The 51741-nt window shown below is 39.2% G+C and overlaps 1 protein-coding gene across 5 annotated transcripts; it reads left to right on the top strand.

The window, feature by feature from the left end:
- The first annotated feature begins 5504 nt into the window (after positions 1-5504).
- On the top strand, positions 5505-50235 carry nasp (nuclear autoantigenic sperm protein (histone-binding)). 5 transcript variants are annotated; one of them, XM_069938779.1, is made up of 14 exons: positions 5505-5738; positions 9625-9747; positions 22878-22988; positions 25176-25256; positions 25724-25836; positions 27972-28030; positions 28109-28185; positions 28290-28363; positions 28526-28714; positions 31333-31523; positions 46335-46394; positions 46477-46557; positions 48401-48538; positions 50054-50235. In XM_069938779.1, exons 1-14 carry the CDS (start codon positions 5683-5685, stop codon positions 50108-50110), a joined length of 1410 nt encoding a protein of 469 aa, XP_069794880.1. In that variant the 5' UTR covers positions 5505-5682; the 3' UTR covers positions 50111-50235. The 5 variants fall into 5 exon arrangements, with proteins under 5 accessions (XP_069794880.1, XP_069794881.1, XP_069794883.1 ...); XM_069938780.1 differs by having other exon boundaries at positions 5506-5738; positions 48413-48538; XM_069938781.1 differs by lacking the exon at positions 5505-5738 and adding an exon at positions 5884-6111.
- The last annotated feature ends 1506 nt before the right edge of the window (positions 50236-51741 follow it).

The following is a 51741-nucleotide window of genomic DNA, read 5'->3' as shown; positions in this document are numbered from 1 at the left end:
CACAGCAGCGACCTGGCATGGATCGTTGTCCGGGGTTTGGACCACGAGGCAGAGAAAGAATTTGCTGTATTGGTATTCTATACAGTGCAAATCTGTGCATCTAGCAATAATGACCCTAGGTGATTTAAAATGGTTATCGGCAAGGTACACTAATGGGTGGCTGGAGTCCAACCTTGATTGACGGGTGATGTGACTTTTGAATAAGTTTCAGACTGAGGACATGTGACCACCAGCAATACACACGTTCCAGACAGGCAGGGAGACCATATTTCCTCCACACATCAATCCACCTGTAGGGACTACTTGCCTCTGTATCTACTGGCACTTTCTCCTGCAACCACAGTAGGTACAATAGACAGAAGTAAAACAGGAAAGTCTGCAGACACCGTGACTGAAGTATAAACAATGTTGGAGAAACTCAGCAGGTCAAACAGTGTACTTTATAAAGCAAAGATAAAGGTACATAAGCAACATTTCAGGCTTGAGTCTTTCATCAAGGTAGGACCAAGATGTAGGGCAGATGTCTGAACAAAATACAAAAGGGTTGGTGGGGAGCAGAGGTAGGAGTACAGATAAGTGGGAGGTAATAGGAGGGAGGGCTCGAATGAATGGAGAGGGAAATACTCCTACATGAATGGAGAGGGACATACTCCTACATGACTGGAGATGGACATGCTCCTACATGACTGGAGATGGACATGCTCCTACATGACTGGAGAGGGAAATGCTCCTACTTGACTGGAGAGGAAAATGCTCCTACAGCCTCTGCAGAGACACAGACTCCAGTCCAAAAAATCAGCAACTGAGCTCCAGTTCCAATCCTCTGACACAATTATGAACCTTTCAGCACTCTGTCACATCCCAGTTCCACCCCTTCAGCTAGTCTTCAGCAGTCCACAGCCTGGTGTTAGTCCCTCGACAACAGTTGCCTTCTGCCTGCATGGGTTCCTCGCCTCGAGTCGCTAACAGCCCACCACTGTGTGTTCCGCAGCTGTAGAGTCCCTCACTGGTCTGCCACCATCCCATGGGCCTTCTCATCTGCTTCACCTTCTCAAACAAGGGAGGGGCTGTGATCTCTCTATTTCCTGGCGCCCTACACCAATCCTCTGCTTCCCTGGAGTCTGCACCCCCTTGTGGCTGCTGCTGATCATAGGCGCGGCCATCTTGAGTCCAGATTCCACGGTTGCAGGAGTTGATAAAGAACACGACCAAAGGAAGCTGTTGAGGGGGTGACAATTTGATATTTGGCAGATACATGGAAAGGTTTTGAAAGATAAAGACTAAATGCAGGGAAACTGGACAAGCTTGGATAGGCACCTTGGTTGGCATTGATGAGTTGGCTCAAAGGGCTTCCTTTTGTATTGTATTAGCTCTATGATTCTTGTGTATTCTTACTTAGAGATATCCTTTGTTCCTTCTTGATTTAATGGAGAAAGAATCCTTGATAGTTGAACTAATTAAATATCTTAGAGGATGTGATAATAACAAAGAACAAATCGGTAACAATGTTATTATAGCACCAGCAATCCAGGTTCAAATCCGACTCTGTAAGGGTTTGTGCATTCTTCCTATGATCTGCATGGGTTTCCTCCAGGTGCTCTGGTTTTCTACAGGTGCTCTGGTTTCCTGCCACACACTTAAAAAAGAATGAGGTTTGAAGGTTAATTAGTGTATTTGGACGACATGGGTTCATGGGACAGAAGGTCCTGTTACCATGCTGTATCTCTAAAATTAAAAGAAAGATTAAACACCATAGCTCTAAAGGCAGAAGGTGACCTCACATGACAAAGTTAGGAAATGCCAATAAACACTTACAGATTAAGCAGCATTTGTGGAAACATAAGTTGTAAGGCTTCACTTCCAGGAACCACCAATTAAGGGGAAAAACAGTTCGTTTTCAGATACAAATAAGTGAGGAAGAGATGGGTAGAACAAAGGGTAATTATATGGATAAGGTTAGTCTAAATTTATTAAGTCAAGTTTATTGTCATCTGATTTTACAAGTGAAACTTGTTGAAACAGTGCTGTTCAGTCCTTGGTGTAAAAACATGCAGACACATAACCAGATGTGCACCTACACATACAGATAAATAATACACATGCAGGCTAAGTATTATATCTATAAAAATAAATACTGTTTTTACTGTTTTGTACAAATAAAGTCTCAGTTGTTCAGCATTCTCTCTCCCCATAGGAGGAAGCTGTTCCTCAGCCAGGTGGTGCTGGCTTTGATACTTCTATATCTCTTCCTGATGGTGGGAGCTGAAGGATGCTATGTGCAGGATGGAAGAGGTCCTCAATGATTTGCGCACCCTCTTCCAACAACGATCCCAGTAGATCACGTCAAATTGAGGGGGGTGAGGAAGATTCCGCACTGTAATGCAGCTGGTCAGGACACTCTTGATAATAGCTCCTGTAGGTTGATGTAATGGTGGTTGGTAGCCTTGCCTGCTTCAATCTTCTCAGGAAATGTAGTTGTGGTTGCACCTTCCTGACAAGTGAGGAGAAGTTGAGTGTCCATTGATAAGCCGCTAGTTAACTGAACTCCAAGAAACGGTTCTCTCCACTCTAGTACAGAGTTGACAATGTGTAGTGGAGGGTGATCATTCCTCGACCTCCTGAAGTCCACAATCATCTTCGTCTTGTCCACATTGAGACTCGGGTTGTCACTCTCGCACCATTTCCACCTCTTCTCTGTAGTGCGAATCATCGTTGTTGCTGACGAGACCAACTACTGTTGTGTCATCTGCAAACTTGATGATGCTGTTGGAGCTGGATTTTGGTAATGCAGTCATGGGTCAGTAGCATGAACAGGAGCGGGCTGAGTACACAGCCCTGAAGTGCACCAGTGCTCAGCGTGACGGTGCTCGATATTCTGCTACTGACCTGGACAGACTGGTCTTTCCATTAATAAGTTCAAGGTTCAGTTACAGAGACAGGTGTAGAAGTCCAACAAGGACAGCTTCTCCACCAGCCTCTGGGGAATGAGTGCATTACAGAAATATTGTGTGGGCCACATCCACCAGGCAAGGGTCTATGAAAAAGGATAAGAAAAACAGTCAAACTGATGATAGGCATAACTAGCTAAATTGGAAGAAGTGCAAGTGAATTGCTGCTTCACTGGAAGATCTTCAGACCCCCTTGATTGTGGGAAGAAAAGAGTGTGGGGGAAAGATTTCACAATGAGGTTGCTTGAAGAAGGGCTTGAAGAATAGAGAGGGTGTGTCAATCAGGACCTTTTTTCCCTGATGCATTGGCAACTGAGGGGTGACCTTTACAAGGTGAATAGTCACAATCTTTTTCTCAGTGAATGGGAGTCTGAAAGGACACTGGTTTAACGTGAGGGGCAAAAGATTTAAAAGGAATTTAAGCAGCAGATTTTTCACACAGGATAGTGTATGCATGGAACAGAAGTAGAGATGGGTAGAATTACAACATTTAAGACATCTGAAAAGATACATGGATAGATTCAGGTTAGAGGGATATGAACCAAATGCAGGCAAATGGGACCAGCTTACAAATTGGGCTCAAGGTCCTGTTTTCATACTGTACGACTTTAATCCATGTGTGGAGCCTAGAAATATGATCAAAATTGTAAACCAATGCTTGTCATCAGTATTAACCAAGTAGAATATGGAGGATGGAGAGTTGATCGAGGGGACATTTTGATATTCTGGAACATGTGCTTATCAGGAAGGAGGAAGGGCTATTAATATTGCTCCAGAAAGCATCTCTTTCAGGATGCTAAGGGAAGCAAGGAAGGAGAATGCATGGGCTCTGACAGATTTTTGCACAGCTACCAGAAAACTGGAGGACATCTAACATTGTTCCTTTGTTCAATTGGGCAATAGGAATAAGCTTGGAAACTATATGCCATTAAGCCTTCCATCAGTGGTATGGAAGAGATTCTGAGGGACAAAATTTATATTAACTTGAAAAAGTAAAGGATACAGATCAAGAATCTGGTTGGAAGGGGCCAGAACAACCATCTTGCTCTAAAAATCAAGGACCTTATTGTTGATTTTAAGAAGGTTCACAGGTGAAGTGTTGCTTCTCTCGAAGGACTATTTGGGGCTCCAAGTAGTCTGCCTCCAATAAAGGTGTAAGTACAAGTGTAGCACTTGTTCTAGTTACGGGGTAGATACCTAGAGGTGATTGGTGGATATGAATGAATGGACAAGGGAGTGCTCCCTATGGAAAGTGGAGAGGGGAAGAAGTATCTGATAGTGGGATTCCATTGCAGGTGACAGAAATTGCAGAAGATATTCTTACCTCTTACCTGCAGGCCTGTGTTCCAAGCCTTCCGCACCACACCTTTTTATTTAGGAATCTGATTTAAGCACATCTGTCCAAGCCCAAAATGTACAATGTCTGTTTTTCTGTAAAATCATAGACAGCTATAAGGTAGTGTACAGGAAGGAGATAGATTAGCAAGTTGAATGGTGTTACAACAACCTTGCACTCAATTTTAGCAAAACAAAAGGAGCCAATTGTTGATTTTGCAATCATGAAGAAGGCTTTTGCCAGTGGCTATATTTCACGAGGAGTTTAAGATTTGGTATGTAACCAAAGGCTTGCAAATCTCTCCTGGTGTACCGTGGAGAGCATTCTGACGAATTGCATCACTTTCTGGTATGGTATACACAGGACAGGATCAGACGACAGAGAGTTGTGCACTCAGCCAGTGACATCATGGTTTTTGTTCTCAGTCCATTAAGGACTCCATAAAAGCATTCTCTATCATCAAGAACCCTCACCATCCAGGCCATCCTCACCATCAGGAAGGAGGTTCAGGCGCCTGAAGATGAACACCCAATGTTACAAAAACATCTTCTTCCCCTCAGCCAACAGATTTCTGAATGGACAATGAACTACAGCCCCCCCTTTTTTTTTTGCACTTTTTTAATTGTTTATTTACAGAAATACAGTTTTTTGCAATTTTGCAGCTGTAATGCACAGTACCACTGCCGCAAAACAAAGTTCATGGCTCATGACAATGAACCTGATTCTGTAAATACACAATAAAATATATGTGGATGATAATGTGAAATATTAGATGCAGTGGAGAAATTCAGCATCAGAATCCGAATTCATCCATCCCTTCATCCAGATGTCCTTGCACCCTCTTTCCCCCATCTAATATTTCACATTACCAACACAGCTCCCATCCAGGGCCCACATTCCAAGGGCCTTTATTATTGATTAGTATTTCCAGTAGGAGTTCTTTGTTTCACTCTTTTAAATCACTTCTGCCTGTTTCTATTTCACTGACCTGTCTGCCCTGCTCATTATTATCACCCCCCCCCCCCGACCTACTTCCAACCGAAACGCCTCCAATTAATTTGAAGTCTTGTGACAAAATTAAAATCATCGTCTTCCTCTGAAGACAATGAACAACTCGCCCACAAGCACAGACGCTCCCATCAGTCTGGCTTCATTTTCCCGCCAGTCGCCCCGCGGTGAAAGGTGACCGGAAGTGACGCGTCGTCCGGGTAAATAAAAAGCGGGAACTCGAGTTTTTTTTCCCTCCTCCTTCGCTGCCATATTGTCAGTGGAGTGCGTTCGGAGATCTGTGAGCGATCACTCGCCGTTGACTTGTCCATCGTTTACTCTCCTGCGGGGATATTTTTTTATTATTATTATCGTTTAACTCACCGGTCGTATCCTGAAGGAGAAGTTGAAATGGCGGATCAGGAGCCGAGCGCCTCCACGTCCAGCGTCGCCGGCGGCGCCGAGGGGTGAGTGCGGGCGGGCAGGCGGGCGGGCCGGCCCCGGGTCTCGCTCTGCCCGTGTGCGCGCGCTCGCGCGCCGCCCGCCCTGGCCCGGCTGGCGTGGCCTTCGCGGCGTGCCGGGATCGGAGGGGCGGAAGTCAAGGGGCGGGAAGGGCTCTGTGCCGTCCCGGTTCGCATCCGTTCACGGCTGACGGCCTCTCGTCAACGAAGAAACGCCTCGGGTTCCCAGAAACTCCGATTTTTGAACCGGTTGTTCGCCCGAGCTTTTCAAGTTTGTTTTTATTGGTGTGTTGTGAAGCTGGCAGGCTGAGCGAGATCGTTTTGAACGGGGCTCCTCGGTTCTCGTCGTGTCCAAACCTGGTGTACTTGCCTGCTCTGTGTGGGTAACGCTTGTATGTTCTCCTTCTTGTATTGATCATCTTCCCTTGAGGTTCCTGTTTCTCCCACCCTCCAAAACCTACCGTGTTGGGAAAATGAGTGGGATGCCAAAAGTTCCATGGGCCTCAAGGGACCTCTACCTCTTTACCTTTTTTAAAAAAAAAACCCACACAAAACTGGATATTCTTTAGTTTCAATAACTACTCTGGGTTTTTTTTAATATAAGTTGCAGGCTTACACAAGTCAAAGAGGACAAAACTGCGTAAGACAAGGACAGCCCAATTGGCTTTATGGTATATTGTTTGAACATGGGAATGTCCAAATCTTTCTTTCATTTAGCAAAGCTAAAATGACAACTGTCAGAAGTGGGTGTTTTGTTCAGGTGTTTCTTCCATATTTTGTGAATCGGCCATTAAATTCTCTGCTCTGTTCTGCATCATCACTGGAAAGTGGTGGCGACGTGGACAATTTAATAATTTCCCCTGGAGAAACCTTTGGTGGAGAAAGGAGACGTGTTGAGTCTATGCCAATTACAAAATTAAGTGGTCTGGGTCAAACTGAAACAACAATCTGAAAGCTTCACAGCCTAATCCCAAAAATGGTCAAAAGAACTGAATCCCATAAGCAACATGGTAATTCTTTTTAAATGCTCTGATTTCAAGAAGCTCAATTGAGGGTAATCCATATCGCACCAAAAATGATCAGTGGTTCCAGTAGCAGTGTCTCAGGTCCATTATCTCACTCAATGCCAAACATTCTATTATCTCGGATATGCGGACATTCACTGACCACATTTTCTGCTTGACATTCTTATGTTGGTTTGCAACAAGATGGCGATAGTAACAAGTATTTTTTGGTGGGGGGGGGGAATAGAAACAGCACCAGGGTCTTTGTGCAAGCAGCACTATTCAGAAAGATTGTGGCTAAATTTTCTTTTTATTTCAGCAACTCTTTCCTCTAGAATAAGCTTTTTATAATGTTGATCTCTATTGAATTATACTGTGTTTTCGCAATCATCTAGGGTAGAGAGTTCCAAAAACTCAATGTAGTGAAGATCATCTCTCACGTCTATCATTAATGGTTGACTTAGTTTGAGACAGACCTTGATTGTAGCTGGCACAACCTTGGAAAATACCATCTCTGTAAGAGCCCGTATGCTTCCAGAAAATTCTCATTCTGTGAACTTTAGCAAGGGTCATTGGACAAATCACAGTCTCCAAAAAAAATTACTGTATTGAATTTTTATTGCACTGGCTCTCTCACTTGAGTAAGGAGACCCGTCTCTACCATTACTTGCCATTTGACATGTTTTTGGTATGATTTCCAGTCTATATATAATGGTCTATTAAGTGGCACGCAGGTGCCAGGTAATCATCTCTAATAATCTAATTGCCTATCCTTGACTTTCAATAAGTGAATCTTGAGGACAAACAAATTGAAACAGAGGTTTCATCTGCTAGTTCAAGTTGATGCATTTGGTAACATTAGCCTCTTTTCCACTGGCATCCCAGTTAATTGGCTGTGCAGTGTCCAGGGATAGGAAGCCATTTGTGTAGTTTCCATTGGGCTACCTTTAACTGAGGCAGTGGCTGCTTTTCCACTGAACTCGCTCTTTCCCGGGGATCGGAGTGTTCTGCCTTCTACTGGAAACGGGTGATTTTCTGCTGTCCTTTTTCCCACTGGTTTAATCAGCACGCCAACATCAGCTGATACTGGGGATATAGTTGGGGTAGTCTGTCAATCCCCACCGTGCTGACTTTTTTTCTACTGGACCCTGTCCCAGTTGGGCTTTTGTCTCCATTTGTATGTCGGTCCACATCATTCACATACATTGACCTGCTAGGTCAAAACAGCCTCTAACTTCAATCCTTAAAAATACACTTTTTGTACTACCACACTGTACCATCTACATGTCACTTAGCTCTTGCAATATCTTTAAGTTCTTCCTCACCAAGGAGGGCAAGGGCAGCTTCCCTTCCCAGTAGCATAATTTCCAATTTGCTGTTATTTATCATTACTGGGTACTTCAGTGCACTCCTGGCTTGAAAACTAGTGGGTGAGCAGACCACCCCCCCCCCCCCCACTTTCTGTTTTTTTTGTGTTGGTTGCAGGATTTCAACTGCTCTTCTGGTTGTCTTTGTTCTTCTCCTGTTCAAAATCTGCAAAATAAATCCTGTACTACCTTACTCCACTTTTGGGTGGATCACCACTAATGAGGCCAAAATTGATTGCCCAATGCTAATTGTCTTTGGCATGGTCTTCTCTACAGCTGTTATCTGTGCCCTGGTTAAGATGTCTCTTCTGCTCTGGTGACTGGTCTTTATAATTTTACATGCAATTGAGAGTTTTCCCTTTGAATACTTCTTTCCAAAGGAAAACTCAGCCTAGTCAGTATTGTCTCATGAATCTAATTGTTTTGCTCTGCTGACATTCTAATTTGTTATTCTGGCTTGGCTAAAACTATGTGTAACAGTTAAAGAAAAATCTTGAGGCTGGTGAGGGTTATCCAGTCAACCAGAGGGGAAACAACAGCTTCCATCATTTGTAGTAAAAGGTTGTGATGGGCCAGACATTTTGGGTGGTTACATGCAGAGGAGGTGCTGTCGAGTCCCAACATTAGTCTGCATTCATCCTGGTGTCTCTGACGTTACTCTGAGCTCTGCATCACAGTACAGTGGTTCATGCAAGGTTGCTGGCACAGCAATAATCACGTGCAGCCTGAGGAGATTATTATTTAAGTATGGTCAGGTGCTTGTATGTAGATCCTGCACTCCCAAGGTGCCAATGTTCTTCTAAACATAATACAGTACATTTGCCCATATCCGAAAACTTGGGACTGGATGGTTTTCGGTTAACAGAACAATAGCTTTAAACAGCTCATTAGTATCAGCAAAATACTTGAATCAGCAGTTAAACAACAAAAAAGGCAGGCTTTCGAGCTGAAATAATGTTTGATATGTACAAAAATACAACTTGATCTCTACTTACAAAATAAGAGCCCAACATGGGCAAGTTGGGTGATAAATCTTTTTCAACTTGTCAGTGCTGCAAAAAAGTTCGATTCATGGATCATTTTGGTTAAAGCAACTTTGGATGAGGGGAAATGTACTGTATTTGCATTTTCGTTTTCCCTGCTTACTATTTGATCGACACCAATGTACTAGGCTGGGAAGGCATTGAAAATCAAATAGCATGTTCAAGTGAGTTGGTAGCCTAAAGTTAGGAATAAATGTGACTTGTGACATTTATTAGGAATAAATATGTGATTTGTCATGATGCTCAAGAAAGTGCATTGACATCTCTTTCTTAGACTAAGGAAATTCTGCAAGTTCCCTTTGTTCCTCAACAACTTCTACAGGTGCATTATTGAAAGGTACATTTGCTGGATGCCTCTCAGTATATGGTATGGGAGTTGGTCAGCTGATCTTGAGCAGAAGTTACAAAAGGTAGTGGATGCAGTTCAGAACATAATGCAAACTTCCCTCCTGTTCATTGACTCTATCTTTATCTCCAGCTGCCAACAAAAGATAGCCATCATTCTGAAAGACCCAATGCACTGGACTCTCTTCTACCCTGCCCATTGGGGAGAAGGCTTAAGAGTGAAAACATGCACCAACAGGCTTGAAGACTGCACCATGTTAGTGTTATGCTGCCCTTGATGCTATTGATCTTTTATTGTAATCTTATACAGGTGTGTAACAAGCACAATTTACTGAGTATGTAATGTTAGAGATAACCTGTTTGATTTTTTTTTAACCGAAGTACCCATCTGTCTCGGTATTTTGTGATGAATACAATTAAACTTGAAACTTTATTCTAAATGAGATTGGTAATTAGTGGCTATCTGCAAGGATCTGTTCTGGGATGCTTGCTTTTTTTTGTATTTAAACTACTTGGAGGAAGAACTGTAAGGGACCCTCAGTGTTTGCAGATGACAATAAGATTGGAGATGCTGTGGATAGAACAGCTATTCTTAACTTTTTTTGGCACTGGCCCCTTTAGGACTCTGCTCAAAGTTTATGGGCCCTCTTCCCTGTGAAGCAGTCAAGTTTGGTTGTTCCATCATTTGTAGTAAAAGGTTGTGATGGGCCAGACATTTTGGGTGGTTACATGCAGAGGAAGTGCTGTCGAGTCCCAACATTAGTCTGCATTCATCCTGGTGTCTGTGCTCCCATCACCCCTCCCCCCAAAAAAAAATGTGGTGGTGGAGGGGTACACCTCTGTTGAGAATGGCTAGTGTCAAAGGTTGTCATAGGTTACAATGGGATATAGACAGGATGCAGAGTTGGGCAGAGAGATGAATATGAAGTGATGCACTTCAAACTTGAGGGTGGAGTATATGGTCAATAGCAGGATTCTTAACAGTGTAGAGCAGCATCTCCCAAGCCGAGTTCCATGGAAGAAGTGGGCCGTATTAACTAGTAGCTTTTTCTTTAAAATATTTTTAAATCTGTTTATGTGATGGAAGAAAACACTTTTGTCTCGACCTTACAAAACTAAATGGCATCTTGTGGCCTGACATCAGCAGTGCACACATCAGGCCTCAAGACACCTTTTTCAATCTGAGATTCAGATTTCTTTTAGCCTGAGACTGGCCATATTTTAAAATTTAAACTGCAAGATATTCCACGTGTGCAAATACTAAATTAAGAACCATGGATCATTGGCTTAAAAAAATAACATAAGAAACAGGATAATTCATCTGAAGCAAGATTTTTTTCATGAAGATTCTTCCACGATGCCTATATCTGAAAAATCAGTGTAGAGAAACAAAGGTATGACAACCATTATTTGTCCCTTGGATTCATCTCATCTAGGAATAAAGAGACACCAGATGCCCGATGTGTTTTGTGTGGTAAAATTCTGTCTAATAGTTCTTTGGCCCCAACAAAATTAAAATGATACCTGGAAAAAAAATCCTCCCCAGCACAAAGATGTCACATCTTTGACACTAGCCTTTAAAAGAAAACTAGATGCACTTGGAACCATTAAAAGTTTTATGATGGAAACCATAAAGAAAACAAAGGCAGAATGAGAATGCGACTGAATCTTCTTACAGTGGAAGTTATCGAATTGCCCTTGCTGGAGAAGCCCACGCTCTTGGAGGATCTATACTTAAGCTTTGTACAAAGGACAAGGACATCGTGAAATGTATGTTCAACGAGCAGTTCAGTAGGAAAATTGATGCAGTGCAAATGTCAAATAATACTGTTGCAAGACTTATCAAAGATCTTGCTTAGGACATGGGTGAATTAATAGATTATTTGCTGTTATGTGGTGCTTTTTCATTATAACTGGTTGAGTCAACAGATGTAGCAGGTCTTCCAGTGCTGTTGGTCTTCATTAGGTATGACTCATTAGGTACGAGAAGGATATTGAGGAAGATGTGCTTCTTTGTGAAACTGCAAGGACACATAACTAGGGAAGAAATTTTAAACTATCAATAACTACATGATGAAGAATGCCATTCCATGGGAAAAAGTGTTTACACGTGTGAACTGATGGAGCAAAAGCTGTCATGGGGAAAGTTGTTGGAGCAGTTTCCAGAATTGAGTTTGCACTAAATTGCAGCAGTACTCGCTGTGCCCTTCATAGACATGCACTTGTAGTGAAAAAAAATGCCCATGCCCCTGACATAAGTGCTTGATGAAGCATTAAAAATTGTTAATTATATCAAAAGTCAAATCCTGCAAATCTTTTTAAATACACTCTGAAGAAATGGGAAGCCTTGGGGTCTTCCCTCTGAGTGCCTCGGGGTCTTCCCTCTCAGAGTGCCTGTTCAGTTGCAGCTGGTTAATGGGTGTTGTGTATCTTGCTGATACATTCATGAAACTAAATGAAGTTAATATGGTCTTACAAGGCAAAAATATTTTGAATGTGTTCAACAAAATTTCATCGCTTGCTAGAAAAATTGACTTTTGGATTTCTTTCTTTTCTTTTTCAATCTTTTTATTATTATTATAATTTATAAACACATACAGTTCAAAGAGATATAAAAAAATACATAGTAAGTAATGAATTAATACAGAGATATTAAACAATAATATTACAGAATAAAAATATATCATAAAAAAAAAATTTTTGATCAGTTTAGGGTGTGAACTATCTCTAAAAAAAAAGATATAATTAATAACAATATATGAAAAAAGAGAAGAAAAAAACCCCAAAAAAGAAGAAAAAAACAAATCTGAATTAAAAAAAAACTTTTAAAAAAAAAAAACCTACAGATATAGCTAAACCACGCCGATCACTCCGATCTCATCTTACAGCCCAATTATCATACATAATCATAGAAAGAAAACAGAGCCAAATCAACTCACCACAAATGAAAATATTGAATAAATGGTCGCCAGGTTAACTCAAACTTAGAAGTGGATTCATAGACAGAGTTTCTAATTTTCTCTAAATTTAAACATAGTATAGTTTGGGTAAACCATTGGAAAACAGTGGGAGGATTTACCTCTTTCCAATTTAATAGTATAGATCTTCTAGCCATTAGTGTAAGAAAAGCAATCATACGATCCGCAGGAAGAGATAAATAAGTCAAATCTATCATAGGTAATCCAAAAATTGCAGTAATGGGATGTGGTTGTAAATCAATATTCAAAACAGTAGATATAATGGAAAAAATTTCCTTCCAATAATTCTGTAAAGAGCGACAGGACCAAAACATATGTGTAAGGGAAGTTATTTCCAATTGACATTTATCACATATAGGATCGATATGAGAATAAAAGCGATGGAGTTTATCTTTAGACATATGAGCTCTATGAACAACTTTAAACTGTATTAGTGAATGTTTTGCACATAGAGAAGAAGAGTTTACCAGTCGCAGAATTTTATTCCAATTTTCATTAGAAATATGAAGGTTGAGTTCTCTTTCCCAATCATTTTTAAACTTTTCAAAAGTCCCAGAATTTATTTTTGTAATTATATTATATAATTTAGATATCACACCTTTTGGAGGGAATTTTGAATATAGTATATCCTCTAAAACAGTCGTAGTCTCCCGATTGGGAAAAGAGGGTAAAGTCGAAACTAAGAAACTCCTAATCTGCAAATATCGAAAGAAATGAGATCGAGGTAAATCATATTTCATGGATAATTGTTCAAATGACATGAAAGAGTTATCCAAGAATAAATCCGAAAAGCATGTTATACCTTTAACTTTCCAGAGTAAATAAGCTTGATTAATTAGAGAGGGATGAAAAAGGAAATTTAGTACAATAGGAGTTTCCAAGATAAAATGACTTAGGCCAAAAAATCTCCGGAATTGAAACCATATACGTAGTGTATGTTTAGCCATTGGATTATCAATTTGTTTATATAATTTAGTAAGAGTAAAAGGGAGAGCAGCTCCCAAAATAGAGCTAATTGAAAAATTTTGTATCGGTTTAATTTCTAAATTTACCCAATGGGGATTTAGAGATAATTCTGAATAATTCAACCAATACCTTAAGTAACTAATATTAATTGCCCAGTAATAAATTCTAAAGTTGGGTAATGCCAACTGTAAATATTTTTTCCCCAATCTAGGATTCTTGTTTTGCCAGATATACGAGGACAATTTAGAATTGACCTTATCAAAAAAAGATTTAGGAACAAAAATAGGTATAGCTTGGAATATATATATAAAAATTTAGGTAAGATCATCATCTTAATAGCATTAATTCGGCCTATCATGGATAGGGATAATGGTGACCAATTGGTAAGTAAACTGCCAATCAGGTCCAATAGAGGGAAAAAATTAGTCCTAAACAAATCTTTATGTTTTTTAGTAATCTTAATCCCTAAATATATAAAATGGTCTCTAGCTATTTTAAAAGGTAAACTATCATAAATAGGGACCCATCCATTAAAAGGGAATAATTCACTTTTATTTAAATTCAGTTTATATCCCGAAAAATTACTAAATTGGGCTAATAAAGATAAAACTGCAGGAATAGAATTTTAAGGATTGGAAATATATAACAATAAATCATCTGCAAATAGTGATACTTTATGAATATCCCTGCAATGAATAATACCAGTAATATTGGGTGCTTCTCTGATAGCAATTGCCAAAGGTTCTAAAGCTAAGTTAAATAATAAAGGGCTAAGGGGGCACCCTTGCCTGGTGCCCCGAAATAATCGAAAATATGGCGATCTTTGGGTATTAGTAAAAACCGAGGCAACTGGGGAATTATAAAGAAGTTTAATCCAAGATATAAATATCGGACTAAAATTAAATTTTTCAAGAACTGTAAATAAATAAGGCCATTCTACTCTATCGAAGGCCTTCTCAGCATCTAGTGAAATAACACATTCTGAAGACTTATGTGAAGGAGTGTAAATAATATTCATCAATCTTCTACTATTAAAGGAGGAATTACGATTTTTAATGAATCCAGTCTGGTCTTCAGAGATAATATATGGTAATATCTTCTCTAGCCTTGTCGCTAGAATTTTAGAGAAGATCTTAGAATCAACATTTAACAAAGAAATAGGTCTATAAGAAGAACATTCGGTCGGGTCTTTATTTTTTTTCAAGATTAGAGAAATCGTAGCTCTGTAAAATGATTGTGGTAGTTTACCCAATGTGATAGATTCATCAAACATCTTAATCAGCCAGGGAGAGAGAGTAGAAGAAAAAGCTTTATAAAATTCCACAGAATATCCATCGGGACCTGGTGCTTTCCCCGAGTTCAGTGAGAAAATAGTATTATTGATCTCCGAATCTGTAATGGGTTTACTTAATTCTAAGTTATCTTGAGGTAATACTTTTGGGAATTTCAAATGTTCTAAAAAATTAAACATATTACTAAGGTCTTGAGGGGATTCTGTACTATATAAGGATGTATAAAAATTTTGGAAAGATTGATTTATCTCTTCCTGGTTAACAGTCAGTTCTCCATTCTGTTTGCGAATCTCCACAATTTGGCGTCTAGCTGAAATATTCTTCAGATGATTAGCCAACAGTTTACCCGATTTCTCACTATGCACATAAAAATCAGATTTAGATCTAATTAGCTGGTTTTCAATCGAAGATGTAAGTAACAAATTATATTCCATCTGCAGTTCAATTCTTTGTTTGGAAAGTTCTTCAGTAGGATCAGTCACATATTTCTGATCAATGTCTTTAATCTTCTCAACCAATAGATGAATCTTGTTTTTGATGCATTTCTTCAAAGCTACTGAGTAAGAAATAATTTGACCACGAATATAAGCCTTGAATGTATCCCACAATATTCCATAAGAAATTTCCGTAGTGTAATTTGTTGAAAAGAAAAGGTTAATTTGTTCTTTCATAAATTTAATAAAGTCTAAATTTTGCAATAATGTAACATCAAAACGCCAGTGCTTAATAGTAGAAACAGTGTCTTTGAATTTAAGAGAGAGTTGTAATGGAGAGTGATCCGAAATGGCTATAATGTCATACTTACAAGCAGTTACAAGTGGAATAAAACGTGAATCAATAAAAAAGTGATCAATTCTCGAGTATGAATGGTATACATGAGAAAAAAAGGAAAACTCTTTATCTGTCGGGTGAAGAAATCTCCAAATATCAACAGCTCCAGAGTTAGTAAGGAAAGAGTTAATATATGTAGCCAATTTATTCGGTAGGAGCTGTGAAGGTTTCGACCTATCTAGCAGGGGATTCAGACAACAGTTAGAATCCCCACCCATTATTAAATGATATTCATTTAGATTGGGTAAAATAGTAAACAAAGATCTAAAAAAACTCAGGGTGATCTACATTCGGGGCATAAACATTAACCATGACAACCTTAATATTGAATAATAACCCAGTAACCAATAAAAATCTGCCGTTAGGGTCTACAGTGATGTAATGTTGAACAAATGTAATAGAGGGATCAATAAAAATAGATACACCTCGAGTCTTAGAGCATGAGTTGGCATGAAATTGTGGGCCTTTCCAAGATTTAAAAAAACGCAGATTATCCTCCTTCCTCACATGAGTCTCCTGTAAAAAAAAAAAAAAAAAAAAAAAAAAAAATCTGTGCTTTCAGTCTCTGGAATACTTTAAAGACCTTCCTCCTTTTAAACATGTTGTTTAGACCATTAGCATTCCAAGAGACAAAATTAATGTTTTGATCCATTACTTAGGTCAACCCTCCAGTATATAAAGGGTTAACCAAAGCAGGGACCCATGCGCCCGGAAGAAGAATTAAGATATAAGGAAGGACTGGAAATGACGACGTGTCAGCCACATCTGTAGTTCTAAAAGAAAAATCAAGAAAAAACAAAAGAAAATGAAACATAAGAACCCCTGAAGGAAAAACAAAACCCACCCCCCACCCACAAAGCCCCCCGACTTTTGGATTTCAATAGTGAAAGGAAAGAAACTTTGATTGTTTTTCCATGCTGTGAAACTTTGTGATGGAGCGTGATGTGAGGGAAGATTTTCTCGATGAAATGGTACAACACTTACCTACTTTACGTTCTACACTTGATGAGTATTTTCCAGAAGTTTCTAGTAAGAACGAGATGAGTACAAAATCCTTACATTGTCAGGACCCAATCCTCTGAGTGATTTATCAGCGCAAGAATATGAAAATTTATGATTTTCGTTTGCAGTAAAGGTTTAAAGATTTTCTGCTGATTAAGTTCTAGATTAGCATGAGTAAAGAATAGTCGTCCTTAACAAAATCTTGTGCGTTGTCGATTACCATTTTCCAAGACTTGCATGTGCAAAGCTGAATTTTCGTATTGTGCAGCGATGAAAAGAAAATACAGAAACCAGTGTGATGCCACTCCTGACATAAGATCCAACTATCTAATATTGTGACCAACATTTAAGAGGATCTGTGAGGACAAGAACCTATTCCATTCACCTTGTTAAATGTAAATCAGAGTTAACAAAGGTTTTCAACGTGGAGAAGGGCAGAGTTTATTTACTTTCAGGTGCATTCTCCACCAAGAATGCGCCTGCAGAAGCAGAATCAGACCTCTGGAATTGCCATTCAGGTGGCAGCAGAGGATTGATAGTTACGAAGGTGTACAGTGTTACTGACTTTCACTGGCAGAGGATTGATGGTTAAGGACTATGGTTATGTTGCAGCTCCAGAAAACTCTTTACTCCACTCTTGGAGTTTTGCATGGAGTTCTGGTTGCCTCACAGGAAGGAGGTAGATGTTTCAGAGAGGGTACAGAAGAGTTTTGCCACCAGTAGAGTTTTGCCAGGATGTCGCTTGGACTGGCAAACATGACTATGGCTTTTCTCTTGGAGCGATGAAGGATGAGAGGATACTTGAGGCATATAAGAATAGGGTGGACAACCAGGACCTTTCTCCCAGGATGGCAGTGTTGCATACTAAACCAGCAGCAATAGAAATAACCACGACAATGGTTTTGGGAAAACAATTTTTGTTATTAATACCATAACACTTATTAACTCTAAACCTAAACCCATTATGTGCAAATGTGTACATGTGTCTGTTAAAACCCAAATGATTACCATTCCGATACGATCCTGAAGAGATGATTTTAAAGTTCAGTCTCAAAGCTTTTGTGTTGAAATTTAGTCTTTACTGCTGTTCAAAAGCAATTAGGGAGCAAGTGTGAGGCATCAGATTTCTTTAAATTGTTACTCAAAAGCAATAGTGAAGTATTTTGAAACATCAAGTCATTAGAACTCTCAAATTTCTTTTGTAGAGTTGTTTTCAGAGCAATATTTCTTCATACGAACCATTTTCTCTCTTGTATAGAGATTTTGGAATCTGTTATACACGATGAATCTCCTCTTTTCCAAAGAAACTGTGAACTAGCTATTTTCTTCCATGATAATATCCATCTCAAAATGGTTATTTTAAAAGCAAGATCAATTTTTCTTTCTAAGAGGCTGCCCTCTTTATCTTGGAGACTGTCAGAAGTGGTCTTCCTCATTCTAAAGCCACTTATTCTGTGTTCTCCTTTGACCAGATATAACATGTAATAGTACCTTTTCTGCTTGCTGTATTTTCAATCCTATCTTACTTGCAGAATGGTCAACTTCTGGTTTCAAAATGCTTCTGGGTCAGTCATGTGTTTCTCCAGAATGTCTCATCACATGACATGTGACATTATTTCTGTCTTTGAAGTTCGTTATGCCTTCTTCACAAGTATCAATCATGAGCTAACGGTCTCCAACCTGTCTATGAGCATAGCCAACAGAATGCCAGTGAGTGTGTACAGCTGTGTTCTTAATGGAGAACAGTCATAAGACTTTTGACTGTTTGCAGTTTTGAATTAGCAGTCTTTTTAAGCAAACAAGTTTCCAGTAGAACAATAGCTTTCTGTCTATGGTGTCTGTAAATGTGCCCCTATCCACCCAAAACCTTTACTAAAAATATAAGATTTTAACTTGCCTCTAAAGATGATATTAACACAAATCTGTTATAGGCAGTAACAAGAAGATATCTGTTTAAAGGTGAGTGGAGGAAAGTTTAGGGAGGCATCAGTGGCAAGTTTTTTTTCACAGAAAGTAGTCGGTACCTGGAATGCATTGCTGGGGTTGGAGCCTGGTACAATAGGGGGACATTTAAAAGGATTTTGCATGGGCACATGATATTTTAAAAAAATAAAGGATTATGGGTGTGAGGTGGGAATGGATTTGATTGTAGGTTTTGAGGTCTGTACAATATCTTGGGACGAAGTGTGTTCGGTGCTGTTGTGTTGTATTCTCCAATTATTCTCACCTGACCAGTCCACTTGTAATTCAGTCTTCAACTCTCATCTCTTCAGTAGTGTATGTCATTATTTGTAGCTTATGACTAAAACATTTAACTCGTTCCAAGCTGTGAACAGTAAACAGCCTACAAATGAAATATAATTGTCTGCTGATTCCTAAAACTGTTGACTTGTGCTTTTTTTCTTCTTTTGTGCCAATTTTGAATCTAGCTTAACAGTTTGAATCCCATGGGCATTTACTTTTTTTTAGCAAGCTGCTCTGTATGACTTTGCAAATCACTTTGATTCAAATGTGTTGCCCTTAACCGCAACCTTGTTTCCATCTTATTCTGTAGCCTTCCCTTAACAAATGTATACTTTCCCTGTTTGTAACTGTTTAAAGCAAACAGCCTCATAATATAGGAAAAGTTCTCAGTCACAGTGTTAATAGTAGGTTTGTACATCTGTTTTGTGCAGACATGATGTATGTTTGCTCATGATCAACCATAAAAGATTGAACATATGAGAGGGGTATTGGGAATTTTTGAATTCCATCAGTCTTTCCAAGCGTTTAAGACTGAGACCACATTGTCAAAAGTTAAGAATGGAGGACTTTGAGCATTGGGTGACCTTGAGTTCCATTCTGTTTTTTAAAAGAAAATAGGACTCCACTTTATTTTCCTAATGAGGGCAATCTGGTTTAGCATTTGACAAACCGAAATAAGAGGAGATGAAGGCCATTCAGCTCTTCGAGCCTGTTCCACCATTCAATATGATAAATAGCTCATGTGATTTTAATACCCTGTTCATGCTTTCTCTCCATATGTATTGATATCTGTAGCCAATAAGGCTACTTCCAACTCCCTTGTACATCTACAAATGTGCACATGCACAGAATGGAAAATAATGTCTTTCTTGAGATATGGACTACCTCAAATCATATGTGCAGTTTTGTCCATGTATAACTAGAAAATAAAGGATATATTTTCATGATTGTATTTGGATAAAATAGATGAATTGCATTTTTTTTTAGATGGTTGTGGTTTAGGCAGATTTTTTTAATAAAACAAGCAGCTGGCAGTGTCAAAGATGAAAACCCAGGAACAATGGGAAGGAGGGCTAATAGTCTAAGGGTATTTATTGTGACTAAGATATTGTATCCATTGAGGATCTAAGTACTTGATATGTAGTCCTTTGAATGCTGTTTGTCGTCATCATCCAAAATTGTATAAATGCTTGAATTGTGTGTGTCAATCGGAAATTAGTAAATGTGACGCCACTTAAAAGGGAGGATAAAACGAAACAACAGACATGTTAGCACCATGTTACAGGGAAAATGTTGGAAATCATCATGAAAAAATGTCATAAGACAGTCTTAATATGATTGAGCTGAATCTGCAGGATTTTGAATGAAAAATATGTTGGATAATCTACTAAATTCTGTGGACTAATAAAATAGAATGGGGGTGGAAAAGATAGTACATAGGATATTACAACACAGGAGAAAGCCTTTTGTGTCAAATGAAATTAAATCTCTGCTTGCTCATGATGCACCTATTATCTTCAGATTCATGTCAATCTAAAAGCCTCTTAAATGCTACTATTGTATTTGCTTCCACCACTATCCCTGACGGTCTGTTCCAGGCGCCTTCTACTGTATTTTAAAAGAAATTTGCCCCGCTGATCTTTAATCTTCCTTTCCTCCACTTTTAATGTCTTCTAGATTTCACATTTTCACCCTATCTCTGACCTGCGCTTCTCTTAATTGTTTATCCCATATATGCCATTGTATAGGTCAACTCTGTGTGGGATGACCTGGAATTTCCCCCTAAAATGTTGGTTTTAATTGATCTTTGTATAAAATGACCCCAAATCTGGCACATACTGTTAACTAGAGGATGCTGTTAAAAGCAAATCACAATATTTTAATGACATTATTTAAAAGTTTAAATTTTATTTGATATTTTAAAATAAACTGTCAGCTCCTGTAACAGGCTGTTTCAAGCCTGTAAAGAGCTGAATGCAGTCGGACAAAGCAGATGGACCCTGCAGAGGAGCGCTGAGACTTTGCAAATAACAGGGCATGCGCGTGATTGCGTTGGAGCTGTTAGGAAGATGGCGATGGTGTTGCGACTTCATCACCAAGGTAAGAATTTTAGACACTTTGTATAGGACAACCCAATTTTAAGTAGAAATTTTAAAGTTTTGAGGATTGTCGTATACAAATGCATATATGGTAATCTTCTAAACTTCCATCAGATCTCCACCTTGATCTCTGCTCCAGTGAAGATGATCCACGTTTTTCCAACCTTTTATTTCATGCCCTCTAATCTTCTGTACCCTTTCCAAAGCCTCCTTGTTCTTCCTGCAATGGAGTGACCAGAATTGCACACACTACTCCCTTGCTGCCTAACCAGTTTGTAATGCTGCAATATAATGTTGATAACTGCCGTAGATGTGAACTTGGATTTTCAAGAAGTTTTCAACAAGTTCAACATAGATGACAGTTGTCAAGCACATGAGATCGAGGCTAATCTACTAATGTAGGTTAGGAAATGGTCATTGTAGTTTCCACCCCCCCACCCCCAGCTACTAACAATCTATTTCAATGTCGGCCTTCATTACTTGGGGATGTGCGGTGGGGTGGAGGGAAATTGAGTTTGAACCACTAGTTAATGCTGCAGCTCTAAAATTTAAGTTAGATGACAGTTAAACTATTGTGTTCAGTTGCCTCATATAGGAACAATGTGGAAGATTTGGAAAGGATGCACAGAAGATATGCCAGAATACTGCATGGATTGAGAATGTGTCTTATGAGGAAAGGTTGAACAAGCTAGGGCTTTTCTCTCTGGAGTGATTGAGAATGTGAGGTGATAAGAGTACCCCTTATCTGAAATGATTGGGACCAGATGGTTTGTGTTTTGGATTTTGGAACAATGGAACTAAGTAGCACAGTAGCATCAGCAGAATATCTATCAGCGGTTAAACCGCAGCAACAAACAGCAGTGAGCTTTCTGAATGCCGACGTGCTGCCACAGGTGGAAAATTCACCTGAAATAATGTACTTGCCAAAAGAAGACCACCTCTCCAAGTCCCCACTGCTGGTCCCCAAGGTGACTCCTTCAAAGCAGATGGCTCCGCACCTGATGTTGAGAATGGAGTCGCCGACTCCAGCTTCAGCCGATACTGAAGACGTGGACCCAGCTCCATTTGGCATCTTCCTGACCAGAAGCAAAGATTTGAGGTTTTTTTTTATTGTTGTTGTAATCAAACTGGCACCAAAAGAGTAGAGGGTGTTGAAGTTTTTTCCACTTGTGATGTCATGTCATCACTTAAAAAAAATTGTTTTTGGATCTTTGGATAAGGGGTATTTGACCTGTATACAAATTGAGGGGCATAGAGAGTTAATAGCCACCATCTTCTCCCCCCCCCCCCCCCCGGGTGATTTTGGAGATTAGTTTTTAACACAGACTATGGTAGATACCTGGATTGAGCTGCTGATCATTTAAAAGACTCCTAGATAAGCACATGGATGTTGGAAAAATAGGAAGTTATGGACTGAGAAGGAGGGAAGGTTAGATTTATTATGGAGTTGGTTTGTAGAAATCTGCACAACATTGTGGACTGAAGAGCCTCCGCTATGCTATTTATATTTTTTAAATTTAGACATCGAGCACAGTAACAGACCCTTCTGGCCTATGTGCTTGTGTCCTCCAAAAACACCAGTTTTAACCTACAATCTCTATATTTTTGAAAGATAGGAGGAAACACATGCAGACACAGGGAGAACATACATACTCTTCACAGACAGTGCCGGATTCGAACCCAGTTCACTGGCACTGTAATAAACATTGCGATCTGGAAATTGCTTTGTGCAATTTTTTTTTCTCTGCATCATAGTGGGATCCTCTCATGGTTTGCTATTCAGGCAATTCAAACAAAATTATTCAATACCTTAATCAAACACAAAATAGTCTGTGGCTTTTTTTAAATCTTTGCTAGATTGCTAGCTTTCATAAAGCTGAAATATTTCTCCCAGTTTTTAAAGTAGATATTTTTGGTTTGAGCTGGTGAGTCTCTATCAAAGTGGATTCACTCCAGTAATACTTTATTTTACAGAACTGATGTTGATGTGGAAGCTACAAAATTACTTGGGGCTGGCAAAAGGCACATGGTAATGGAGGACTTTGCAGCAGCTGTTAATGCCTTTCAAGATGCTTGCAGGCTATTGTAAGTATTGTGATAATTTGCAGATGTGAAATGTCTGAAATAGGTATTCCTAAATATAGGAAAGCTCTGTTAATCAGGCATTCTTGGGACTTTAGGATCAGACTAGCAGATTTTCTAGACCATTACCTTATTTGATGGCATACAAGGCCCAAAATTTTTTCCCCAAAATTGGCTCAAAAATATTCCCAAATCTTGTATGCAAAGTTGAAATTTCCTTACCATAATCGTGGCTCCTATTCGCTGGCTGCAGTTTCCCGGCGGTCCTGTGCATGGCAGATGCTGAACATTGCCAGGGAGAAGTGGCAGCCTGGCCTGTGCCTGGTGGCATTTGAGCTGGTCGCTACGCCAGATGGTGTGCATGGACAGTGCTGTGGCCACACTGCTACTTTGACAGAGAGGTAAGGAGCCTATCTGGTGCATTGAAGATTGTTATGATCAACAGAGACAATTTGTCTTTTCAAGGACTTGAATATAATTTGCCTAACAACGCATTCTATCTCCAATTGCGATCTTTTTTTGAGAGAAAAGTAGAGACCATTAATGGTCCTACCAATGTGCTCGGACAGGACTACATTGGATGGAGGGAGAAATGGGAATCTGATTTGGACATTGTAATCGATCCATCCACAATGTTGGTCAGATCCATGTGTAGATAGTATGACTACCTTAATTAATTCTAAATATAGACATTCATTATAATTTTCTGCACCAATTCTATCTCACACATCAAAAGATGCATAAAAATCAGAATTTTCTGATAGGTGTGTTATAGATGTTGGTACCTTTTTGCATTCCACCTGATTATACACGAAATTTTGGATAGAATTAGGGAAAGTGTTGACAAAAATTGTTGGTGAGCTTCTCTCTAGACCTGGAATTTTTTCTTCTGGGGAATTTGGCAGTTCTAAAAAAATTAACTTCTCCATAAGTAAATCTAAATTCATTAAAATTGTGTTGTCAATAGCCAGGAAATGTATAGCGGTAAAAATGGAAATCCGATTCTCTACTTCACATTGATCGTTGGAACACAGAAGTGCAAAGTTGTATTCCCCTCGAAGATTACTTGAAGTCTTAGGAATAGATAGAGTATGTTTGTTGAAATTTGGTAATTTTATTTAGTTTACTTAAATGCCCATATTGTTTAATTTATTTTGATATTTGTCAATTAGTATACTCCTTATTAAAAAATTAATATTTTTTAAATTGTGTGACTTTGAGATGTCAAACCTTGTTCCTGTTGCTCTTTCTTTTCTATTTTCTCCCTCTATTCCCTGTGGGGAGGTGACGTTATGAATGTTTTTCTATGATATTCAATTGTTATTATATTGAGTCTTATATTCTGTATTTTAAAACTGAAGTAAAATATTTTTTAAAAAGTAAGGAGCTGCGGGTGACCAAAGGAGCGTGGTTGCTGCAAGGGTGCAGCGGGTGTGCGGTGTTTGCTGTTGGGAGAGGCTCCATGGGGTATTAAAAGTGAAAACTGCAATCCTGGTGTGTGAAATTAAACTGCTTCATTTTGAAGTGTTTTACAATGGCTTGTGCAGGTGGTTCGAGGAATTCAGAGACTTTATCCGTAAAGACACTAAAAGAATGTTCTTGCCATCAAATACGGTGAATGTTAGTTTATATTAATCTACAATACATTTGTAATTCACCTTATTTTAGACATTGCATAGAATAATAAATCTTTCAGTAAACCTGCTAAGTATCAAGGAAGTGTGGGGAAAACTCTTAATCAGGGAATTTAGTACCAAACCAGCAGATTTTCTGGACTATTAATTGGTAATTGATATTAATCTCAGTGCACTTCTAATTTGTTTTGTCTAAAACATGGAGTAATAGATGTTTCAGTAAATCTGCTAAATTTCAAGGTAGTGTGGCAAACAAGGTCCCAGTGAGTAGAAAGAAAGTGCTGCAAGCAGCATCTGGTGGGCCAGATGCTGAACCATTAGAATTTCTGAATAATTTGATTGTGAATTATTAGAATTTTATTACAGCAGCTTCCAAGAAATGTTTTTGGGTGAATGCTGAACAAGCTGATTTTTAAATGGCTTTGATTTGAAGCCACGAACATGACCTGATTGTATTTTGTGACCGTTTCTCAGAAATTAAAGTGATGTACAATTTGGGCTTGCTGTTCTGATTTGTGGATGAAAGTAGTCTTTATTTTTCCCATTTTAAAATTAGGAGTACAGCACATGGAGAGATAGCTGATGAATGTGGAGAAGCCTACTTCTGTTATGGAAAAGCTCTTCTAGAGTTGGCAAGGTTAGTTGAGAAATGTCGAGATTAAGTACTTGGGTTTGTAAAGAATATTCTAATGATATTTCCTCATTCCTGTTCTCCTAAAATGTGTTCATTATTACGCATCAAAGAAGTGTCATTTACTCCATGACATGATTTGTTTGTCAAGAATTTTCGCCCACTTCTGTTTTTCCCCGCCGTCCAAATTTGTATCACTGATCTAATTTTTCCCCATTTCTCCAAATGTTCTAGATTTTAGATGGCATTTTTTTTAAAAGAAAGTGGTTGCTTTCTGAAGGTCACAAGCAGAAAATCCATTGCTTCAGTTTAATCTGAACTAAATTGCTTGTTGGAAATAGGAAATTTATTTGGGTTGCCCAAAAATTAATTTTGAAGTCTTATTGTTGCAGTATATTGAAAGATTCTATAATATGGTACATGGACTACTTAGCATAAGTGATTTGAAAGAAGAAAATGTTCATCTCTTGCAGAATGGAGAGAGGTGTGCTTGGTAATGCCCTTCAAGGAGTTTCTGGTGATGAAGATGTTGAAGAAACAGCAACAGCTGAAGATAACAAAATAGAAAATGCAGGGAATGTGGATGGTGAGTACTCTTTTGACAACTGAGTTTGTTTGCTTGGAGATAGCTTCAGATTGGTGCTTAACCTAGTTTACACTGCACATATTTCTGGACCTACAAATTGTTTTCTGGAATGCCATTTTGGAGGTGCATTCTTTTTCTTAATCTTTGGAACTGGTTCATTAAAATTCTGACAAGCAGTTTTCACTTGCAGTTAAACAAATTCTGCAGGGACTCGAGTTTTCACTTCAACTTTAAACATCATTTTAGTCTATAATTTCCTAGAGCTTTTATAAGTTAACCTGCATATATTTTTGTACGAAAGTGAATTTTCTGTACATTAGAATGTATAATCCTGACTATAGTTGTGATTTTTTTTTTTGTCAAGCAAAATTCAGTTGGAAAAGCAATTTCCTCGAATAAACTAATCAAATATTTTTGGTGCAAAGATTGTTTTAAACTGTTGATGAATTAGAAAATTGGAAATTAAAATGAAAAGGGAATTGTGGGAATATTGATTTCAGATATTTGGGTTCTCTCCTCTGCCCTTGCTGCATTGAATTTGGATTTGTAGATCATTTAGTATTTTCTTAAACTTCAAATGTTGCATTTTTATTCTGATTCTAACTTGATTTTAATCTAATTTTCTGACCAGTCAGTGGCTGCATATTACCAGAACCTAAATACAAAATAGGGAGAATAATAAAATTGCCAGGAATGAATAACTCTGCCTCCCTTAATCTTGAATTTTTTTTAAAAACTGAGTAGCATGTGATTAACATATTCTGCATTCTACCTGGTCGTATTTTCCCACTTTCTCAAATTTATATTTGTAGCTTTCAATAGCTTCATTATCTTTGTTACTGATGTGAGCATTGGGAATTCCAATTTTGTGCACTTTCTTTTTTCCTTGATGTGTATAGAAAAGGAGAGGGAGAAATTGAGGGAACAGGTGTATGCAGCACTAACTGAAGAACAAATTAATAAGCCAGCAGACACCAAAATATCAGCTGATCGGGATGTAATCCATGAAGAACTAAGAAATCCAATACCGAAAACTAATAGAGAAGTCAACTCTGCTGGAGGAGATTTCTGTACAACTCAAAATGAAATGAAGATGGAAACTCAATCATTAGGTGACCATAGTAAAAATAAGCCAATGGATGTAGAAAGTTCCCTTTATAAGAAAGAGGAAGATGTGAAAAATATAAAGAAATATCTGGAGGATAAAAGCATGACTGGTAAAGAAGTTGGGTGTGAGAGAGCAGCTACTGATGAATCATCGGAAAATGCTACTAAAATTGACCTGGAAGGGAAAATCTCTCTCCCTTTGAAAAAACGCACTCAAGAAAATGAAGACGAATTGAATGAGAACCCAGCAGGAGAAAACCTGAAAGGTGCTGACAGTGAGGAAAATAAAGTCCCAGTTGAGAAGATGGATTGGGTACAAGAGGATGGAACTCCAGGATGTGAGGAACTGATGAAAGAGGGTGAAGGTACAAACTAGAGGACACGTTCTGATTAACAAGTTGATGTTAAATGGCATGGAAATCATAAATGTCTGACTTACAACCACTTAACAGGAGCAGGTAGACCAATGCTCTTGAGTATTTGGTTAATCTGACCACTTGTATACTATGAAGTACACAATAGAAAGTAATTTTTAATTTTCACCTATACACTGGGGATTAAATGGGGGTTCTTTGGGTTGCAAATTTTGGCACCAATCACTGGTGATATCACCTGCATGTGTATTTGTTTCTTCCATTTAAAAAATTTGTAATGCAATGCAAAATGGTAATGATTCCAAGTAGTTTCAGCTTTGCATTTACATGCTTTTAAATAAGATGGAAGCCAAAGAACAACTCTGAAGTAATGAAATAATATTTCCAAGTTCATTTGTTCTATAGGTCACGTTAAATATTATTCCCAGTTTTAGAGCATTGAACCCAGTGCAAAATTGGTGTGAACTCAAAATTGACCTCTAATATTTCCAGAAACTGGCTGTGATCTAGGGTATTTTGGTTCTTCATTCTTGGACCAAATCATGGGTGATAAACAAAGTCTGGGTATTATTAAACAATGAAAGGAATGAGGAACTTCTCAAGTGTCCAGCCAGTAATACAGAATACTTTCTATTACAACCTCTTAACTTCCAGATCCTTGCGCCGCAGATGCAAGTGATGGAGAAGATGAGAGTGAAGATGCTGCAGAAAAGGTGGGTATAATGATCCATCTTCAAACAGTGACTGTGATTTTTAATCTGGTATTTTAAAGGTTTAACTATTCATTACAGGATGGCGAAAGTGAAGAAGTGGACAATTTGCAGCTAACCTGGGAAATTCTTGAATTGGCAAAAGTGATTTTCAAAAGGTAAGATTTTTGTATTTAGGATTGAATATTCCTTGAACAAGAATTGAATATTTGAGTTGAAGTAATGTCTTCATGGCTCAATCTTAATTTGGTCAAATTTTCAGGCAAGAAAGCAAGGAAATGCAGCTCTGTGCAGCACAGGCTTACCTAAAGCTGGGTGAAGTGGGAATAGAATCTGGTAAGCTTAAAGTAAATGATCTTTAGTTGAAAATTTCAAACACCAAGCTCTGTTCATCTTTCTGTATGATTTTAGCATTGGCCAAGATGAATATGGGCCTTGTTATGTTTGTCTTCAGATAAAATAAATAACTGCTCATTGATGGGATCCTTTGTATTCCAGAGAACTATATGCAGGCTATTGAGGATTTCAATGAATGCCTGAACATTCAGGAAAAATACCTTGATCCCCATAACCGGCTACTGGCAGAGACCCATTACCAATTGGGATTGGCATACAGCTTTAATAATCAACATGATTCTTCACTCAAGCATTTCAAGGAGTCGTTTGGTGTTATAGAGAAAAGATTGGGTAAGGGAAAATAATATTGGATTATGTCCTGCTGTGAAGGGAAAATTCCATTCCTTTATGGATAATTATTTGACTCTCTGAGTGGGGCTTACCTTTTGGTATGGGGAAATTTAAGATGCTATCTACCATCTTGTTTAGAATGAGCTTCACTGTTCCTGAACACGAGTTAGGATGTCAAAGTCTAGATCAGAATGATAGTAGGAGTGGAGGAGTTTTGAAGAAAAGAGAAAACAAAGGTTAGTCCTGGTGGTGCATGAACTATTTAAGTGAATACAGGCATCCCCTACTATCTGAAAGTAATGTGTTCCAGTGAAACAGTTTGTAAGCTAAAATGGCAGAAAGCAAAGAAGGAATCCCCATCAACTTTTGAGGGTTCCCAGGCCCATTGCCCGTACTCTCCAAATAGCGTGCTCTTCCGACAGCCCACTACCAGACCCCACGCTGATACTGCTGCCCACTGAACACTATTTTTGTTTATCAACTTTTTTCGTAAAAGCAAAAATCCTCTGTAGACTTTTGGTTAGTGGGGGGAAAAAAAGGTAAAATGTAGGTTTTGTGCAAAAAGCAAAGTGGCGGAAAGCGAACTTTGAAAAAGCAGGGATACCTTTATTAAAAGTGAAATTGCATGTGGAAATACAGGCAGGTAAAAGAGCAGGTAAAATCTTATCTGCAGTGAAGTATGGTCCATCAGGCACTGAAATTGGATGCTAATTTAAGAACATGAAAAATGCAGGTTCTTGAATATAAATTCTACACACTGCCCACACATTCTTTTCCACAACATTTCAAACTGATTAAAACATGAACTTGTACGAGTTTGTTTTTGCTGATGATGACAGAATTTATTGTCATGAAATGCAGTGTTTTCCGGGAGCATCATAGTGTAAACGTTCATATTAACCACCTTGTGACATTACAATAAGAAAATAAAAATAATAGTGCTTGAAAAGTAAGGGAGAGTCCTTGGTTCGTAGATTTATTCAGGAATCTGATGGCAGTATGGAAGAATCTGACCTTGAGCTGTTGAATGCTTGTCTTTAGGCTCCTATACCTTTTTTCCCCCAGATGATAGATTGAAGAGGGCATGGCCAAAGGTGGTGGGGTCTTTGAGGATAGAGACTTTTTTAAGACACCACTTCAAGTAGTTGTCCTCAATGAAGTGAAGTCTGGTGCCTGTAATGTCGCAGGCAGAGTTACCAACCCTCTAGATTTTATTGTCCTGAGTTGGCACCTCAATATCAGGCAGTGAGGCAACCAACCAGAATGGTCTCCACGGTACACCTGTAGAAGTCTTCAGTGACGTAACAGATCTTCTCCGACACCTCACAAAGTACAGCCGCTGGTGAGACTTCTTTGTGATTGCATCATCATGGAGGCTCCGGGACAGATCCTTGGAGATGTTGACACCCAGGGATTTGAAGTTCTTCACCCTCTCCACTATTGAGCCTTTGATGAGGAGGATTGTGGTCCCCTGAACTTCTGCCTGAAGTCCGCAATCATCTTGATTTTGCTGATGTTGAGACCAAGGTTGTTGCCATTACACCATTCAGCAATCTATCTCCCTCCTGTACATTTCTCATTGCCATCCCATTTAGTCATCTGGCTACCTTATCTAAAATTGACAAGATAACTTAAATCTAAGACACTGAATTATTGTGAATGAAAATCTGAAGAGCTAATATCAATATTTTGATATGAAATTCTAAACTTGAAATTGGAACAATAGGCATGAATAAGTGTTTGATGGACAAAATGGGAATAATAAGATATTTCAGCCAAGTTATAACTTGTTTCAAGATCCTACTTTGTTACCTTTAATTGCAGTATATATGATTTGAATTAGAAGTGTGTGCTGGTTCACTGACTACAAAGCTGGATGGAAGTGTAAGCCTTAAGAGAGATCTTGAAGGAATACATCAGTTAGGTAGACAACGGTTGTGAGTACAATGCGAGGAATTAAGTTATTGGTAACAAAAAAATAAAACTAATATTTTTTAAAGTGTGACTAGAAAGAAGAGGAATCTTGGTTCCCAAAAAAGTTTTATATGGTGATTAGGGAAGAAATATAGTAAATTTCCCTATCTATACACACTTGCAAAAAGGTTTAATATTTAGTTTTGCTAGACCACAGTGGAGTATATCCAATTTTTGGTTTTCAAAAAAAATTCTTTTGGATGCAAAATGTATTCATTGGACTCTTTCTAAGGATGGTATAGGGAGCTGTCCTCTTGAGATTTTGAGCAGAATTCTTTTTTTAAAAAATGAAACGAAATTTAAATTACAGCAAAACATTGAGGAATTAACATGTTGGGAGATTCTAGATTGCCCCACCTAGCAGCCAGAACTGGCTCAGTCACCGCGAATGGAGTCTGCCACCTAACCTTGACATTTTCTCTGCTCTCTGCAGTGTCAATCTTTACAATTTTTCTGAGAGGACTGAGGGTGCTTGGTCTTCAAGGCAGATTTTTGGTAGGAGAGATGTACCAAAGGGTGTATAGTAATAAGCAGGAAAGTTGGGTGTCGTATTGATTGTAGACTTGTGGTGTGTGGGTCAATTTTGAGTAATTTCAAGCTTTGTTTGCAAAATTGTAGGACTAAGGTTTGTGTTTTATTTGCAGCTGTGTTAACAGAAAGGATTGAAAAAGCAGAAGAGAAGGGCAAATCTCCAGCAAAAGATGATGATGTGATTTCTGAAGATAAGCAGGAAGTTGAAGAACTTAAAGAGCTGTTGCCAGAAATAAAGGCAAAAATTGAGGATGCTGAAGAAGCCAAAGATGGAAAAGCAACTAAAGCACTTCAGGAAACATTGGTTAGTGATATTGTTATAAGTTTGACTGGCAGGCTATAATCAACTAGTGGATGATTTGAAGGATTTCAGATTTAAGTGTTCTGAGTCTGGAAGGTGAAATTCTCACATGGCTGTTGATCCTTAATACAAAGATGAGCATGTCTGGTTACAGAATTATCCATGTAGAGACCAGACATTGCAATTGGTCTGTAATATTTAAGCTTCAGTTTCTGTTTGGTTTGTCTCCTAATAACGCTTAGCAAATACACCAGTACTTAAGTTTATTTTTCACAAAATATCATGTACAGTGAGAAGGAATCTTCTGCAAGCAGGTTAGAGTTATCTCTATCATTCATACAGCTATGTAAAGAGCACGATTACAGAATAACAGATTGCAGTGAAAGGGTACTGCTTTAGCATGGTTGAGGTTCATTCAGGAGTGGGGAAGAAACTATTTACACAAGTTGGAGTGTGCATTCACACTTGGAATCCACCTTGGAATCTGCCTGCGACATTACAGGTGAAAGGATGGGGAAGAATGTGTATGGTGGACCCTTCATGTTGGTTGCCTTTTCTGGACAGCAGGAGATGTAGCTGGAGTCCATAGGAGGGAGAGAATTTTGCATTGTGTTCTGAGCTACATTCACTTCCATCTGTAGCTTCCAATTTTGTGCAGAGCAGCTTCCATACCATAATGTGATGCATCCAGCAAGTATGCTTTTAATGGTGTACACGTGGAAGTTGTTGAGGTATAACGAAGATGTGCTGAACTTCCTTAGTCTTTGAAGAAAGAGGTGGATACTTCTCCATAGCCTTTCAAATGTAGTCTATTTGCCTTGCTCATTTTAAATACAGTACAAAGATTTGGCTTTTTTTTTTGTATTTCTGTGTTGGATCCTCAATTGAAAGACATTTCAAAGACAAAGTTGAAACATGATTTGTTTAGAGCGGACATTAAATGTCAGATTTATTGTCAGAGTACATAAATGACATCACATACAATTCTGAGATTCTTTGTGCTGTGATCGAGGCAGAATTGCCTCTCATTGGCAGAGCAAAAAAAAGACTCAACATGCATGTGCAAATAAATAGAAATGTAAACAAACTGCAATACAGAGAGGGGAAAAACAATAAAATGCAAAAGTAAGAGATCTTAAAGTCGCTGATTGAGTTTGTTGAGTCTGAGGATGGAAGGGAGCAGCTGTTCCTGAACCTGGTGGTGTGAGTCTTGTGGTACCCATACCTCTTTCCTGATAGCTGGCTACTGCTCTTCAACAGCATCATTCCCTGTAGATATTCTCAATGGTGGGGAGGTTTTTTATTACTTGTGATGTCCTGGGCTGTGTCTACTATCTTTTTGGAGGGCTTTACACTTTAGTATTGGTGTCCCCAGACCAAACCATGATGCAGCCAGTCAGCACGCTTTCCACCACACCTCTAGAAATTTGCCAGTTTCCAATGTCGTACCAAACCGCCGCAAACTCCTGAGAAAGTCAAGGAACTGATGTGCTTTCTTCAATGTGCCATTGTTATGTGGGGTCCAAGAAAGATCCTCCAAGATAGTGACTCCTAAGAACTTGAATTTGCTCAGTCTCAAGCTCTGATCCCCTAATGATAACTGGATTGTACACCCCTGGTTTTCCCTTCCTGAAGTCAATCAGCTCCTTGATTTTTGGTGACATTGAGTGCTACCTTGTTGGTGCACCATTCAGCCAAATTTTCAGTCTCTCTCCTGTACACTGACTTATTTGCCCTTTTTAACGCAGCCCACTACTGTAAATTTGTAAAATGCTGTTGTCATACAGAGCACTGCAGTCAGTACAGATTTTTAATACTTGACCAGGTATTCCATCTGGGCCAGCTGCTTTCCTCTGATCCACTCTTGAAGGCAGCTAGCACGTCAAACTCCGATATGAACTGAAGAGCATCATCAGTGTGTGAACTTAAATGTAGAGAAGTATACGACAACTAATGAGAGTACAACACAATTTCATTAGCTTTACAAAGCAGATGCTCTATTACAGACAACAGGGTCTTCCTGCAAGAAAATCCATACATAAATGGGCACAAGCCTTTTTATGTGGTTTAGCTTCCCGTTCTACAACCTGTTCACAGCTATTCACGTGACCTGTGATCTGCAGACTTCAGCAAAACATCTTGCATGAGTTTTGAGAGCAATGTGGCCTTCGTTCTCGTGTCTTCCAGCTGCGCAACTAAAAGAGAAGTTTTTTTAACAGACTCGAGTATTTTCCCATAAAAATATTCTTTTTAATCCTTATGAAAAGAAACAAATTAAACAAGTTTATACAATCTATGCTATGATCTATCATTCCATGGTAACTTATTTGGTCATGAGAATAGTTTTGTCTTTAAACATAATCTAATTATTCAAAAAAGTTGTACGATCGACACAACTAATAAGATAATAGCCAGGACACAGGCCCTTTAGTCTTCCACTCCAAGTGGTCCTGGGGGTCTGTAATTATGGAACTGTTCCCCTATTTATTTCTTTGTGTGGCTCACCAAATGAGAAATATCTACAGAGGCATCAGGGATGTCGATGCAGCATTCCTGCCCTACTACTGCACATGTACTACCTTTTGCTTCCAACAGCAGATTAAGGGCCATCGGATTCATCAGATCCATGGTTCATATAGCCACTCCCTTTGCAGTAAGTTCACAAATCTAGTTCTTCGTATTTCCTTCATTCCTTGAGGTAGTGTTGGCAGGCTTCTCTAGGACATTGGCCATATTAAACATTTCCCAAGTGGTTTTAGCCACACCATAATCCAGTATCGGATCACCCCCAAGTCCAAAGCCCGCTGCACAGCTCAGACGGCAAAGTCCTCCTCAGCGACAAGATCTCCATCCTCAACCAATGGCCAGAACACTTCCAATCTCTTTTCAGTGCCAACCGCTCAGTCCAAGAATCCGCCCTGCTCCAGCTCCCTCAACAGCTCTTAAGGCTAGAGCTGGATGAGGTCCTCACCCGAGAAGAGACATATAAGGCAATTGAACAACTGAAAAGTGGCAAAGCAGCAGGTATGGATGGAATCCCCCCCAGAGGTCTGGAAGGCTGGCTGCAAAACTCTGCATGCCAAACTGCATGAGTTTTTCAAGCTCTGCTGGGACCAAGGAAAGCTGCCTCAGGACCTTCATGATGCCATCATCATCACCCTGTACAAAAAGAAGAGCGAGAAATCACACTGCTCAAAACTACAGGGGAATCACGCTGCTCTCCATTGCAGGCAAAATCTTCACTAGGATTCTCCTAAATAGAATAATGCCTAGTGTCGCCGAAAATGTTCTCCCAGAATCACAGTGCGGCTTTCCGCAAACAGAGGAACTACTGACATGGTCTTTGCCCTCAGATAGCTCCAAGAAAAGTGCAGAGAACAAAACAAAGGACTCTACATCACCTTTGTTGACCTCACCAAAGCCTTCGACACCGTGAGTAGGAAAGGGCTTTGGCAAACACTAGAGTGCCTCAGATGCCCCCCAAAGTTCCTCAACATGGTTATCTTCACGAAAACCAACAAGGTCTGGTCAGATACAGCAATGAGCTCTCTGAACCCTTCTCCATTAACAATGGCGTGAAGAAAGGCTGCGTTCTCGCACCAACCCTCTTTTCAATCTTCTTCAGCATGATGCTGAAACAAGCCATGAAAGACCTCAACAATGAAGACGCTGTTTACATCCGGTCCCGCACGGATGGCAGTCTCTTCAATCTGAGGCGCCTGCAAGCTCACACCAAGACCGAAGAGCAACTTGTCCGTGAACTACTCTTTGCAGACGATGCCACTTTAGTTGCCCATTCAGAGCCAGCTCTTCAGCGTTTGACGTCCTGCTTTGCGGAAACTGCCAAAATGTTTGGCCTGGAAGTCAGCCTGAAGAAAACTGAGGTCCTCCATCAGCCAGCTCCCCACCATGACTACCAGCCCCCCACATCTCCATCGGGCACACAAAACTCAAAACGGTCAACCAGTTTACCTATTTCGGCTCAGCATTTAATCGGATGCAAGGATCGACAACGAGATAGACAACAGACTCGCCAAGACAAATAGCGCATTTGGAAGACTACACAAAAAAGTCTGGAAAAACAACCAACTGAAAGATCTCACAAAGATTAGCGTATACAGAGCCGTTGTCATAACCACACTCTTGTTCGGCTCCGAATCATGGGTCCTCTACCGGCATCACCTACGGCTCCTAGAACGCTTCCACCAGCGTTGTCTCCGCTCCATGCTCAACATTCATTGGAGCGACTTTATCACCAACATCAAAGTACTCTAGATGGCAGAGGCCGACAACATCGAATCCATGCTGCTGAAGATCCAACTGCGCTAGGTAGGTCACGTCTCCAGAATGGAGGACCATCGCCTTCCCAAGATCGTGTTCTATGGCAAGCTCTCCACTGGCCACCGAGAGGTACAAGGACTGCCTAAAGAAATCTCTTGGTGCCTGCCACACTGACCACCGCCAGTGGGCTGATATCGCCTCAAACCGTGCATCTTGGCGCCTCACAGTTCGGCAGGCAGCAACCTCCTTTGAAGAAGACCGCAGAGCCCACCTCACTGACAAAAGACAAAGGAGGAAAAACCCAACACCCAACCCCAACCAACCAATTTTCCCTTGCAACTGCTGCAACCGTGCCTGCCTATCCCGCATCGGACTTGTCAGCCACAAATGAGCCTGCAGCTGACGTGGACATTACCCCTCCATAAATCTTCGTCCGCAAAGCCAAGCCAAAGAATCCAATATCAGTGGATGATCGGTAATAGCCTCAAAATGCCACAAGTTAAGTAATAGCACCCTTGCTAATAATATGGCAGCCATGGATATGCTTTTTTTTGTTTCTTACAAAGATAGGTTCCATTTAAGGTTGCTTCCCCCATAAAATAACCAAATTGTTTGCTTATTTTGGTACAATGGGCTTTTCCTGTACTATTTTCATTTCCACTGCACAAATAGGATCCCCCTATAGTGTACCTGTTCAGTTTAAAATAGGGGGCTGTCTGGACAATATTAGGGCTTGTACCAATTATTAAATAAAAGTTTTACTGATTGGCTTTCAGACTTTTTATATAATGCTTAAAGTCCAATTAGAGTGGCATTTCCATGTCTGATGTTCTGTCTAATTAAATGGTATTGCTGACATGGGGACTCCCTGACCACTGTAGGTTGGAAATTGGGTGCAGACCCAACAGTGAGACACATTCATAGTTTCAACATACATCAGGGACATCCATAGGTAAGTATTGCCATGCCATTCTTGTTTAGACCTTAAGGATCGTGAACCTGCCTGAAGATATAATTCCACATATTATTTCACCTTACAGCATTGACAGGACAGTCAAAAAAAAGACAATGAGCCTTTGCTTCAGCCATTCATTTGTATTGTCATTTAAACCCTTTGCTCTTGTCAGTCTGTCCTCCGTAGAACCAATCCTTTTGTAGTCCATCTTTTGGCGAGGTGTGCGATTTTACTTAAATGGAAGGATGCTGCCCTGCCTACTGAAGATCAGTAGTTGTGTGACATCGTGTCCTGTTTGTGACTCTGATCCAGAGATAAAGAAGAATAATTTTTCTGAAGAGAGCCACCAAAGGATTCTGTGTTAAATTTATATTGAAAATTTTTGATAAAGTATGGAAAACCCCTCTCCAGTGTTTTTCTAGACTAGGATGTCCAGGACATATGAATTAACGACACTTTTTCACTCTTGCACCTGTTATACCAGAATAGTGTCTCATTTATTCCGATGTAATTTAGCCTGAGACAAATGTGCTCTATGGACCACTTTGAATTGTAATAGACAATGTCAAGCACATAACAAAGAGCTATTAACTAACTTAAGAATTGTGTCCCAATCCACATCCAATATAGTCACATTTAAATCCTGTTCCCAAGAATTTTAATTAATGAAGTCTGATTTTAAACATAGCAATTAAGTCTTTGAGAAGGCATTAAACTTTTTATATAAAAAAAAACAACTCATCTACAAAATTGAATTCAGATTCTCTTGGAAAGTTAGAAATTTGTGATTCAAGAAAATGCTAGTTCCACAAAATCTAAAGTTGAGATTTGGGCAAGTTAAATTTAGCAGTAAGCTGTTCAAATGATGCAAAATATCCATCAGTGAGCAGATACTTAAAACTTTGAATACCCTCTATATTAGCATTTCTGAAAAATAGTGTCATGAGGGTTGGATATGATAGGACTTGAGAGAGGAAAAATTATGAAATGCAAAATGTTTTCTAAATTGTGCCCAAATTCTCATAGAATATTTAACAATTGGATTATCTATTAATTTCGTTGAAAATGGGAATGAAGAGCCAAGAAGTGCTGAACTAGAAAAATTTTGAGGGGAATTCTGCTTCATTGATAGCCATAATAGGCAGTCAGAATGTTTATGAAAGAAGAACCAACATGTAAGATTTTGTATATTGACTGCCCAATAGAATCTAAAGCTAGGTAGAGCCATTCCACCATCTTTCTTAGATCTCTGAAGAACTTTATTAAGGTGAGGATGCTTACCCTTCCATGGCAGAGTCAACCAAGTCAAAAAACTTAGGAACAAATATTGGAACAGATTGAAAAAGATAGGGTAAAATATTCATTTGGATAGAATTTATACGGCCAACTAAAGTTATAGACAAAGGTGACCATTGGGTCAGGGAATGTTTCACTTGTTTAAATATAGCAAGATAATTCTTAAAAAAGATACTTATGATTCTTTGTAATACCAAGGTAGGTAAACTGATTTTTAACAACCTTAAAAGGAGGATCACCGCATACACATACTGCTGTAGAAAAATTCAATGGAAGAAGTTCACTTTTATGCACATTCAATTTATAACCTGAGAATTGACTAAACTGTGAAAGCAATGACTTCATATAGGGAAGGAAGGTGGTTGGATTCAAAATATAAAATAAGAGATCATCTGCATAAAGAGAGATCCCTTTCTGCCATATCCCCAAGATGTCCTTGTGTTCACAAGATGCAATTGCCAATGGTTCAATCACCAGATCACATAATAAAGGGCTTAACAGCCATCCTTGACGAGTGCCATATTGCAAATTAAAATGTTGAAATTGTAAATTAGTAAGAATTGTGTCAGAGGGTCATGAATACAATAGTTTAATCTATGGAATAAAATCAGAACCAAAATTAAATTTTTCAAGGGTTGCAAACAGATATGTCCATTCTATCCGATTAAAAGCTTTTTCAGCATCCAATGAAAGAATGCACTCAGGAGTTTTCCTAGAAGGTAGATACATATGATAATATTCATTAAGTGCTGTATATTAAAATAGGATTTTTTTAATAAATCCCATTTGATATTCAGAAATAACTGATGGTAAAGTTTTCCATCCTATTAGCTAAAATTTTAGCATCGACATTCAATAGGGAGATCAATCTACAAGAGGAACATTCGGTTGTGGCTTTACCTTTCTTTGCATTTAAAGATGTACAAGACTCATTTAATTAGTCTGGAAATTTACCTTGTTCAAATGAATCAGCAAACACCATTTTTTGGTAAAGTGTAAGCCATTGAGAAAATAATTTGAAAAATTCCACTGCAAACCCATCTGGTCCAGGGGGCTTTCAGATTACAATGAGGAAATAGCAGCCATTATTTCCTCTTGCAAAATAGAATCATCCAGTTTGATTTGACTGTCTAAAGAAATCTTGAATATTCAATTGATCTAAAATTTTTCATCAAATTACTGTCATTATACATTCAGAAGAATATACTTTGGAGTAGAATCGTTTACATGTATCATTGATCTCCAAATGATCTGAAGTCATAATACCATTATCTTTACAAACATTTATATGATGTCGTTTAGCACTAAATCCTCTCAATTAGTTGGCCAAAAACTTATCAGATTTATCACCATGAAAGTAAAATTTGCATATAGATTTCAAAAGTTGGCATTTGGCTGGATATGTTGAGAGAAGATCAAATTTAGTTTTAAGTTCAATCTGGTGTTTTTTATATAGCTGAGTTTTTAGTTGGAGCGTATTGTTGATGTGTTTAATTAACTCAGATCTTTATTAGTCTTATTTACAGTATATGAAATAATTTGCCTCAGGAGAGAGATTGGTAACAAAAGAAAACATTTAACAAAGTCCCTATCTGATAAGAACACTGAATTAAAATGCCATGGTCTTTGATCTTGAGGAAGATTAGGACGGTTCAGTGACATTGTAACGGGTGTGATCAGATATTACAAAACTGAGGTATTCACAAGAATGCATTAATGAAATTAAATGATTATCAATAATAAACAAAATATGGATAAGTGATAAAGGGTGGGGGGGGAGAGAGAGAAAAGAATATTCGTTATTAGTAGAATAAAAGAAGTGCCAAACAGCTGAATGCCATAATCAGAATTTTTTTTTTAAAGAATGTATTAGAGAAGATTTGTTTAATGCAGTTGGGTTAGAAGATGAATTATCTAGGAGGGAAATCCCTGCCTAGAATAAGTAGATATAACCTTAAATCTGGCCAGGAAGTTTAAAAATAAAATTAAAAAAAAAAACCCTGGATCATCCACACTGGGAGCGTAAACGTTTGTGAAAACCAGAATCGATACACCTCCAGATTTGGCTTGAAAGGAAGAATGATATTTCTGCCTTTTCCACCATGATAAGAGGCACGAAACATCACTGCCATGCACGTGTCTCCTGTAAAAATATAATTGCAGCTATAAGTTGTTTTAAATGTGAAGCCTCAACCCTTTGTTTTAGTGGATGATTTAAACCTCCCATTCCAACTCAGGAATTTAGTAGGATTAGCTATGATCACTTAATTATAGAAAATATACACTAAAAGTAAAACTAGTTTCAGAAATCCCAATGCGCATGTGCAAAGCCGGGTTCGTGCAGCATGCACACTGACCTTATTAAACTAATAAGGCAGGTGGCCTTATTAAACTAGAATACATAAGCTGGAACCAGAAAGATCTAAACAATTAAGCACCATAACAGCACAAAAACCATCCATGATCCTTGCCCCGTTCTTCTCCAGTCCCACCCCAGTATGTTAATTGATTCTAAGAACCCACTATATCCTAGTTTTGATTAGATGTTCTTGCCCAGAAGCAAAACAATAACATTCTCAAACCCCTGCAGATCTTCATAGTGAACCAAAATAAGCCATGTTTAGTCTGAATACATTAAACGTTGGAAACAATAATTTCTCATGAGATTAGTTAAAATATTATTTTAACAAATATATAAAATAGATTTTTATCCTGTTTTAATAAAGTAGACTTATCTGTAAATACAATCAAAATGTTTTTCCTAACCACTCCAGATTAATTCAGCTCACAATTAACAGCTTAAAAACAAATGACTAAACCTTTAACATATTAAATTCAATCCTTGTTACAAAGCAGTCATTCAACAGGAAAAAAAAGTCATTCAGGAGCGGGTAGGTTATGAATGAACTTCCTAGTGTCTTCCACTGAAAAAAACCATTTCCCGTTGGAGAGAGATTCTAAGACGTGCTGGAAACAGGGAGGGCTTCAAACCCTGGTGTTTGAAAACCTCTATCATATTTGATGGCATATAGGACCCCCTTTTCTCCCCCAAAAAAAAATAAAAAACTGCACAGCGTCCTATATGTGAAGGAGACATTTTGGGCACTGAAGTACAAACGTGGCGGAGGCTTTCCTCCACAGGATGGTGACAGGAGGAAAGTGCTTAAACTACTCACCCAGCTTCAAGAAGCCCGTGGAGGTGCAGCAGCTGTCCAGGAAGCAAGCATGTAGCTTCGTGGACCACCTTCCCTCTGGTGGCCCGTGCTTTCCAGAGTTGCTGCCGCTCACTTTCCTTGCTCACTCTCACAACGCTTTGAGGGGAGCACTGGGCCTAAATGATCAGGCTTTGTTTGAAGATCACAGCCCCCAAGCAAATTGAAGGAGGGGAGGGTGGCAGTTAGCGAGCACCCTGTCGAGCTCAGCTCAAGAGGCCGCTTGCTCACTCCCGCTTTCCCCCACACCTCATACAATCTGTTTGAAGAGCCGTGCTCGTGGAACAAAGGCCCAGCACTCCCCTCAAAGTAAATGATCTATCGTTTGTTCCCTTGGCCTTGCTCATTGCCCTAGCTTCTTTCCCTCTAGCCCTCGTGTGCCCATGGGTCCCAGCGTGCCTGTCAATCAATTGATGTTTGTATGGTGGGGGGAGGGGGGAAGCGGCCTGAGCCTTGACAGGCAGGAGGATGTTGCTCGTGTGCGAGGAGGCTTCAAAATCTTAGCTGTGCAAGGCTGGAGGGTTTCCATCTAGATGGGTGAAGGTAAATACTAAAACAATATATTCCTGAAATCTCCCTCTAAAAATGGGGAGGGGGTGGGTCCCTATATCCCATCAAATATGGTAACTTCTCTCTAAAAGGCCTTTTTTTTTATAACTTCAGGAGAATAATCTTCCACAATTCTGTGTTTTGCCTTGCTATTGCAAAGTACTTTTATGACAGGCTTCACGAATCAACAGTTCTTTCGTTTGATATTGATGAGGGTGTATAACCACAGAACATGGTTTTTGCCCTGATTTGGTATCTTCAACCAAGCCTATATTGTGGAGATTTTGTCACCTACTGTGACTTTCCATATTAAAAATTCTTGTCATTAGCCTCTCATTATTGTCTTCAGGTAGCAGACCTGTTCATTCCTTTCCTTTAAAGTAGATTCTACTAAGGCAGTAGTTTTCAAACCACTACCCCCCCCCCCCCCCCAAACTTGCATGCCACTTTAAGCAATTCCTATGCCATAAGTGCTCTGGGATTAGTAAGGTATTGCTTAAGGTGGTTTGTGAGTGGGAAGAGAAGGTTGAGAACCACTGTTCTAGACCCAATTGTTACTGATATACATTTTGCTTCAGAAAAATTGTCATTGGCCCATTTCCTTTCAAGTTTTGAAACCGGGCACCCAACTAGTCAATTAGGTTCAATTAAATTGTTTTCAAACCTTTTTTGAACAATCTTAAGCAATTCCTTACTAATCCCATAGCATTTATGGCATAGGAATTGCAAACGGTGGAATGTAAGTTGGTGGGGTGGGGGGGTGGTGGAGGAGGGGTGTTTGAAAACCTCTGCTAAGGACAAATGCTCACCTTGTTTTTCTATGGAATCACAGATCTGTGCAAATCGATTTTCCACTGCCAAAAGCCTTCCATCCAGACGTTTAAATAGATTCTTTAATTTGTTCAAGTACATCGGAGGAACTCAGCAGTTGGATTTGCCAATGGAGTAGATAGTTTCTTGGTTTTTTTCCAACTTTTAGCAGTTTTTCCAGCTCTTATGTCCACTTCAAATATAGAATGTACAATTTGACACCACTGAAAGTTTTAAGAAAAGTAAAGGGGGGGGGGTGGGGAGTGTACTGGAGGTGTGAAGCTGTGATAAGGATAATTCCTTCCTATCACAACCTAACTGGAATTCCATCTATTTTTTACCTCTACAAAAAAATTCTTGTTTCCACAGTTGCCTAATCTTTGTGCCTACTTAAATTTTCTCCTGCCTTACAGGAAGTTGCTGAATATTCCTAAAACCTACACATTTTTTCCTGTCTTTTTTAAAACAATCACTTATTACCAGTTTCCCAAAATACTATAAATAATATACAACTCTCACTGACCTTGAGTGTCTTCTTATACTTCCTGCGTTGTTCTTGTGGGGTCTCGGCAGAGCAACAGATCTTCCTCGGGTGAGGGGCCGTGCTGATCTGGAGGCCAGCCGAGAAAGTGGGTTCAAGGGATCCTGAGAGGCCTTGATTTTCTCCCTGGTTTACCTTTTCAGACGTTTACTAGTCTGCAGGTGACCTCTAATCCCAGCGAGACGCTACTTGGTGCCAAATGTTAAATCAAATACAAAGTATATGACAACTAATGCAAATACAACACAATTTTATTAGCTTTGCAAACTGGGTGCTCTGTTACACGAAGACTTGTTGTAACTTGCAGCAGGATCTTTCTGCAAGAAAGATGTATGGGCTTTCTTGTATGGTTTAGCTTCTCATTCTACAGCCTATTCATATGAAATCTGCAGACCAGCAAAACCAGCATGAGTTTCTAGAACAGCATAGCCTTGGTTCTCATGTCATGCTGCTTTGCTACTAAAAGAAAATTTCTTTAACAGACAAATATTTTCCCATTTAAAAAATATTCTTTTTAAGCCTTTTCTTGCTGCTAAAATTTATAGAAAGGAAAGAAGCAAATCTATGCTATAATCTATCGGGATTATGGGAGTGCAACAGTGGTGGATCTTGTTGTCAAATCATGTGTAGAAGCCAGTGAGTTCATCTGGGAGGGAAGCTTTGCCATCTTCTACTGCACCGGCTTTGGGTTTGTAGCAGGTTGTCATTTAGACCTTGCCACAGCTGTTGGGTATCCTTCATTTCCATTTTCATTCAGAAACTCCTCTTTGCCCAGGAGTTGGGTTTCTGAAAGTCATACTTGCTCCTTCTGTGGTGATCTGGATTTCATTGTTCATCCAGGGCTTGGGGGTGCAGCAGGGCGAGACCTTAAATGATTTGGTGGGGACACACTCTTCCACAGTTGGTTTGACAAAGTCTGTGACAGCCCAAATATAATCATTCAGATCCTCAGCAAAGTCCTTGAACACTACTCGATACACTGACTCAAAATCCTGTAACTGTTCTTCAGCCTCCTGTGACCACCTTCAAGCTGTCCTGATCTCTGGAGCCTCTCTTTTAGGCTCTGTCTGTATGAAGGTAGAAGGAGCACAGCCAGATGATCCAACTTGCCAAAATGCAGTCTCAGTCAAGAATATTATGCTTTCCTTATCTTGGTGTAGCAGTGATAAAGTGTGCTGGGACTTGTGCAGGTTACATTGTCATCTTATGGTTAAAGACTAAAACAGACCTTGTTCTCACAAGTGTCTTTATAAAAATCCACTGCAAGTCCGTGATTCATTATAAGTGGCAATGTGAGGGGATACTTTTTTTTAAAAAAAAAGTGCAGATGACACGTTCATTTGTACAGAAAAGGCCTTTTGGTGCAACTGACCAATTGGACTATAGAATGGTCCAAGTTCCGGCTATACAAAACTAATTGGGTTGCCTGGATAGGACTATTGGCTGTAAGAGCATGGATGAATTTAGAATGTTCTTTCCAGCTGTCAAAAGAGACCTGATTTTTTTTAAACTATGGTATTGATGGTCAGTTCTCCTAGGATGTAAAGGTCAAGCCCTAGAAGGCACAGGTTTAAGGTGAGAGGTGAAAGGTTTAAGGTCAAATTGCTGCCAGGCCAAGTTATGGAAACAGATATGACAGCAGTGTTTATATATTTAGAGAAGTGAATGGATACGATTGTAAATGATGCAATTTCAATTTCTTTCATGGTCTGCAGACATAGTGGACTGAAGGGTCTGTTGCTCTGTGCTTTGTGGTGATCCGACTGTTAAAATTCTAGCAGTTCCCAGATTTCCTACACTAATTATAACTTCTAAACTTCAACACATTGGAAATTTATCCTTTTTAGTGTTGTAATTATACAATAAAATCTCCATTATCCAGAACCTAAGGGGATTGTGGGTGCTGAAAATGCAAATTTTCTGGTTGACGGAGGCTCACGCATACACCTGCATTAAAAGTACACTATTTAAAAGACAAAAGACAGTGCAAAATGTAAATTGTAATCTTTGATTATGTAAAGTTCACTTTAATCAAGTAATTCCCATAACTTACTAAATTTAAATTTGAACTCTGGTTGTTGGTACTGTAACTGTTGTATTAGCCGCTGTGTATAACCATACCGCCATCATAATTAACACCCCCTACCCCAAGATTACAAATAAAGCCTTACTAATATTCTTAATACAAATAAATTCTTGGGGAAGTTTGATAGGTATCTAATTAGTCAAGGGATATGGGAAAAGGCATAGCTCAGGGTGGATTTGTGGAACAGATTTGATGGGCTGAATGACTTACTTCTGTTTTATCTTGTGATCTTGTTACTAGGCAGAGGGTGGCATGGTTGGCATAGCAGTTGCGCAACACTTTACAGTGCCAGCAATCAGGACTCAGGTTGAATCGCACTGTCCGTAAGGAATTTGTAACCACCTTCCCATGTCTGCGTGAATTTTCCATGGGGGCTCCTGTTTCTTTCCACCATTCAAAGCGTACTGGGGGTTGTAAGTTAATTGGCTGTAAATTGGGCTGCATGGGTTCATGGGCCAAAATTGCCTGTTATCATGCTGTCTAAATTTAAATTTAGAGGTAGGGAGGCACTTTAGGGTGTCCCCGTCAAGCCCTTGGCACACCTTCCTTTAAATTTGAACCCCATTTACGAATGCAGTAACGGCCACTACGCTAACCGTGCCGCCATCCAAATTGACCTCCCTCCCCCAAGTTTACAGATAAAGCCTTACTAATACACTGAATAATGTACTAATAAAGGCAAAGACTCTTATCACGCAGGGATAGGGAGACACTTTAGGAGACTTGTGCCAGTGGCACTGCCATTTTAATTTAAAAACAATTTTATTCATACAGCTGCTGTGGTTGGGGCACAGCTGAATGTTTGCTCTTCAGGGGTTGTGTATTGCTTCAGAGAACATTTACAATTTTAAACTTTTATTTAAATGCTGCTTGTTTATTTATTTCCTCAGTTTTTTTTGCCTGTTGTTTGAGTTTCCAGTTGATTGAATGTCGGATAATGGGGATTTTACTGTAATATCATGTTGCTGCAACCCTTTGATTACCTTTTTAAAGTGTAGCTTTTCACTTTTATGCTATTTAACAATGTAAATATTGTATTGCATTTTCTTAATTCACTTTACCACTGTTTATATTTTATTATTAGTCAAGAAAATCTGCCTTTTCAATGACAGAAAATGTTGCAAGCAATACTCCAGCATCAGCTGTAAGTATTTAGAACTGTTCTCTGAGAAATACTGCGATTCTTTTGGACAAGTTGCTGTTGTTACTTGCCTGAATTGTTGTAGTTACAGGTCAGAAAAACAGATGAAGCTCCTGCCACAAGCTCCAATTCTGTATCCAACATTTCTCATTTAGTAAGGAAAAAGGTGAGTTTATTATTTGACCATTGATGTAGATTTGTGTGAGTTTTGCTGTGCCCTTATTACATTTTTATTTGGCATCAAGTTTCTCAGTTAAACAGTCTTATTTAATAATCACACCAAAGAAGCAAGCTTCCAGTTGCACATGGAAGTTGAAGTTAGTCAACATTAGTTAAATAAATGTTCATTCGATTTAAAATTATTAAAATTGTCAATCAGGATTGGAGTGCTGTTTTGTCAATTGCCATTTCCAAAAAGGTGTTTTTAAAAAAAAAGTGCATAATTATTGCTAATTAGGTTTGTCATCAAGATCTGATTGAATTTGAAGGGTATTAAGTAGGGATCTTTGATCAAAGGTTGTTAGACAAGATTGATTCCTCCTGAGATGACCGAAGAGTTCATCTAGTTCCGTATTGTTTTACTTCTGTATGAGTGATGGCTTCAAAGTCTTAACCTTTGTTGGATCTTTACACCTACAGCTGTGTGGCTCAGTACGACAGTTACGCCATGTACAAATTTGCCGATGATACCACGGTAGTGGGTTGTATAAAGGAAGGGGATGAGTCGATATGCAGGATGGAGATTAGAAACTTAGCTGAATGGTGCACCAACAACAACCTTGCACTCAATTTCACCAAAACTAAGGAGCTGATTGTTGACTTCAGAAAGGGAAACCAGATGTGTATGATCTTGGGATCATTGGGGGAAATCCGATGGAGAGGGTGAGCAAATTTAAGTTCTTAGGAGTCAATATCTCAGAGGATCTTTCCTGAACCCAACACATCGACGGCTTTGTGAAGAAAGCACATCAGTGACTACTTCCTCAAGAGTTTGCAGAGGTTTGCTATGACACTGGAAACCCTGGCAAATTTCTACAGAGGGGTGGCAGAAAGTGTGCTGATCATCTACATCACGGTCTGGTATGGGGGCACCAATACCCCTGAGTATAAAGCCCTCCAAATGGTAGTGAACACCCCAGGACATCACAGGCAAACCCCTCCCCACTATGATGGACTTCTACAGAGAATGCTGTTTCAGCAATCATCAAAGACCCCCACCCCATCCAGTACACACTTTGTTCTTGCTTCTGCCATCAGGAAAGAGGTATAGAGGTCACCAGGTTCAGGAACAGCTGCTACCTCTCCACCATCAGAGTCCTCAATGACAAACTCCGATTCATTTAAGGACTCTTATTTGTGCATTTTATTGATTTTTCTTTTTGTTCCCTCTGTATTACACAGTTTGTTTGCATTCACTATCTGTTTACATTTATTTATTTGTTTACATATATACACTGTACAGGTTTTTTTTTGCACTGCCAATTAGTGGTAATTCTACTATGACTGCAGGAAAAAGAATCTGAGTTAGATGTGACGTCATGTATGAACTCAGCCTATAAATCTGAAACCTTCTCAGTAGAAAGTTGCTGGTTAGTAAGAAGAAATAGACACTTGAGATGGCAGCTGCTAAATTCCGGGCCAACAGACAATCTACTGGAGGAACTAGTGTTTTAAATAGCATCAGTTGGAAAAAAGTAATTGTCAATATTTTAGGCTGGTCCCTTCAAGAGGAGAAAATTGTTTTTGCTAGAGATTGGCTGGTTCTGACAACTTGCCTCTTTTTTTAAAAACATCTCCCATTGAGAATGGTGTGTAACAGAACTAAAATAGCAATAATTTTTCAAAAGAATCTAATTGAATAGTAGTGTGATCAATGTAAAATTGTAGAATTATTTTTATCGGCTTGGGTGACATCACAGAAATGGTATTGACAAATACAAAAATGGCAACTTGCCTTAAATTTGGATATGTGTGGTATAGCTATTTTTAAAAAGTATTTAAAATGTTAGTTTTCATTGCAGAGGAAACCAGAAGAATGTGAGAGAGACAGTAAGGACCCTAAAAAAGCCAAGCAGGAGGAATCTTCTCTGAATGGTGGATGTGGTGATGCTACCCATGACAGGAATGGAGTTTCTGAGAAAATGGAAGTGAGTTTTTTTGCATCCATTTCATTTCTATACCTGTATTCTCTTGCAAAAGTTACTAAAAAAACTAAATTGAAAGAAAATGCTATCCATAAATTTGTTATTGAATTGCATGTTCTCTCTAACTGCGTTGTGGTCTAATAATCTGAAGATTCCGCATTTTCAAAGTAGACAATACCGTACATACGTGGATCAATTTTCGGGGTAAAAGTTAGGGGGTCCACTGTTGCTTTTGACCGCTGTACATACCTGCGTCATTCTGAGCATTGGGAGCTCAGATGGGCAAGTGGCCAAGACCTGGTGGTGTCAGAGCTCAGGGTGTTGGGGGCTCGGATGGATAGCCGGAGCCAGGGAGAGGGTGCACGGTCGGGAGCTCCGGAGGGCAGGCAGCTGGGCCTTACATGAGCGTTTGCAGTTGAAGTGTCGGGAGCTCTGGAAGGCGGCCAGGGCGAGAGGTGGCGGTTGGAGCGTCGGGAGCTAGGGTGAGCTGGCGGACAGTGTGAGAGATGGCATTCAGGGCATTGATTAATTGTTATGCCTTGATTACCAAGTTTATATGAAGGTTGTGTGGAAGTGAAAAATTGGCCTTCATGAATTACTTCTAGATTATAGGGACGGTTCCCTGGATAGAATTTTTTTTAAAACCAATTTGAACAAAAATTTTCAACAGCTATTTTCTGAAACTATGTGGAATTTATTTTGAAGCGAGTGCATTCATCCTCTCTTTGTGCCAGACACTCATTACAATTTAAGGTAGCACACCAAGCCCATATTCCAAAGTTTAATTGACTAAATTCTAATCTATCTCCTAAATGTGATAAATGTACAACTCTTTCCAATTTTTGGGAAGGGGTCTTTCATACCTTGTCTTTCGTTCTTAATATTACTTTGACTCCAAATCCTTTTGTTGCTCTCTTTGGTTAGATGTTGACTGCTTCACAATTCCATGTAGTTGCTCTCGCCTCCCTTATCGCAAGAAGGGCCATTTTAATGAGATTCAAAGATGCTGTCCCTCCCACTCTTATTCTTAGTCTGAGGTGATGGCGTGTCTGACTTAGGTGGGAGGAAATTAGATGTTCCACTACTGAAATGAATCTTTGTTGCTTTATGGGTTATTTTCTTAAATTACTTTTAAAATTTGTGAGAATAACCAATTTCTGGTGTTTGATCCCAGTGTTTACTTTTTTATTATTAGTAGTGGACTATTTGTTAAGCCAGTGGCCTCTGAAGGGATGCGATTGATATTTGGATAATTAGTATAGTGTTTTTTATTTTTTTAATGTAACATGGGTTTCAATACCATTTTATTATATAAGATTTGTTAATACTTTATTTTATTGTCATGTAATCTTTTCTCATATAACATGTGTTTGATGAAACCAATAAAAATATTGAAAAAAATGAAAAAACACGATTTACAAAAGGCAACTACTGTTTGATTTGTAATCTATAAATGGGTGGAACTGATTGTATAAAGCTTGTCCAAAATTATTAACCACCTTTTTCTCCCTTTTACAGTCAGAAGAAATTGCTTCCTCAAAGAAAACTGATCCAGAGGTCCAAAGTACCAGTTAATATTTTGGTTGCTGGCATTCTCTGCCAAATACAGGACTGTTTTTGTACATAATGTATTTTTTTGATTGGTTTTTTGAACTTTTTGTAACATTGTGGAAAAATTCAATAAAGGTGTCATTTGCAAATTTTGGTCTATGATCGTGAACAGATTTAGGTACCAACTTTTTTGTTTTAAAGGATTTTGGGTCCTTACCTGTAGCATTTCTGACAACTTGGACAGAAATGCAGTTTAGCTGCCTTAAGCTCTCGTTATCTCAAGTTCCATTCCAATCTTTTTTTAAATTTTCAGTCAACATGAAGTTACAAAACAAATAAAATCAAAGAAACATTACAGATATATACAATAAAATACCAAAACCGAACTACATGTTGATGTACAAAGAAGGAAGAATCAATACATTATCACAATTCTCAATTCTTTACTATTGTTTACAAGTACAAAATTACACACCATGCACATCCCTTGAGGAAAGTAGGAAACAGGGAAAAAAGAAATTCCCCCAAGGGAAAAGTAAAAAGAAAGAGGTAATTCTCCCATTGCAAAATCATCTGCTTTCCAAAAGCATTAATTACATACAGCTGAAGCATTATGTGATTCATCCAGAGCTTACTTCCTCCCTTAAGGGATAAATGTCTTGACATAGACATCCCTAAAAATATTGGAGATGGTGGTATTGGAGACCAGAGGAGGGAATCATCAAAGGTACCCTTTATATATTCATATATATATATATATATATATATATCTATCTATCTATCTTTGGCTTGGCTTCGCGGACAAAGATTTATGGAGGGGTAATGTCCACGTCAGCTGCAGGCTTGTTTGTGGCTGACAAGTCCGATGCGGGACAGGCAGACACGGTTGCAGAGGAAAATTGGTGGGTTGGGGATGGGTGTTGGGTTTTTCCTGCTTTGCCTTTTGTCAGTGAGGTGGGCTCTGCGGTCTTCTTCAAAGGAGGTTGCTGCCCGCCAAACTGTGAAGCGCCAAGATGCACGTTTTGAGGTGAGATCAGCCCACAGGCAGTGGTCAATGGGGCAGGCACCAAGAGATTTCTTTAGGCGGTCCTTGTACCTCTTTGGTGCACCTCTGTCACGGTGGCCAGTGGAGAGCTCGCCATAGAACACGATCTTGGGAAGGCGATGGTCCTCCATTCTGGAGACGTGACCTGCCCAGCGCAGTTGGATCTTCAGCAGCGTGGATTCGATGCTGTCGGCCTCTGCCATCTCGAGTACTTCGATGTTAGGGATGAAGTCGCTCCAATGAATGTTGAGGATGGAGCGGAGACAACGCTGGTGGAAGCGTTCTAGGTGATGCCGGGAGAGGACCCATGATTCGGAGCCGAACAGGAGTGTGGGTATGACAACGGCTCTGTATACGCTAATCTTTGAGGTTTTTCAGTTGGTTGTTTTTCCAGACTCTTTTGTGTAGTCTTCCAAAAGCGCTATTTGCCTTGGCAAGTCTGTTGTCCATCTCGTTGTCGATCCTTGCATCCGATGAAATGGTGTAGCCGAAATAGGTAAACTGGTTGACCGTTTTGAGTTTTGTGTGCCCGATGGAGATGTGGGGGGGCTGGTTGTCATGGTGGGGAGCTGGCTAATGGAGGACCTCAGTTTTCTTCAGGCTGACTTTA

Source organism: Narcine bancroftii, chromosome 5 (genome assembly GCF_036971445.1).
Source record: "Narcine bancroftii isolate sNarBan1 chromosome 5, sNarBan1.hap1, whole genome shotgun sequence".
NCBI lineage: Eukaryota > Metazoa > Chordata > Chondrichthyes > Torpediniformes > Narcinidae > Narcine > Narcine bancroftii.
The sequence above is the reverse complement of the archived record's forward strand: the minus strand, read 5'-3'. Positions and strand labels throughout refer to the sequence as shown.

Bases quoted from the DNA above. Each gene is read 5' to 3' on its own strand.
- nasp (XM_069938779.1), top strand. From the start codon at position 5,683: ATGGCGGATCAGGAGCCGAGCGCCTCCACGTCCAGCGTCGCCGGCGGC. The intron at 46,395-46,476 runs GTAAGTATTTAG...GAATTGTTGTAG, and splicing joins GCAATACTCCAGCATCAGCT to TTACAGGTCAGAAAAACAGA. The intron at 46,558-48,400 runs GTGAGTTTATTA...TTAAAATGTTAG, and splicing joins CTCATTTAGTAAGGAAAAAG to TTTTCATTGCAGAGGAAACC.